Raw genomic sequence first — 72,089 nt, 5'->3', positions numbered from 1 at the left:
TATAGCAGCAATGTCCACAATAGCCTAACTATGGAAAGAGCCAAGATGTCTATCAACATGTCTATCCAATGAATGGATAAAGAAGATGTGGTGTGGGACGCCTGGATGGCTTAGTCGGTTAAGCGGCTGCTTTGGCCCAGGTCATGATCCCAGGGTCCTGGGATCGAGTCCCACATCGGGCTCCTTGCTCAGCAGGGAATCTGCTTCTCCCTCTTTCTCCCTCTGCTTGTGCTCTCTCTGTCAAATAAATAAAATCTTAAAAAAAAAAAAAAAGATGTGGTGTGTGTGTGTGTGCGTGTACACAATGGAATATTATGCAGTCACTAAGAAAAAAAATGAAATCTTGCCATTTGCAATGACGTGGATAGAACTAGAGGGTATTATGCTAAGCGAAATAAGTCGATCGGACAAAGACATGTATCATATGATCTCACTGATATGAGGAATTCTTAATTTCAGGAAACCGACGGTTGCTGGAGTGGTGGGGGATGGGAGGGATGGGGTGGCTGGGTGATAGACAGTGGGGAGGGTATGTGCTATGGTGAGCGCTGTGAATTGTGTAAGACTGTTGAATCACAGACCTGTACCTCTGAAACAAATAATACATTATATGTTAAAAAAAAAAAAAGAAGAAGAAGAAGATAGCAGGAGGGGAAGAATGAAGGGGGAGAAATTGGAGGGGGAGATGAACCATGAGAGACAATGGACTCTGAGAAACAAACTGAGGTTTCTAGAGGGGAGGTGGGTGGGGGGATGGATTAGCCTGGTGATGGGTATTAAAGAGGGCACGTATTGAATGGAACACTGGGTGTTATGCACAAACAATGAATCATGGAACACTACATAAAAAACTAATGATGTAATGTATGGTGATTAACATAACATAATAAAATTTTTAAAAATTAAATTAAATTTAAAAAAAAGACATCATCAGTAGCTTTGAGAGTCTATGCAGATGTGAGCAGCCAAGGGCGCTGCTGGCCAGGCTACCTGAGCAGTGATACTCTCCTGTTGAGAAGGAACCAGCTGATGAAGGAGATAGGCTGCCACCCCCCACCCCCCGCCCCACTCCTGAGGATCCTATGGTGCAGCTATACTGAACTTGTCACTGGACCCACTGTTGTCTCCCACGCCTCCATGCCTAAGAATGTGCCATGACTTCTACCTTCCCCTTCCCCTTCTTGTCTGCCCAGGGAACACCTACTTATCGATCACACCTCAGTTTTGGCACCAGACTTCTAGGAAGCTTTCTTACATCTCCCTGACATTTTACCTCGGTCTGTGTACCTGTCCATCTCTGCCACATGCTTGCAAGTTCCTGAGTGGGAACTGGGTCCCACTCATCTTAATATCCCTATCATCCAGCAGCTGAACTGGCTGTCCTTGTGCAGAATAGCCACTGGTTAGTAGCTGCCTACCTGGCTGAGTGCCTCCCTTTCCCCACCACACACACACACGCGCGTGCACACACACACCTCTTGCTGTGTGGGAGAAGGAGTGGAAGTTGGGGACATAGAAAGAGACCTGTTCTCTCTTCCCTGTGAGCTGACTATCTGGGTCTCTCCAGAAGGCAGAGACGTTCAGGGCAATAAGCCCTTTCCCCAGAATTGGAGGTTGGGGGTAGGTTAGATAAATGAAGTTCTACAGGAATCATGCTTATCTGATTGAAGCAAAGCTAAGTTTGCCACGGGATTTGGTTCTGTGTTGTGAGATAGCAGCCTTTCATGGCAAATAAAAGCTACATCAAATGGGTGTTTTATAACATCTGGATACCTGGGCTTAGTGTTTATACCGTATGGTTTGTAAACTGGCCAAAGCATCACCATGTGCTTTAGAAGAGTCTATTTCCTTAACATAAAATGCATAATATCTGATTTCCTAGAGAAAATGTCTATACCCAATGCACACATTGGTAAGAAAGAGCGATAGAGAATACACATCTACAGAGTTTAAGGAATTGTCATGTAGCTTCTGTCCTCATGTGTAAAGAAGAGAGCTGGGGAGGAGGGGGCATCAGGAAGTGAGGAAAGGCCTAATGAAATTCTGAGCTGCTTTAGAATCAGAGGTAAGTGTGGCTGTATCATGGCCAAAATGATATAAAACATTTAATATCATCTCTGAGCACATCGCAAGAGCTCTGAATAGGATCCCAGAATTTCACAGCTCCCTCTCCGGAAACTCAGGAGTCTGCAGACTTGGCATCCCTGAGATGCCTCCCCTTTGGGAAGAAGGAAGCTGTGGCTTCTGTCATTTGGGCTATGGAAGGAGGAAACTGCCATAGCAGCTTTGCTTCCTGAATTCCACCCCACCTGAATCTTGGAGGAATCATTTCAATGGTTGTGTCAATACAGAAACTCTGCTTCCAAGTCCTGAGGTCCCTGCCCATAAATGGCTTTCATATCAAAACGTAAGAGACATCAATATACCCACTGCCTCCCCAGTTCATGCAGGTCAACTGATGATTTTCCAAGAGATTCATAATTATCTAAGGCCCTCTGGGGAGTGGGGAGTAGCAGTGTCCATGTCTTTAGCATCCTGGACATGGAGCATTTCCTGATAATAAGAATAGCAATGGGGGAATGGCTAGCATTTGCCCTGTTCTAGGATTTCTGCTGACATTAACACATTTAGTCCTCTCAATGACTAATAGCAGTGGGCACTCCATCACCCCTATTCTTTTTTTAAATTTTTTTCTTAACATATAATGTATTATTTGTTTCAGGGGTACAGGTCTGTGATTCATCAGTCTTACACAATTCACAGCGCTCACCATAATACCTACCCTCCCCAATGTCCGTCACCCAGCCACCCTATCCCTCCCACTCCCCTCCACTCCAGCAACCCTCAGTTTGTTTCCTGAGATTAAGAGTCTCTTATGATTTGTCTCCCTCTCCAGTTTCATCTTGTTTCATTTTTCCCTCCCTTCCCCTGATCCTCTGTCTTGTTTCTCCAATTCCCCATATCAGCATCACCCCTATTCTAAAGACGATGAGGCTCGATGACTGTAGGAGTTAGCCATTGGGGGTGGAGTCATGGAGGTGAAGGAATTATGGTAAACCCAGAAAGGCAAGTGAAGATGTTGGCATTACACAGTATGCTAGTGGTTCTTATATTTGAGTGGACAACAGAATTAACTAAAGAGCTTATCATAATCATCATCTCCACAAGACTGAAGTAAACTAATACCCAACAAGAGGATTCTGGCTAACTAAGCTTTGGCATGGCCAACCAATGTAACATTCTGTAGCTGTTAAAATGGGGCAGTTCTGTTTTTACTGGTGGGGATGCATTAAAGGATGGATGGCTCAGTAAGGGAGGAAGAAAGGAAGGAAGGAGGGAGGGAGGGACAGAGGGATGGAGGGAAGGAAGGGAGGGCAGACTAAACTAGGCTATTTGCCCCCTAAAATGGTCTCAGAAAGCTTAAAGGAGGAAAAAATTCAAATTAAGATATTCTCCAAGTTCTGAAGTCATGATATTAAATCACAAGGCAAAGACACTCATATGTCCTCATGGCCATCTGTGTTTTCATGGTACAAAGTATTGAAAGGGTTCCCTTTTTTTTTTTTTTTTTTAATTCTTCATCACCATAGCCACTCTTAGGATTGTCCACCTACTGGAATTTAAAATGTCAAACAGAGAGGCACCTGGCTGGCTCAGTCGGTAGAGCCTGAAACTCTTGATCTAGAGGTTGTAAGTTCGAGCTTCACGTTGGGTGTAGAGATTCCTTAAAAATAAAATTTATTTTTATTATTTTTATGAAAAATAAAAAATAAAAAATAAAATTTTTTAAAGATTTTAAAAAATAAAATAAAATGTCAAACAGAAAGGTGAGCTGGTTGAAAGTGACTTAAGAAGAAGCAGGAAGTGGAGACAGGGGTTTTGCATGGATGGGTGACCTTGAACTTGCACTTGGCCTTTCTGAGTTGAGTTTCCCATCTGCAGAATGGGAAGAACAGTTCTTTTTATCTTCACAGGATTTTGTTGATGTGAGAGCATCTCGTAAATGCCAATGGACTCTTTAAATGTGACAGTTAGTATGTTTCACTCCCCAACTTAGCATTAAAGAGATCGCAAGCACATGGTGGAAAGAACCAGGACATCTTTCTTACTGAAGCACCAGAGCCTAGCCCAAAATTCTTCAGAGTGGGGCCTCGGCCAGTGCTTTTTGAACCAGGTCTGGGGTTCTGTGTATGTCTGGGTGTGTAGACGTCACCAGATGATACAGACATGGATAGAGATAAAGACAGATACAGACACAGAATTCAGACACAGGATGCTTACTGCTACTTCACATTCACAAGGGCGCAGCCCACTTCCCTGGCAAAGTAAGCAGCCTTAGCAGATTCCAAGCCCCATGACACTGTGATATGGGCCAAGAAATAATTTGGTCTACGCACTGCCTCAAGCAATGTTTTGTAAACCTAAATATGTTCAAAATTGTCCCTACTGGTCACTGCCATTGTCTGTACTCACACATCTTTGCGTAATATACATGGGGTTTCAGTCAAGCTCGTCTCTAAATTCTAACTTGTAGGAAGGAAGAGTTGTCAGAAAATCCAGGGTCTTTCAAAGCCCCACGTAGACCTTGCACTTGACTCCCTTCCCAAACTGGAGCATGCATATGAACAAAATTGAATTCTGCCCATTAATTTGAAGTCATTCTGTACTGATATAACATTTCAACTCTGCCAAAATGATTTCTATTTCTGAGTAATTCTTTATTCCAAATTCTTCAAATTGGCATTCTCTCATGATACTGGGCTCCAGCCTCTGTAGAGTACTGTAGGCTGCATATGTCCCTGAAACATCTTTGCTTTCTTCAGAACTTTGCAAAGAACTCTTCAGGCGCCATTCACGTTCCATTATGCTTAGGAGGTAACATCTTCTGGATCTCTTTACTTCCAACTTGATTCTGGTATTTATCATTCTTGTTTGAAGTTAGTTTCATCACTGAGGGGAATAGAAATGTCACCTTGACCCATGCCAAGAGAGAAGTCAGAAGAATTGGAAGGCACAGAGCAAAACCCACAATGGGAATAGCGTTCTTGCAAATGTTCCACCCATGTTGTTCCCTGTAAAATAGGTAATAAGTAGAAAATGTCTCACCAATGTCCATTTGCTGCACTCCTTTAGAATCACAGCAAGCACTGGCCATCTCTGACCATAAGGTGAGGACTGGGTGTGATAAGCCCTCTAGTTATTCCTAAGAGACAGCATCTTTGGGGCTCTCCAGGACCTGGAATCCCCAAGAAAGTACTGGACATAGACCCAACATCAGGGAGATTGGCAGAACAGGGCAGAACAGACCTTCCCTTCTGGGAAATCCCCTAAAAGCAGGAAGCCAAGAGGAGCACTTTCGATCAATTATCTTCAGAATCATTCCTCTGTCATGATCTCCTGGCATCCCACCCTCCCTCCATCTCCATCGGGCCATCCCATCCCTTACTTCCTTCCCATAGCTGGGCGAACAGAAGCACACCTCTCTACAATAAGCCCTTTTCTTCCTCTGGTTTTCTTTTACCCTAACTTTTCTCAGAATATATGGTTCTCCTACCCTTTATAAATTCTCGTATTGGCACATGTGCAGCAGGCTGAGTAACATGGAATTTATCATCCAACCAGGATACTTCTGAGAGTTAAGTTAGATGGTATTAATAACCACACCATGATAACAGCCATAAAAACAAGACTCTCCAGACGAATCAGAACATCTGGTTGCCTACCATTAGAACTTTCTTAGGTACAAGTAACAAAAACCCAATATAAGGTAGTTTGAGGGGAAAAAAAGTATATACTTAGTATGTTGTTGGTAATGGATGGATCCAGAATGAAGCTGGATTCAGTCACATCAACATTCCATGCTATCACACTCCTTCTCTATTGTGGTTCTTCTCTCTTCTGAGCTGCTGCTCAGCACCCTTCGCTCCCAATAAATGCAGACTTTCTCCATATGTCAGGGAAGATAGCTGCTGCTCCATGACCCAAAAGACAAGACCTCTTCTCTTCCAGGATGAAAAATCCTTGGAAGAACACTGATTTACCCATCTTGCATCACATGCTCACTCTTGTGACACATGCCTTAGTCAAAGGAAGGAGGCACCATAAGAGGATATCTGCAATATATGTACATGGAATGAAGAATTTCAAAAATTAGGCAAAAATAAATACGTGGTATGGGCTTAATCAATTGGCTTTAAGGCAAAGTTTCTGAATAATGATTATGAGAAGTGGGTAAAAAATGCCAATCTGCATCCTTCAGATTCAGAAGAGTTTTATTACCCTAATTGCCTTATCCTGGAAATGAGGACACTAAGGCCCAAAGAGGTCGATGATCTTGCCTGACATCCCAGATGATAAATGGAGCATCAGGGCATCAGGTGTGAACCCAGGTCTGCCCAAGGTGGGGCTCTTAAGAGCTCGCTTTCTTCTCCTGCCATATACTACCTGGATGGTGAGACCTAATTCTCCCTTAGTCAAGGCTAACTTTGTTTACAAGCAACAACAGCACAGCCAAGACTAGCCTAGCAAAATAGGGGATCTATGGCTCACATACCCAAAATGTGGGATTGTCAGGGGGTACAAGCAGAGTCGGGAAGGAGGATGCCATCAGAATCTTCTCTCTCTCCCTCTGATTTTCTCAGTAACTTGGCTTCATGCTGCCAAGCTCTCCGTTTCCTTGGCTACCAGCAACTCCTGGGCTCAGAAACTCCCAGATCGTAGACCAGAGATCCTTCCTTCCCTCCCCACTTCCCACTTACCCGCCCCACACCCATCCACACAGAGCCCCATCTTAAGGAATTTGTAAACGAGGTTCAGATTGGCCCAGCCTGAGTCACATGTCCACACACAACCAATCTGATGGCCAAGCATGTGAGGATCTATGATTGGCCCAACTTGAGACACGTGCCCACCACTTAGCCAATCACTGTGGCTCAAATTGGAGAGCCCCTGAAGAAGATGGAAGCTCTAGGAGACCGGTAGGGGAAAAGAGAAGGAACTTCTAGGGCAGTGACAGTTCCTTGTGGTGTTTATCAAACTGGCTCCCAAATTGGAATGTAAATGTTTTAAAACCATTTTGTGTATAACCTCAGCATGTGTTTTCTCTAGATGGCGTTTTTGTCCTAATTCTGAATCAACATATTCTATTAACTTAAACACAATGACTTCTCTTCAAGCATTCCAAAGCAGGTGGCCTAGAAGGCCAGAGTTCCGTGAAGACATCAGCTTTAGCCTTGGGTTTTGCCAGGAGTCTTAAATTTTGCAAGTGCAAGGCCCTTGAACTTTGTTACCCCATCTGAACTTTGATTATGGTGTGTAACAATTGAAAGAACTCTCGTGGAGACACTGGCATAGACTATTTGAAATGACAGCAGTGGTGGAACCCTGTACTGAGCTTTAAGCAATTTGTGGCAGGTCAATATTTCTGAAATGTGAACTACTATTTCCCTCCCACCTGGAAATTCTCCCTCCCCCATCCCCCCCCCCCCCCCTTGGAAAAGCCAAACTTTTCTTATTTTCACTGCTTCGGAGGTAGAGAACATCAAGGCAGAAATAAAATGCACCTCTGGGTTTGCCTGGCTTTTGTCCAACAGCAACAACAACAAAGATCCTCAAGGATACAATGAGATATACAGACAAAGGCGGGTGGAGAAGTCACAGCTTTCCCCTTCTTGGTCTTCTGACCCCAGCCTAAGAGAGAAGGGAGATGCAAGGAAGAGATGAAGGTGTGGACACCAGTAATCCAAAGAGCAGCAGGGACCATACCACCCACCTGCCCATAGGTTTATGGGAGCTGAGAATAGAGACAGTCCAGGCCTCTTTTCTACATGGAGCTCCAGGGAAACGTTAGGACTGCAGACAGTAAACGACCTTGTGGAATACCTAGGCCTTCATTGGAGACCCTGGTGAGCCTCACCAAGTCCCTCACCCAGCTTGACCACAGAAGGGTCCCCATGAAGCTGAGTGGAGCAGAAAAGGAACGCATGGAGCCAAGTAAAACCCAAGGAGCTTATCCAAGACCCAAAGGCTGACAGAGGAAGAACTCTGTGCATCAGCTGAGATTAACTCTGTTGCCCCAACAAATAGAAATTCACTCAAGCCTTAGGAGGCATTATGGACTGTGTCTCCACAAATTCCATATGTGGAAGTCCTAGCACCCAATATTTCAAAATGTGACTGTATTTGGAGGTAGAGTCTTTGAAGAGGTAATTAAGTTTCAATGAGGTCATATGAGTGGGCCTTAATTCAGTATGAATGGTGTCTTCATAAGACAAGGAAATTGGGATGCACACAGGCACAGAGAGGAGATGTGAGGGCACAGAGGAAAAAAGCCATCTTCAAAAGCAAGGAGAGAAGCATCAGAAGGAACTAACCCTGCTGACAACTTGATCTCAGACTTCCAGCCTCCCAAATTGTGAAAAAATAAATGGCTGTTGCTCAAGCCACCCCATCTGTGGAACTTTACTATGGTGGCCTTCCCAAATTACTATAGGAGGGAAGAATATAGCTGTGTTTCATGCCCACCTGGGTTTGAGGATAGAGCTTTGTACTTTCTTAAAAAAAAAAAAAAAAAGATGGAGGAGCAAGAAGAAGAGAGTAATAAGAACAGTTATCATCCACTGAGCGCTTAGTCTACACTTGTCCATGTGGAAGCCCTTTACTTTTGACTGATGTCCCATTGCTATGGAACAAATTATCACAAACATAGTGACTCACAACTCCCATTCATAGCTCATGGTTTCTATAGATCAGGAATCTATGCATCATGTAACTGTGTGCCCTGCTTAGGGTCTCACAAGCTGAAATGTAGGTGTCATCTGGGCTGAGGTCTCCTCTGAGCCTTGGCATTCTTTTCCAACTCATGTGATTGCTGGCAGAATTCAGTTCCTGGCATCTGTATGACTGAGGTCCTTCTTCCCTTGCTTGCTGTCAGCTAGGGACCACAGTCAGCTCAGAGTCTACTTTCAGATCCTTGCCATGGAATCCCTCTTAGGCACTCACAATGTGTGTTTGCTTTCTTCAAGGCCAACAGAAGAGTATCAGCTACCCTGTCTTCACGCTTATGTCTTCACCTGATCAGGTGTGGCCCACCTAGGATGATCACCCTTTTGATTAATCCAAAGCGAAGTGATGAGGGACCTCCATCACATCTACAGATTTCCTTTTGCCATAGAATGTAATGTAATCAAAGGGGTGGCATCCCGTCATATTCACCAGTCTTGTGCACTCAACAGGAGAAGCTATACTGCGAGTATACATGTGGGATGGGGGAGGAATTTGGGTGCTATCTTCAGTCTCTGCCTGCCACAATATGTCTCACTTCATTAATTCTCAGAGTGATTCTATGAAGTAAACCTTTGTATCCTAGTTTACTATTTATGGAAACAGAAGCATATGTTCAGACCTCAGAAAGACTCATAATTCAGTTCACTCTTATACATATTTTTGGACATCTCTTATAGGCCAACCACCATGCTAGCCCAGGATGGAACCCTTGACCTCCTGGGGTCCCATAATCTACTGCTGCAGGTAAGCTGCAAAAGTATGATAGTTAATGTCAACTAAACAATCTCCACATGTCATCTGTACTGGACAAAAACATATGAAGTTGGTATCCACTGTTATTACCTTCCATTTTACATAGGAGTAAACTGAGGCTTAGAGACTTTTAAGCATGTCCTCAGGATCACCCACGTGATCAGTGTTGAAGAGAGATTTACACTCAGAACAGCTCACTTCCACGGCTCATAACCTCAATGAATACAATATGCTGAATCTCAACACAGAAAATCTTGTCCCACGTTCAATAAGAAGTGATATGAGGGAGGCGGGGATCAATGCTAAAATGGAGCTTTAAAGACAAGTAGAGAGTAGAGAAGAGGTGGCATTTCACCAGGATCAGTAACTATCTGATGCAAGAGGTGGGATTAGGACTGGAGCTCAGTGAATCAGTAGGACTTGGACAGGCCAGGATGACAGAGGGCGGCAAGCAGGAAGCTCAGAGCAGGGAACATGCAGGGAGGGAGCACATCTGGATGGATGGGTGTGCAGAGGGAGTGTGATGTCCCTTAAATCTGTCTCATCTTAGCGACAGGTTCCGCTGATTCTTCTATCCCATCCCCAATGGCCAGGTTGAGACCTGTGAGGGCACTTCAAGAGATACAGTCTGCAAAATGGATACTTCCAGGCTGAGGAGCTCAGAAAACTCCTCCAAGGCAGTGTTTCTCATCATTTTGGTGCCAGGGACACAAAAATGTCTGGAGACATTTTTTAATTGTCACAGCTGGGAAGGTGAGGTTACTGGCCTCTAGCGGGTAGAGACCAGACACGTTGCTACCTCTTACGGTGTGACACAGGACACCTCCCCCCTCCCCCAAAGAAAAACCCAGCCTCGAATGTCCATGGAGCTGAGGACGACAATCCCTGCTCTCATGAACCCATTTGGATATTTCTCAGTTAGCTGATTCTTTGTGAAGGCAAGTCGTACTTGAAAACTTATGTAGTTAGAGTCCGTCCTTGGTCTGTTTGCCACAGGTCTGCAGGTGTGTGTGATCTTAAAATCAAACCCAAAACATGGTTGCCAAGTCATTCTGCAAATATTCACTGAGCGCCTGCTGCGTGCCCAGTACCGTCCTAGCTGGAAAGGCAGTAAACAGACCGAAAGAGCAGGGAGCACATGCACAGCTCAGTGTGAGGATAGAGAGATCTGGTTCTAGAGTGACAAAGCCCACCAGCTTACCACAGGCAGCACCGTTCACTCAACCTGAGTCACACTGCCCTTGTGTGGAGATGGCTGGAAATTGGTCCGCCCTCGTGGGGCTCAGCTCCCATCTGGGCCCCACCCCAAGCACAGGGACCCCCGATTGGCTGGGACCCTCAGGGGCGGGGCAGGCATGCCAGGGAAGAGGCTCAAAGTGAGGCGCCGTGGTAGGTGCAGATCCCTACCGAACACAAAGCAGACGCAGTTCCCCAGAGGGAGCCCTGAGGAGGTGGGGCCCCCGCTGAAGCTCTGGACGGTGCCAGCCTGTGTGGGCAAGTCTGACCTGAGAGCTGGCAGGACTCTCACCCTCGGGGAGCCAGCCTGAGACAGCAATCATTCTGGGCTCCTTTTCCACAGGTACTCAGCCACGTTCCCACAGTCTGAGGAGGCCCCAGGCGGATGGTGAGAGGTTCACAGGCTCAGCCCACCTCTCTCCCGGGGCCTCCTCAATGACCCTGGGCCTCGGGGTGCAGGACTGGACAGCAATAGGCCACACAGGCCCCTGGGTCACTGAGTCTCCTGCAATCCCATCGGTCCCCATGCAGGAGACCGATTGCAGGAGGCACAAACAAGCAGCTTACCAATTGCTTGATTCATGACAAGTTTTTATGGAGCCTATTTTATTTTATGGTGGGACCCTGCCAGGTCCTAGAATATGGGGATAAACAAAATAAACATCTCTCTTGCTCTCATGTAGCTTACAGTCTGAGGTCCGTGAACCACCAAGACAAGCCCATAATCCCATGAAGTATCAGGCACTTGCCAGGCAATCAGGCTTCAAGGAGGAGGTGGCCTGTGAACAGAGTGTTCAAGGGTGGTTAAGTCGTTCACACGTGGAAGGACGTAGAGGGACCCTAATGCTGGGCCTGCGGTAGCGTCATAGTCACGAGACCTGGATGGCGGGATGGTCAGGCCACTCCACGCGCTGTCCCCACCTCTCTGGCCCTCAGTGGCTGCATCTGTGAAATGGAAACAGAAGCCCCTATGACCACTAGGGCAGGCTAGCCACCTGCGTCCGCATCTGCAACCCCGGGTTCATCACACCAATCTCCTTTTTCCAGGGCAACAGCCATGTCCCCTTCACAACCTGAAATCCCAAAAGCACAGACACAGAGGTGGGGACACTGTCTACACTGAGGAAGGTGACAGTCAGCTAGGTGAACTGGGGGCCCTTCACTGAGATCTCTGCCCCACCAGTCAGGTCAGACCAGTGTCCAGGCTCCGGGACACAGGCCCTGCTTCTGGAAGCAAGTGTGCGTCAGAAGCAGACAAGGGCATGGTGCCTTCCTGGGTTTATTAGAGCCTCACGGCACTCACGCAGGGACTCTGATTGCCGTGCAGGATCCGGGCTTGCCGGCTGGCCTGGCTCGGCACTCCGCTCTCTGCCCACGCCTGCCTCGCCCTCCAGCCTTGCCAAATGGATGAGCCTCCCTGCAAGTTTTCCCAGGGCCGTGAAGGCCCAGCGAGAACAAAGAACTGAGGCCTGGGACCAGGCGAAACGCCTCTCCCTCGATCCACACCATCAGTCCCTGTGGAATAGTCATGGACCGATAGCCGATAGGTCTACATGCCCTTAGTAACGTAAAGATCTTAAGGAATCGATCCAACCAACCCCCATCTGACCCTATAAACAGCTCACACATGCAGACTCAGAAATAATACTCAACTCAACATATTCTGGCTTTGTCTTTAAAGTGGATGAGACCTGGTCTCGTGGTCTGTGGTCGGTGGGCTCAGCCCACTGCCTATTTCAATAAATAAAGTTTTTTTGAAACAATCACTCACATTTGCTTCCATATTATCCAGGGCTGCTTTTGAGCTACAATGGCAAAGTAGAGTTGTTGCCAAGGGGTCTTATACGGCCTGCAAAGCCCCAAATATTTACTATCTGGCCCTTTACAGAGAAAGTTGGCCAATGTCTCCCTTCAGATTTCATTCTTTTTCCATTTATTCATGAATTTATTCATCCAATGAACTGTTACTGGTCTTTTTCCCGCCAGACTCCGACGGGTTTGAGAACAGGGACTATCGTTGTATCCTCAGCACCACAGTGCTTGAAACCTGATGTGTCCTTTAGGAAATGCTGGTGGGATGAATGAATGCATGCAGTCCATACCTAAGTGAATAAAGTCTTGGTCTCCGCCATCAGGGAACCTACATTCTGGTGGCAGAGACCTGCCTGGAAGCAAATCGTTAAAACAAAATCTGGCGAGGGTCACGATAGACGGGAGCAAACTTTCTGGAGGTGCGGGCTCCTGACAGAAGGGGTTCCAGCTGAGGGAAGCCGATGACATCAAACGTGGTCTTGAAGGATATTAAGAGCCGGAGTTTCTAATTCCAAAGTCCATGGATTCCTGAACCAGAAATCGAAGCGATCAAAGCCAAGAGGTGACTCGGCGTTCCCGGAGCCCTGAGAGGGGGAGTGAGTTTACCCTTCCACCAACTTTTACTGTGCACCTTCTAGGGCGCCGGCCCTGGGCCAGGTACTAGGGATGCAATGTGGTAGGGGACAGGGGGGCACCCCAGCCCGGTCACTGTGAAGCCTTGTGGCTTGGGGCAGGTCCTCACTTCTCCACGCCTCTCTTTCTCCACCGGGAGAAGGATGATGACCCCACCTCCTGGGTTCTATACAAGGACTCGATTAGCTAATGCTTATAGTACCCTTGGCACAGGACGCAGAAGGAGTCAACTTAAAATAAGATGCGTATTTTAATGTTCCTGCCTGCAAAGTGGCTCGCGGTTGCTGTGCCTGCCCCACTTAGAACGTCCTGCATGGGCAAGCCTGTTCCCTCCCAGGGGCCTCCTCCTCTTGGCCACTGCGGTACACAAAGGGGCACCTAAGGCGCTGTGCTTGGTTGATAAGCTTTCAGACGTGCCTGCCAATTGCCTGCCACCCAAAGCCGGAAGAGAAACCAGCAAGTATGACAGCGTAAGACAATCTTATCTGATGGCACCTCCATGTTGCAAATCCCAATGTCACACACACCACACCCCCCCCAATCCACTGGCTTTTCTGCTTGCAAAAGGACCTTTCTGTGCTACCTTCCCTTGTCTCCCTTTTCCTAAGGGAAGCATAGAGGCACAGTTGCCTTCTGAGGGAATAAAATTGCACCTGCAGCAGAAGCTGAGGCTGGAGCTCTAATTTTAATGAACAGATACCCGCTATAACGATTTCCAAAGCTCTCATGTCGTCTCTCACCTCTCGTCCCTCCCTTCCCTGCTCTCTCCGTTTTCCCCTTACTCATTCTTACCCACCCCACCCCCCCTTCCTTCCTCCCCATCTCAGCACAAAAGTTGAGGAAGGGAAAAAGAAGTACAAAGTGGCATGTACCGCAATTGCCATGAATACCTAGTGCCATATATCTTGTCAAAAAATCAGCATGCACGTTAAAAAAGAAAGCAAAGCTCGAGATTTGGAAGAATGTGCAGCTCCCCCCATGTACTCGTTCATTTTTTTTTTCCATCTAACTCTCACTATATTTCTTTTTTTAACCTCTCCTGCAGGTCTTTATATATAGGACAAACACGCACGCACACACACCTCACTTCCTCACTTCTGTCATTTAAAGTATGAAGAAAGCAGCAAAGAAAAGTCTATTTTCAGCCAGTTCTCGTTAGAGTGGTTTTTGCCGCTGTGATGAAAGAAGATTTCGAAGAAAGTCAAGTCACTGATGAACATGGTGAACGAACAGTGATGACCAGCCATCTGTTCTGTCAATTAAGTCCTCCACACATCAAGTTATTTGTTCTTACATAGCTAATATTTAGAGACTAAACAGATGTATGCCCACGGTATCTACCGTAAGCACTTTTCTATGCTTAAAAAATAAAAACAGAGACCCACCCTGCCCAGTCCAAGGTCTGGAGATGATCAAACTAGCATTGTGGGGGGAAGGAGGGGGGGCTTTGAACACAAAACGGGATTTAGGCTTCAAAGAACAAAGGTTCCTATCAGACGGCTTTTTTTTCTAATGGTCCTCGTGCAGTAAAAATAAAGTCCAAACACTATAATTTTACTCACAGAAAAGTTACAAATACTGTAGGTATCTTTAGAAACAGCTGCAAAAGTGGTTTCACTTCTGACAAGATTGGTGTTAATTACCAGCAAGGACTTCAGTATAATACTATTTAAATCATTTTAAATTATCCCTCTCAAAAATTAATTTTTCATCGAAGATTACACACAAAAAAAATCATGATATCATCTCTGCAGCTGCGATTTAGTAATAATTTCATCTATTATTACCAATGTCAGTTGGATAAAAGAAAAAATGGCACCCCACCGTGCCGGTTCCAGCACAGGCCATATATAGAAATTTTTAACTATCACTTATAATCGCTTTGATGAGCTTAAACCTCCTCTCAATTAACACCTTAAATGACACCGAGACATCTTAATGGGGGATGTAAGTAAGAGAAAAGACTTTAATCAAAGAATAAAGAAAAAAGTGCCAGGAAAGAGGAGGACTCGCCGTGCACCTCTTCATGTCCCACCCAAGTGGCGTCCTTTATCGTATCTCAAACCTTTTGTCTTTCCAGGATCCAAAGCAAAACTACCAGGCAGCCATCAAAAGATGCACGGCAGGTTGCTGTACTCCCTCTGTAAAAATAAAGACAGTTCGAGGACCCCCAGCCTAACAGCTGGACGAGGGGATGGGAACTTTGTAATGTTATCACTTGAACAAATTCAATCATAACAGAGAGCCTAGAAAAGGAACACATTGTTCCCTGAAGATCGTCTTCTAAGGCATCCCAGGGTAGCAGTTTGGGGGATCCAAGTCACCCAGGTGTAGGTACCCCAACCCACTCCCAGCAGGATCAGAGAAAAAGATGGGTCCCTCCAGACACATTTGAGTTATGCAAACTCACGCAGCCATGGGGATGTTACAGAAGGACATTTCTCAGGTCATTATTTTTTATTGTGAAGTGCTGTGCCTGGCCTTTGGGAGAATTGAAAATAAAATGAAATAAAACAAAATCCAAATGAAAACTGACCAGCCTGCTTTACTCTTCTTAAATCATGCTTGCGGTATCCATGGTGATTTTTGTTTCCAATTAAGATGTCCTAATGAACATGTGTTAGTGCCCGTGCATTACTCCAAGGCAGTTAATGGCCCGGCAGGAGCTCTGATCTCTTGAGCCATAACTGCATATGGGGTCAAAAAAGCAACACTTGGCAAAGTCTGGGAGATTGACTTTTATAAAATTAGGTGGAAGACCCTTGATTTTCAGATCTGACTTGCCTCTTTCCACCCTCTAAGCCACCTCAGCCCCCCAGACAGAAAGAATGTCTTCTGTTGCCTGCCTTCTGCCATGGTTGGGAAGAAAAAAATACATAAGCATAAGTTACATGTTCACCAACAAAAAGGATAGTGTCCGACCTGTGCTCACTAAGGGGCAACATCTGTGCAGTGTTCGGGCCAACTGTGTCGTGGAAGCCACATTGTACATCAAAACTTCACGAATAACCTATCATGGCAGGGATTATCATCCTGGATTTGAAGATGAGAAATCAAGGAGCAGAGAGACAGAAATTTCCTGCGGGTTATGCAGCCATAATGTAGAGAAGCCCAAATTACAAACTGGGCTTCAGCATGGTGGGCAAATTAGAGAGAACCAAGATCATTATCTTTCCTCAGAACAAAAAGTACTGGGGTTGTTTTCACCTTTCTCTGGTTCACCAGACCCTTTTCTTAACCCTCTTCCTCATTCCAGCCCAGTAAACGTTGTTAGTATTGTGCTACATTATGTAGAATGTAAACTGTGTCTATTATGTGGTGGGTTATCTTTTTACCTGATTCTTTTTGGATAGTTCTTTAACTAGACACACTCACATGCACACATATACCTGCACACACATATATCCACATGCATGCACACAAGATCAGGTGTACTAAGTTACATCCTCACCCTTAGTATCCACTTTTCTCAAAGAATCCTCCTACCGAGGTCCTCCTTCCAAAAATGTTTTCAAAGAGGATGTGTTTGGGTAGGAAGCCTTTTTATTTGCCCAGATATGAAGAGACAGTTCAGCTGGGTATAAAATTATAGATTTAAAGTTATTTTCCTTCAACATTTCAAAATTATTCTCTACTGCCTTCTTGATTCAGCATTATTATTAAGAAATAAGACTTAAATCTGAATGTAATTTCTGTATAAGTGATCCCTTCTTTCTGGGAGCTTATTACCTTTTTTTTTTTTTTTACTTTTCTTTGATGTTCTTAAATATAATTATTATGTTTAAGTATGATTTGTCTCTTATGTAGTCAGTTTGACATTCCATTTGAGCTTGTAATGTGAATCTTTTTCTTTCTTTTATTCTGTCATTACTGTTTTTCAAATATTTCCTATCCTCTCTTTATTTTGTCTCTCTTTCTATGGTTACCTATAATGTTTACATTGATTTGTTTGCTCCTGGTCTCCATTTATTTTAGCTTTTCCTTTATACATTTTAGCTCTTTACACCTGCTTGCTTCTTTCTAAGAAAATTCTTCAATCTGATCTAGCTCACTATTTTGTTCTTAAACTATGTTCATTGTGCTTTTTATTCCACCTCCTAAATTCTTTATATCCAATATTATATATTCTATCCCTAGTATTTCCATTTGATTCTGCTTTGTAACTGCTTGTTTCTACTTCATGATCCCAGTATCCTTGAGTATTAGGGTAATAGTTTCTTTTATTGTGGTTGTACTCCTCATACATTCCTGGGATTAAGAGCTCTGATATCAAAGTCTGGGCTTGGTCATGCCATTTGCTTCAAAACCCAAAGCTATAGAGTAGCTTTCTGTCTACGTCTCCAGGTATGGCTCTTCTCAAAGACGTTTTCTCCCTCCTTCCATCCCTTGAGGATATGGAAGGAAGTAAAGATGGAAATCCTCACCAGCCAGGCTCTGGACCTGCACTGCTGATACCTGCATCCTAAACTTTTCCTCAGGGGTGATATTTCCTCACTGGCCACCTACACTACTGGGCTGATTTTGCTATTCTTATGCCTCAAAGAAGTCATTGGGTTAGCACAGAGGTTAGCCAAAGGTAATGTGAAGAAAAGGTAAAATATGTCTTCTTTCCCTTTTATATCCATCCTGCTAAAAATGACACTCAGTCACCTCTAATCATCATAATTGGCATTGGTCTCCCCAGAGATCTCTTGCAAAATTTATATTACTTGTTCAGATCCATTCACATTGTCTTTAATTTTATGGCTTCTCTAGTGTCAGGTTCATGGGAAGGGGCCAGCATCCCATGCTAACCATATTACCAGACCATCAGGAGCAAGACAAAAGCATGGAATTTTCAAAGGTAACTTGTGTAAAGAAGAACTAGCCACACAAATAGAAGAACATGAACAAAACCACCAGGCACAAACCATGTGAGGAATGGAATACAGCAGAGAAAGTGTCCTGGTTTTATGGTTTGTTTGTTTAAATAAATCTGGAGAGCAGTAGGATCCACTGACAAATTAAAGAATTAGGGACAAAAGAAGTATAGCAAAACACATGTTCTAAAACTAAGAATGAGGTAAATGAGCAATTTTTTAAAGTAGAGTCAGTTTTTGACAAACAATACCTTGGGTTCATGTCACATAATGATAAATAACTTCTACATACACCCATTGAAATATTACATTAGAAAATGGAACTGCCCTATCCAGCACTCACATAATGGAGATCAATGTTGAACTTGGCCTGTTTTGACTCATTTTTATTTAATCTTCATTTTGAGTCTCCTGTCCCTGGGGTTAGGTCTTAATCCGTGTCCACAGATGGCTGGTCTATGAGTGGCTGCCACCTTGAGGGAGGGAGGGTGGATTTGGTTGGAACATCACCTGAGTAAACCCAGTCATTGTGTTCATTTCACCAAAGACACTTGTGAACCAGGTGCTTCATCACCAACTACCACAACAAGCCTTTTCTTTGTCTTAACCCCTTTCCTTCCAATGGCTGAGACTCTAGGGGACAGTGACACTTGGAGAAGAGAGCCCTTGATGGTGTCAGCAAACATACCATCTAGTAGCTATGTGCTGAGTTCTTTGGGACCTTCTACAGTTTCTGTTTCATTCATCTTCACAGCACTCTGGGGAAAGAGTATTATTATCCACTTTCTATGCATGAGAAAACTGAGGCCCAAGAGTCAAAAGACCGGCTCAAGTTCACCCAGAAATGAAGGGCAAAGACATAATACTAATTCAAGTCCTAAGATTGTAGGTCCAAAAACAGGTTCCTCCTACACCACACCTGAGAAGTGGAAGAAAAATATTAGTTCCCATTCATGCCTTCCAATCACATGTGTTAAATTTCTACTATATTCCAGGTTCTTTCCTAAGCCCTAAGTTTACTCTTAAGTCACAGACACAGATCCTACCCTCTCAGGAAAAACAGGTGAGGGTAATAGCTATGAAACAAAGTGACTGAAATGGATGTGCACTTTCTATAGCACAATATTTGTAATTCAAAAAGAAGAAGAAAAAATAGGGCATTTTGAGAGAGAAGATCAGGAGTCTGATTTAGAATTTGGGGTCAGGGAAGCCGAGACAAGGAGAATGGATACTTGTTAGGCAGCTGTCTCACCTCAGCACCTTGGACAGCCACATGCTCTCGCCTTGCCTCAAGCCCTACACCTCTACCTGCGCCTCTGTCTGTTAGCAGAACTTTCTTCAATCGCTAATGGTCTATATTTATATGCTGCTTGTTCTTTGTGAACGAAAATGACATTGAAACTGATATTGGAGCAATCCAAGGAATATTCTTTTTTCAGCAAATAGCACCAATTTCTTATGAGTACAAGGAACACTATACTGAGAGTCAGAAGACTTGGTTCAAGGCCTGGCTCTGTCTTTCTTTTCCAAGACCCCATTTTCCCCACATTGCCTGCTAGCTATGAAGAGGGTGTGGATACTGGAATAAGGCAGACTGGGTTTCCAGACCCAGGGCTGGTCCTTAACATCTGTAGGAATGTTTCTTAATCTCTCTGAGTTTCAGTCTTCATGCTGTGTGACTATTACACCACATTGTGCATGAACAGACCACATGAATATACATACTAGCAACTGGCACAAGGTAGCATTTTAATGACTATTTGTCTCTGTCCTTCCAACAATGGACAAATCAACTCTGCAGGGATTTCATCGTGGTTGGCCTTATGGAAATAAACCCCACTGTCCCTTACCTAATCATGCAGTTCTCCTTGGGATCCAGACCTCTGTTCAAAACCAGAGCAAGAATGCTGTGCCAGGGGCCTCAAGGCCTGGAGTGGATCCAGCCCAGAGTTACCCACGTGGGCACAGATGTTCCAGAGGCCAGTCTGCCTCCAGCCTAGAAGCGGCTCATGAGAGCAGGCAGATGCATGCCAGGGCTGTGCTCCATGTAGCTGGAGCACTCTTAACAACATCGGCACAATCGTCAGAGTCTAAAGTGGCCCACAGTGCACATGCCCAGAACACCCCATTCAATTCTAAAATGAAGGGCTCTTAAAACTGTGAAGTACTGAATTTGGAAAAGATTGAGGATTTGGGCACACACAGTGCAGAACAATTTAATATTATGGGAGCTCTTCAACTATTTTTTTTTATATAAGCACTTCATTTTGGAAGTAACTCAAATAATGTTCTATTACTACATTGAACACATGACTGACTTGAAAATGCAACCACCCAACATTAAAAAATAAATCCCCAAAGCCCCCAAACTGGGAAGAAATATGAAGAAAAGGCAACAGTCAATTCCTCTGTACTCCTGGAATATCTTCACTGTTCCGCTCCATCTCTCCAAACACTGTGCGTTTTTCACCCCAAGTTTAAACCCTGCCTCCCTGATGCCATTCAATTCAGATTTGCTGACATGCATTGAATGTCTACTGTCAGGCAGCCAATGGCTCATTTGTTAGGTCCTTTAATCCTTATAACAACTGTGTAATGTAAGTGGTCTTTATCCCCACTGGACTCCAGAGGGAACAGGAACTCAGAGAAGCTAAGCTGGCCACAGAACTTCCTTCAGGAGAACACATGAGCTGCTTTCATATGCATTCAAGAGAGGGAGACTGGGCTTGTGCTAGATGAACCAGAGAAGAATAGGCTTTGCCCACCATGGAAGGCTTTAACCAACCGAGAATGTGACTGCATCTGGAGATTGAGCCTTTAAAGAGGTGATTAAGTTAAAATGAGGTCACATGGGTGGGCCTTAATCCAATATGACTGGTGTCCTTAGAAGAAGAGGAGATTTGGACACATGAATGGATGCCAGGGCAGTACACACACAGAGCAGAGACCATGAGGGGATGCGGCAACCAGGCCGCCATCTGCAAACCAAGGAGATGGGCCTCAGGAAACCAACCCTGCCAGCACCTCCATCTTAGATTTTCAGCCTCCAGAACTGTGAGGGTAAAAAATTATCAATTGTTCAAGCCACCCAGTCTGTGACATTTTGTGATGGCAGCCCTAAGAAACTAATGCAATGCCCCCCTTTCTCCCATGGAGCCACTTCACTCATGGACGCCTGGTTGCCCCTGAATTATGACTGTGCATTCACTGAGTTTGCCTGGCGAGGTGGCATCGTGGAGGAAGCCTCCTCTCCAGCCTTCTCCGGGTCGGTGCCCTGTTTGGGAAGGTTTTATTGCAATTTTCTCAGCATGACTTAATTGCTTATTGGCATTGCAGAATGGGATTTCAGTGTCAGCTAGATAATGCACATCTTGGGGACAAATCTGGCCTGATGTACAGAGATGGCCAGCAGAGGGGCTGATCTGATTTGCAAGAATATTCTTATTCCCAGCATCCAGGGTTCAAGCGGGGCATCCTCAGAAATATAAAAAATAGATCAAGAGATTTATTATTTTGGAGTCAGGGGAGAGAATGGAGACTTACAAAACATTGAAGATTCCGTTTATACATAGTTTAAATGTTTGTAAATATTTAACAGAAACATCGAGCAATAAACTCAAATTATTGCCAAGTGCAGGGAGGAAGTAGAGGTAATTTATCAACGAAGAGGGGGGAATGGATACTGTATTTTACCGGGACACACACATTCAGACATACTAATGGGGATTGTGTCAGTTAAGTGTTGACATGTACCGAATCATGGCCCAGTCTAAATGCCTTAGTCATGGCGGGGAGTTAAAAAAGAGAATATTTGAGAATAATGTGAATTAAAAAGGCAAGTTAGTTTAAATTTCTGTTTGGTAGGCCCCCAGGCCTACAAGTCCAATGGGAATACACTCTAGCTAGAGGCTTGATGAATGGCCTTAATGAAGTTGGACAGCCTGGAATACATGCATAAAATGATTTTAAATATTGATACGATGTCATTGTGTGTCTGAAGATATTGAAATGTTCATTCTCCGAGCAAGACAGGTTCCATCTAATTTATTAAAGGTGGAAATGATTATTTACATTTGAAAATGGAATGTGTGCCCAGATAGAAGCCGGGGCAATAAAATAATTATTGCATTCAGAGAAACACAGTTCATCTTCTGGAAGGAGAAAAATCAAAATATGTCCTCATGCAAATGTCTTGGAGTTTGGGGCGGCTGTGAAGAAGACAATGGTAATTTCCTTTAGGTTATCATTTTAGGTTTGCATGGTATGGGATGCAAACAGATCTTCTCAGAGCAATTAAGGATATTTCATCTGCTTATCTGGGAGAAAAGGGATGATGGAAAGGTTTCCAGTATGCAATGGGGGCTGCCCCACTTTCCCCCCGATGTGTCTATTAGGACATTTCTGTAACACTGCCTGGCATCTGCAACCTGCTCTGTTGCTCACTGATGGAAGGAAGAGGCATGGCGTGATAGTGGAAAGGTAACTTCTGTTGTGATATGAGAGTTTCTACGGAGAATGCCTCCAGGCAGCTGTCGGCCTCGTGTGTTCGACACTGGGGCTGTGTAGCAAGCTGGCGTAGAAGTGTATTAAAGCTAGCAGGCAGTGCAGAGTCAGCTGGAGGTTCCAAAGTGCTAACTAGGCCGATGAACCAAGGGCGGACCCAGGTATAAAAATAAAATCACTGCAAGCCTATTTCATTTCCTGCCTATGCATCATGGCTTGGAGAGCTAATTGCACCTTGCTACATGGGAGGCTTTTGCGTGTGGAGAGCTACATGAGTGCTCTATTCGCTATCCCAATTTTTCTTATTCATCTCCCATCATTTTCACTATGGCTGTGCAGGTATGACAGGCAGGTCATACGGAAGCACCCACACCCTCCTTCATCACTGTCCCCAGTGCCATTTCCAAATCCAGCCAGACAAACTGCACAGCACCCAAAAAATGGCAGGAATGTGTAAAGGGCCAGAGTCAGGGTCAACAGCTGGGGTCAGGGCAAGCCACTCATCCATCCATTCAATGCTTAGTGAGTACCCGCTATAATCTCAGCGTACCTGCATGAACGTGGGCAAGTTATGTGAGTTCTCCGTGTCCCAGTTTCCCCATCTGTGACATGGGAGGATGACACCACATCATAAGGGTGTTGTAAGAATTCAAGAAGTTAATGTATTTAAACGTCTTAGGACAGTATTTAGCAGAGGCTTGGTGCTTAAGAAATGTTGGTGTTATTGTTGCTCCTTTTCTTCTTTATTTTTATTTCTTTATTATTTATGAGACAGTGTCTTGAGCATCAAAGTAGATAGATAATGAGAAGATAGAGCCCTTGTACTCGAGGAGCTCATAGTCATGTAAAGAAAAATACATTCAGTGTGATGATCATTGTTACCATTACCTGAGCACCAAGTATTAGGTTTTGTTCCAGAGTTCTGCCTGTCCTATGGCACTTGACCTTATCAATGTCCTCCTCTGGGCTAGGAATGATTGTCTCCTATACAAGGAGATTTAGCCCCACAGAAGTCATGTGACAAAGCCCCAGCAAATGGCACTTCCTTTCTCACTGTGCCTCATTAGGTTCAGAAGCCAGGAGAGGGGTATGACTTGCCCAAGGTCCAGGCAAGCATGGGGCAGAGGTGGTGGAGGCTGCCACGCTGCACACAATGCTTACACGCTGTGCTGGCTCCTTTGGGTCCTGGGACTTGGGGGTCATTGGTGAGCACTTCTAGGGACCAGGAAAAGGGACAAGGTGATGGCTTTTCATCCTGAGAAGAGCTTTGGAGACTGTATTTTTTCCCCAGTGTGGCTGGGGTAGGCACTCTGGTAGACTGACTTTTAATCACTTTGGCAAAAAAAAAAAAAAAAAAATCACTTTGGCAAGACCAGTTGGACAGGGCTTCCTACTCATCGTCTTATGTGCTAATGACCAGCTCACTTGCACTACCTGCATGGCGGTCAGATGCCAAAGTCCTCCTTGACTCTAGAGGTCTCTTGACCTAGACATGGAGATCACAGATGCAAATTGCATTGCCTGCAGCCATTTCTTATTCCTTTGCTGGCCATGGCCACCCTCTCACCTCTTGACTCTAACCTCAAACAAAAATATCACAAAAGCAGCTCAATGCAATATCAGAAAATTATCACAGTAGAGTGCATGGATTCATAATAATCATTACCAAATAAATGATTACATCTCTGATGAGGCAAGCTTTCCATACATTAACCCAGTTATCCCTCACATAGGCATGGTTTACACATGCACACACACATATACACGTAGCATTATCTGTTTTACAGATGGGGAAACTGAGTCTCGTGTGCATCTGAGATCACTCAGTTCTGCCATGGCAGAGATGAGTTTTAATTCAGTCTGTCTGAATCCAGAGAGAGCCCAAGGAATTCCAGTTTCTAAGATCCAGGGCTTTTAGACATGAGCCCCAGTCCTGCTGCCAAGTGAAAGGATAACTCGGGTGCCACCCCCTCTCTGGACCTCAGTTCCCCCTTATGTATTAGAGAGTAGGTCTAACGGTTGTCTGGTAGCACTTTAGAATTGCAAAGTGAGTGACTCTATGGCTATATAATCCGTACTTTCTAACAATGGGTCACTGAGGTAAAATGGTTATCAGGCTGACCTCAAAAGCTAGACAGAACTGAGCTACCAGCCCTATGACTTTAGACAAGGTGTTTCCCATCCCGAAGCCTTGTTATTTCATCTGGACAATGGAGATACAAGATTGCCTGTTTCATACATTCCATGCAGTTGTGTGAGGATTATTGAGATCGTATTTAATGCTTTACAGCAATGCTTAGAGCAATGAGTTCTCAGTGAAGAGATACTATTATGAAGTAGCTTTTACAACTAGTTGCTCAAAAATATTTCCTGAATAATCAGTGGATGCAGGCAGAGCCTCTGCTTGAAGTGTCTGCTTCTTTGAATAACTAAGTTTGTGCATCCCTCTCAAAAAGGGGTTGCCCTGCTAACAAATAAGTGCATTTGCAGTTGCTTTTATTATTTCTGCAATCATTACCTCAAATGTTCATATGTTTATTTATTGTGGAACTTATAGTGTTATGCTACTTGGTAACATGCAAAATACTTCTATTCAAGAAGTGAAAAGAACTCAACATCTCAGATGTGCGATAGAAAATTCTTTAGTTGTACCGTTTTGATTTTTGCATTTCAGATCCACATACAAAGTGGGCTATATAGTCACTCTTCCAAAATTCCAAAGAACAAAAATAATGGAAAAAAAATAAATACTAAATAAAGAAGGAATAAAATGTTAAGGGACCTTGGACTGTACTGTTTTGGGTAGTTGGGGAGTGCACAAAAAGTAACACTTCCCCAAGCCATGTATGAGAACTTGTCCCTGAGGAGGAGAAAAGAGAGAGAGAAAGAACACCAGTCTGGAGAGCTTTGGCCACAGTTGGTGGTGGAACTCTTGTTCACCTGCTACCACTTATTGGCCATACTTAAATACATATGGTAGGTCCAACCTGGTTCTTGAATCAGGAAGCAATTCCTCAAATGGCTCCTTCCTTCAATCATCATCTACTGAGAATCTATTTCCTGACACACACTGTCTTTGGGGTCACTGGGATAAGATAAGGACCAACCCCTCTATTTGCTCATATCAGAAACATATAGGGGAAAGAGTGACTCGGCCTCAACTGGCCTGGCACAATTCTTAAGCTCTCTATTCTTTCCTATTAAGTGAAAAGTGAAGTTCATGATATCTGTCTTGTAAGACTGTTGAGAGGTCAGTAGAAACCCATATGCAAGGATCTTTGAACCTAACAGATGTGCAAAACTATATTCTTTTTCTCATTCTCCTCGCATCATTTTTGACATTTAAAGCACTCATCACTTTTTCTCTTGTATTCTCATTTAATAGATTCCTTTCTTGTCATTGAGACTAGATTGACTTTTGGGGATCATGTGGTACCCATTAGAGTTGTGTACCAGATATATCCAGCTGTCTACTCCCCCAGCACATTGCAGGATTTTACTTCCTACCCTCCTTGACTTCGAAGGGAGCTGAGTGACGAATCCCAGCCCATAACACAAATAGAAGTTACATGTTTTCCCTTTCGACTGCTGGTGCTGAGACCTCAGAACTCTTTCTCATGAAACCAGCAATTTGAGAAACTGGTTACTCCCTCAACCCAGATTCCACAGTGAAAAGATATGGCACCATCCCACATAGAGACAACATGAAATAAGCCTCTGATTTTATAAATCAGTCAGATTTAGGATGTGTTTGTTACAACAGCATTACCTAGCTCATCCTGACTAATACAGGCCACAAAACACCAGTCATGATGTCATGGAGATAAGGCCATGCGCAAAGTGAAGGGTACCTACCTGGCAGATGAGAACAGTAACATAACTAATCAGAACTTCAGAATTTAGATCATGAGTCTAATAAACTGCCAGATGTATAAATACTGACATGAAATAAGGAAAATTCAGGGGCACCTGGGTGGCTCAGTTGGTTGAGTATCTGACTCTTGATTTTAGCTCCGGTCATGATCTCAGGGTCCTGGGATTGAGCTTCTTGGCAGGCTCTATACTCAATGAGGAGTCTGCTTGAGATTCTCTGTTTCCCTCTCTCTCTGTCCCACCCCCTGCTCACACACACACTCTCCCTCTCTCTCTTTAAAATAAATAAATAAATCTTTAAAAAGAAAAGGAGGAGATTAAAACCTGAGGTAAAGATGATCCTACTGTGTTCTCGGCCCCATGCTATTAGGGCAGGGGTTGGTAGGAATCATATGCTCTGAGTCTGACACTCCAGTTATCAAAGGGATGAATGTACTAATTTCTATTGGTATCATTTACAGAGAAAGCCCTTACATCTACACTCACCCAGGCCTTGGGACTACAGCCCTGAAGAAACGAAAAAATGGGGTCCAAGAGGAAGATTGGCTTGCTGGTGACAAGAGCCACCAGCTCTCTGGGCTCTAGAGTCAGAAACCCTGGTTCAAATCTTGCATTGACTGTGTGACATTGGGCTAGTTAATTGACCTTTACATGCCACAGCTTCCTTATACAAAAAATTAGCAGGATGCAATGAGAATTTAATAAGTAAATGTATGAGAAACACTTAAACAATGCTACTCATGTGGTAAGTGCCCAATATATGTCAGCTGATGGTATTGTCGTTATTGTTATTGTATTGATCATCATCATCATTTCCTAAAGTCATTCAGCTGGTAAATGATAAGATGTTGACGTCCTGTTTCCTGGTGGGCCCTGGGAGACCAGGATAAGGACTGTCAGTTGTGGCCATGCTTACTCTGCAAGAGGATACTCACAGGCAGAATGAAACCTACATTCTCTGGCTTCCTGGCTACCACATGGAACTAAGGGGGCCAATTGCCCATGGGCTCCTGACTTCCAATGCCAGGGCATCGAGCTTTGTAACTCTGAGGCAGCTCAGAAGCGAGGGTTTCATTATATCCCAACCAACCTCTTCATTTTCCCCAAGCTCACCCAATCCTAATTAGTCCAAGGAGAGTCATCTGGATAAGTTGAATATCAAGCTCATCAAGAAGCTCTCACTCTGATTGTAGGCTCTAAGAGGCAGCCATTACAGCTCAATTTCCCTTCAGAAACTTCATTGATTATATGACGTAACTGATGGAATGGCAAGAGATGGGAGGTTGCTCTTTTCTCTTTCCTCTATTTACGTGATTGCAAGTAAATGAAAGAAAAACTATTTGCTATATGTCAAACATACCATAATGTTCTTTCCTTTCTGTGTGTTAAAGGCTAAGTTGCTGCCATTGGAAACCAAGAGCCTCAAGGATTGATGAGAGACCAGTGAGGATTTCTGAAGAGGAAGCTGTAAACCTGGGTATTCTGGGCACATTGCTCCAATTTGTAAATTGCCAAAGAATCAAAAGTTTACTGAGAAAAGTTGGAAACTTTCCCCATCGACTTACCTTACACACCATTTTCCTGTTGACATCAAAAAAGCAGTTCTATTGATCACTTCCTAGTGATTTGACTGGAGGATTTACACTCAGTGCAAACCATTGATTGTAATGGCAATTTCTACTGACTTAAAGAGGGTTTGGGCCCTGATTGGCATCCCACCAGATGAGCAGGTATCCATTTTCAATCATCTAAAAATCAATGCTCAGTTGCCACTCTAAGAAGTTCCATCTAATCACTTGATGACATGTTCCAAACTTCTCAGGGAGCCTTTCAAAAACATGGTGATAATAAAATGCAAGGTTGGTATTTCCTCCTCTCATGGTAATTCTTTGCCTGGGATGTTCTTCTACTTTGTCCCCTGAAAAACCTACTAATCCCTCAGGCCCAGTTTCCAGAAGCCATGGCAAAATTGGGTCTGTTTGAAAATAGGAGCCAGAAAAGACCAGGGTGTTGTCTAGGCAAGCTAGATGACGAGTTCTACTGAATGGTTTTAGTTCCATTATTCACCCAACGACAGTCCATCCTTTCCTTCCCCACCTGCTATATGCCAGGTGACGTTCTAAGAGCTGAGGATGCACCGTAAACACAACCACCAAGAAGTATGGGTTTATGTACATTCTAGAAGGGGAGATAGACAACAAAAAGGTAAATAAATAAATGGCAAAGATGATCCACATGGTAGTTAAGTACCATAAAATAGTAAAATAGCACGGTGGGCCAGAGAGGTGTGTGACAATATTTTAGGCTGGGTCATAGGGAAGCAGAAATTCTGCTGACCTTGGCAATTACATGCTTACCGAATGCCTCCTCCTAGAATCTCCACCCTGTGACCCAAATGCTTTGTGCTGAGGGACAACAAAGATATATTGATACCAGTTAAAAAACAGATAAATTAGATAGCAAACTGATGGCTGGGACAAACAGATCAGGCTAAGAAGAAAGGAATTATGGGTTATCCTATGAGCTATCCTTGGTCTGAGATTCCATGCTGCCTTCTTTTTCAATATGAACACATTTGAATTGACGACATCCCCTTTTTTCTCCTATTCTATATCCAAATTGTTTTATAATTACTATTTATTTCTCTATATCAAGATTTTTCTTTCTTATTACCAAAGATAACCTTCACCAATAAAAAGAAGTGATGAGGCTCCAAATGGCCCACAGTGATCAGTAGAGATGCCATATAAAGTGACTTAACAGACAGGGGTCTTCACGCTTGGAACTTCAGAGTACTTTCAAAGGCACTGAGCTCAGAGTTAAGAGGTGCTACTTTTAGTCCCAACTATACATCAAACATTTAGTATGGGGAAAAAGAAAAGAAAAATGAACATGAAGTTTTGCTTTGGACAAATCTGGATTCAAATGCTGACATCTTCCCTTATGAGTGGCATTGTGACATTGGACACTTTATCTCTTAGGCCTTTAATATTCTTAGCTCTCCAAGGAGGTCATTGTGAAGATTAGGGATAATGCATGAGGGTACCTGGCATAAAGCAGAGCCTTCGAGAATAGAAGTTAATATTTTGGGGGCCCAGTGAGTCAAGTTATTAATTCATGAACTAATGTTTAATGAGCACCTTTGGGATGGCGGATTCTATGGGGGCATCTAAGGGAATGGGATGGGATTAATTTGATCCCAAAGTTTCTCCCTGAGTAGGAGAGATGGCATCTATATAGTGATTATTATACAGGAGAAAGTGCCAGCAGTCACGAGAGGAAGGTGGTAAGATGTGGGGGTAGTCTCCTAGTGATTCTCTCCACTATGGTATCATGGAAGTGGTGAGGCATTGGATGTGGGCCTCTACCGCAGAGAAGGATTTGAAGAGGTACAGAGGGAAAGCAGCCTGGGAACAGGGACAGCTCCCATGAATGTCTAGAGCTAGGAAAACCTGCAACTTAAGAGAGGCCCAATGAAGTAAGAAGAGTGACCACAAGGCTAAATGGGACTGTAGGGGTCACTTCATAGAGAACTCCCAATGCCAGCTAAAGAGCTTGGGCTGCTCTGCCATGAAGAGCTGGCTTCATGCAAGTCACAGAAATTCAGGGCCACGTCTCAGCTAATGTCCTCAAGCTTCAGTGGTCCTTGCCTCTAAAAGAGGAGTAAGACTACATCTTATCCCCTAAGCTAAAGTTGAGGATTTAATGAGATCACGCAAGTAAAGATCTAGCATAGTGCCTGGCATATTATAACAAGTGCCAATTACTGGGACATGTGTTGGGAGCCCCAGGGAAACTAACCTAGCAGGATGTAAGTCCCAAACTGCTGGTTAGCATGTCTCCAACACAAGCCTGGCAGAGAATAGCACCAATGCAGGAGAAAGGAGTGCTCAGAGAGGAGAAGACAGATTCCAATGGTCATCACTGGAGCACCTGGGTCCAACCATACCTGAAGCTGAAGAACCTTAGACTTTTCAGTTTTAAGGGCCACTAAACTCTCTTTTGCTTAAGCCAATTTAAATTGATTTTCTGTTCCTTGCTGCTGAAAGTTGTAAATAATATAGAAATACAGTCACTTTTTTTCATGTTGGATCTTGAGTCCAGCTTGCTCACAAAAGAACTGAACTGATATGGAAGTGATCAATGAGAAATTTGAGCTAAGATTAAAGATTTGGGAGGCAAAGCTGCATCATGACTCCTGTGGGTCTGAAGCATTTTTGCCTTTGCGTGCTCCTCCCTCTATGAAAGTAGTTTAAAAACTGTATCTTATAACTGGGGTGGTAAAAAGAGGAATCTAATCCAGGCTGGATTCATTACTATACATTTGTTATTGTTATATTTGTCTTCTGATTATCAAGGAAATTAAAAGTAAAACACTTCTGTGGGCCCCTAAATGTACCACGTGCCCCCTGCACTGTGCCCACTCTGCTGAACAGGGACATCAGCCCTGTTAGGGGCTTCCCTGTGACCAGTCTCGAACTGGGTTGGTGGGAGCCAGCAACTGATATCATCACTTCCTGCTATAATCTCTCTGTATGGTCATGTCTCACTCGTCAGGGCAAGCATCTTCATTTCATATCCAGGGTAGTTGAAGTCCTCCAACCTCCATTCTACAACCCCCTGCCAGGCCTGGCTTCTATACCCAATTCTGCTGGTACTAAGGAGTATGATTCTTGGCCCTGGTGAGACCTCTTCCCTATCAGAACCTTGTTGCTTATAAAACAAAGAGAAGGCGCCAAATTATCCCCACCACCTCTTTTCCAATGCCAAAGCCCTAAACATCACCATTCCTCCTCATTCCATGTTCATCTTATACAGTTCCCCCAGCCCAGTGTGTACTGGACCCCCTCCCACACACCTGCACACAAACACGTTTGTCTATTCCTTCCTCGGAAATTGGCAAATGACGGTAGAATAAACTAAAAGCAAGGAAAGAAGGAAGGAAGAAAACTATCGGTGGCTTGATCTGGAAAGAGTAAAATTGAAACTTGGGGCCTTCTAATGTTTTCTGTCTAATCGTCCTTACACAGCTTCTACCTTGTTTATCGTATGTGGATTGTAATTCCCCTGGGCAAGCCAGCTATCTGCAATTTCCAAAGTGCCTTCTAAATAATCAGTAATCAAGAAGTGCGAAGTAATCATGATCTCCAATGTGCTTATTGAGGGTCACTCTGAAATTGGGCGTCAGAACCTTGTCTTAAAGAGCCACAGGTCCTTGGTTAAATGCTTAAATTGATGTGCTAAGGTTACCATGGAAGCCCGCCCCCTGTACATTACATTATTATTATTTTGTGTTTCCCTAATACTTTCATTGAAAGATAATCATGTTATGAATATTAACTTTTATAGGCTGCATTTGTAACTGCTTATGTGTAAAGAAGCAGCACTTTCTGAAATCAAAATGACACTAATAATTTAGTCAATTTACTTTTTCCCATCTCTGTGTTTACAGTCGTGTTATTTTGTTACTACACACCCTGAATTTTGATATAGTCATCCTGGTAATAAACCTTTTTTGTTCTTCGTATTTAAAGATACATGTGTCGCATAGAAGAGTTGGTTTAAATTCATTCATTCGATAAATATTTATTGAGTGCCTACTAGGTACTAGATCCTGTGTAGGGATAAGGGACAGAGGCCGCCTTAACAGAGCACAGACACTAGGGAGGGATATCAATTTAGAAGTCACGAATTAGAAATGAGGCAACATCTGTAGCAATAGGGGGTATTTTCAGTGCTTCCAGTGCGGACACCTGATCAATTCTGGAGCTTGGGGAGTATTTTCTGAATTTGAAAACTCAAGGAAAGTGGAGCCAGGGAAAAAAAAAAAAAGCAATGAGAGTATACATGATCTATCTGGGGTTTTGTCAAGATGCAGAGAAACTTCATGCCCATTAGGACGACCATTATCAAGGAAGGAATAAGGAGGGAGAGAGGGAGGGAGGGAAGGAGGGAAAGAAGGAGGAAGGGAGGGAGGGAAAGCAGATAACAAAGGTTGGTGAGGATGTGGAAAAATTGGAACTCTTATGCATTACTGGTTGAAATATAAACTAGTGCAATGGGGACTCGTAGCTGTACACCCATGCTCATAACAGCATTATTCATGACAGCCGAAGGGTGGAAGCACCCCAAGGGTCCATTGCTGAAAGAATGGATAAACAAATTTGCTCTCTCCAAACAATGGAATATTACTCAGCCTTAAAAAGGAAGGACATTCTGTCACATTCTACAACATGGATGAACCTTGAGGACATTGTACTAAGTGAAATGAGCCAGCCATGGGAAGACAAATATCACATTATTCTACTTACATTGGGTATCTAGAGTAGTCAAATTCATAGAGACAGAAAGTACAATGGAGGTTGTCAGGGACTGGGGGAAGGGGAAGGGGGAGTTAGTATTTAACATTAGTGTTTAATGGGTATGGAATTTCTGGTTTGGGAAGATGAAAAAGTTCTGGAGATGGATGATGGTGATGGATGAATGCACTTAATGCTCTGGAACTGTACACTTAAAAATGGTAAATTTGGGGCGCCTGGGTGGCTCAGTTGGTTAAGCAACTGCCTTCGGCTCAGGTCATGATCCTGGAGTCCCGGGATCGAGTCCCACATCGGGCTCCCTGCTCAGCGAGGAGCTTGCTTCTCCCTCTGACCCTCCCCCCTCTCATGTACTCTCTCTCATTCTCGCTCTCTCAAATAAATAAATAAAATCTTTTTAAAAAATGGTAAATTTTATGTTATGGGTATCTAACTACAATTTTTTAAAAAGATGCCAAGAACCCCACTACCCCTCTCTCCAAATCTGTCTGGCATTAGGCTGGGGATCCAAGGATAGTCCATCTCCCCCCACCCCGTTTTCTAAAATGCCACCTTCCCAGGAACTGCTACTCTTTGTATGCCAGCTTTATTTGTAAATACAATTAAAAAACCAGCACAAAACACCATCATCCAAGGGGTAAATGTTCTTGGGCTCTGAAACTGAGTGCTGTCATTCCCATTAACAGTAATGAGAGTCCCATGGCTAAACCTCTGTGCATCATGCTCAATATTTACCCCCTAGAGTTTGCAGATGGAAAAAAAAAAAAAGATTATCTTATGCACTAACAGAAAACAGAAAATAAAGCCGGAAATGGCATTCTGACCACGGAGATGCCAGGGGACGATTAGCAGGCAATCTGGTGAGGATTGTTTCAGAAAGAATCCTAAAGAGGGCATATGGCAGAAAGACTGTGTCTAATCCTGGTCTCCAGATCCACTGTACGTTTCAGAGCAATCAGGATTACTGGTGGCCCACGGTGAGGAGCCTAAATTGTGAGTCTGACATTAAAACCTATTCTTTAACATAAATGTCCTCTTGAGATGGATGAAAACAAAGATAGACTTATACTTTGTACCATCCAAAAGTTCTGAGGTTTATATTTCAAGTGAATTTCTATGGAGGTTTTTAAGATTCTTGGTGCATTCTCATAATTAAAGACTTCAAAGTTTTAATTCCCTCTTCACTTTGAATCTCCCCTAGAGCCTTTGTCATGTTCTATGTTGTTAGGAAACATAATCAAATTAACAAACAAAAGGGAACTACTGGAAGTCTTTTTTTCTCTCTCTCTCTCTCTCTCTCCCATTTTCCTAACCCCTCTCTGTGTATCATTCTCCCTCTCATTTCTATGTATCTCTCGATTCCTATCTCTATTTCTCTCTCCGTCTCTTTATCTCTGTCTTTTTTAAATCTCTCTCTTTTGATTACTACCTCTTTTTCTCTCTGTCTCCCTCTCTGTGTCTCTGTATCTCTCTGTCTCTGTATCTCTCTCCATTATCTATCTATCTCATCTCCATGACACTTCACGGTCTCTCGTTCCGACTCTTCACCGTTACATTGTCCTCAAGCTTCTACCTACGGATGACACAACAGCTTCCTTTACCTTCTTGTCAGCATTTAGGTGGATAAAAATGGCTTCCATTCAATATGATCCCCCATTTCCCATGCCAACTTCTGCCTGACTAGGTATGGCCCCCTCATTTCCCGTGCCACTGCTGCCTGATTAGATACATCTCTGTGACTTATTCGAACTCTCTAGAAAGAGAACCCAGTGGACCACTGACTACCTTACCAATGGATCAGATGCTTTACAGCCAATTTCTCACCCTTTCTTGAACACGTTTTGGAGGACTGGAGGGAAGAAAGAGATTATATGGCCTGCTACCCCCACTTCAGAAACCGAGAGCCGGAACACTTCTCTGAGAAGGGCAATGGAAGCAAACCAACCAACCAGTCAACCAAAATGTCTGGTTTTGTGTTAAAACATCAGTTCACAAAGAGTGATCTATGGTCAAGATGCTGTCACGGTGTCTACAGGGTCAAAATTATTTCTATAGTAATTTGAAGACACCGTTTGTCTCTTTTTACTCAAAAGCTACACAGGGTAAAACTGCTGGTGCATTAGCATGGCCAGGGCAGTGCCACCAAACCCATCCAATAGGCATTGGATAATTAACCACCACACACATGAAATAAAACAAAACAAAACAAAAATGTTTTTTAAAGGCAAGTTTCCCTGAAGAATATCCTTCACAGAGCAGTAAAGATGATTAACTTTATTATATCTTGACTCTCATGGGCGCTTCTTTTAGATATTCTGTGTAAGAAAAAAAATGCCTTGTACACACAGAGCACTTCAGTTGTACCCCAAAGTATGATGCTTGTCCTGAGGAAAACACATATGAGTGCTTGAGTTGCCAGCTGAACTAGCCACTTTTTCATGCAGCAACCTTTTTACTTAAAAGAATAACCTACAGAAAAATTATGGTTGTTCAGACTTGAGTGTTTCTCAGGCATTTTTCTCAAAAATGAATAAAATGAGCCTGTCATTTTAAAGGAAAGAACTGACAGTATCAGGATTCAAATTAAAATATTTGAATTTTAGAAAACTCCCATCTGTTACCATAAGCCTGACAGCTCTTCAATACTTACAACCTTTTCTGATGAGATCACTGGTAATATTATTAATGTGATTTTTAAAAGTATTTATAATTAAAGGTATCAAAAACTGGAAGATTTACATAACTCAGTGAACCAGTATTTTCCAAAAGAGCAATATATAATGTTACAAAATCACACATGGATTTGCCATCAATTCCATTCAAAGTCCAGGAAAGACAATGGATTTTAATAGAACCAAGTATGAAAAACTCATTGATATAGTTTCAGATTTCACATTACAACTAACCTCTGAGAAACTACCACTTACTGAGTTTTTGGCATAGTATCAAAGAAGGATATCCAAACTTGTCTGAAAGATCTACTAAATGACTTCTCCCTTTCCAACATGGACATGCGAGAGTTTAAGGGTTTTTTTCATACACTTCAAGCCAACCAACATATTTTAGCAGACTGAATGAGGATGGTACAGTCTGAAATTTACTTGTTTGACTGAATATTTTGATTCATTTCAAAACGTGTAACTCTAGCTTATTCATTTTCACTGCACTATAATATTCCACACAATATATATGAATATGATATTCATAATATAATATGTAATAAATATTTCAATGTTTATTTTTCTTATCCTGAGAATGAGCTTTTAGTTCATTTCCAATATTTTACTTTAACAAATAATTGCTGCCTTAAAAATCCTTTGTTTCAGTCTTAATAGGCATATTTTCTTTGATTTTACTTTTATAAGTAGGATTGCCAGTCAGTGCAGTAAGAGACCCTTTACTTTACTAATACTAATAGCTAACTCTTACTGAGAATTTATGATCCATCAGGACCTAACAGCTTTACATATATTAATTCATGTTATTTTTAGAACAACACAACTAGACCATAGTATTATCCCCATTTCACAGATGTGAAGAGTGAGGTGCAGTGAGATTCAATAGCTTGCTCAACTCTTCCAGCTAAAAGGAGGTAGATAGAATTAAGAGTGATTCCTCACAGGGTTGCTGCAGAGCCCATGTTCTGCTCTAGTCACCAGTTTTCTTCCCTAGATTTCCCTGCACTGCTTACCAATTTACACTCTCACCAGCCAGGTGTGAAACATTCTCCCCAGCACTTGGTATCATCAGACCCTTTAATTTTTTGCAATTTGGTGCATATAAAACAGCATCCTACCATTGCATTAACTTGCTTTTTTCCAGCTTTCAGTGAACATATTTTCAAATGTTTATTGAATGCTCAGGGTTCCTCTTTTGTGAATTGCCCTCATATCTTTTGCCAACTTTTATTGTTTGCTGTTGTCCTTATGAATTCATAGTTTGTGGGGTTTTTTATTTTTATGAATTCTCTGCACTAATTATTTGGTGTCTGTGTCTTCTCTGAGTCTATGACACATCTTATAACCTTTGAAATAAGAACACTTACTGAGGATACACTATGGAGAAATCTCAAATTTGGCTTGAAGAAGTTCTGAACATAGTCAAAGGACCTCTCCCTCAAACTTTTAACTCTGTTATCTGGGTGCTTATCCAAGCTATCCACTGGGATGTCGGATGCAACTGAGTGCCTGGCTTACACCAACCCCATCAGTCCAGAAAACCTGTTATACCTTTGGCTGCCCCTCTCTACCACTGGCCTCTCCATGATTCCAACAGCTTCACAATCATTCTGGTGGTGAAATGCCATTTCTCTCTTTCCCTCTTCTGTCCAGAGTTCAATCATTTCACCCAATGAGCACTGCTTCTGCCTTGTTCCACATCATCATCCCTTAACTGAATCACTGCAGTGCACCCCCCCAAGCTGGCTTCCTGTTTCCATCCATGACCCTTGAATCACTCTTCAAAGGGAAATCAAGGATGTCACTTCTGCTCAAAACCCGGCAATGAAGGAAGGGAGGAACTAGAAAATCCCCATTAGAACATGATTTTCATGAATGCTGCATGCCAGATTTACTAATGAATGCTAACGTTAGAGAAAAAAGCTTTAAGAAGAAATAAGGAATTTTCATAGTCTCAAAGTATCTCCCCCACATACACATACCAATTGCTTACTTACTAGTGGTTTTAACATATAACTACAAATTCTTTGCTATCAACCCCCCTCCAGGAAGCAGAGCTTAATAAGCCTCTCCTAAATGTGGACTGGACTTAACAACTTGACTCTAACAGATAGAATATGAAAAACTAAATATAGTAACTTTATAGCAAGGAAACCTGGCAAATACCACCTTAACCAAGGTTAACATCACCGGGATAAGTCATGTGTCTCCAACACGATGGGACAAGGACCCATAACCTCTGTGGGGCTCTCTGCCCAGATCCACACCCTCAGGCTCTCCATGAGAAAAGATGGGACAGACCCAACTTGAGGCACAGTCTACTAAATACCTGACTGCTTTTCAAAAGTGTCCAGATCAAGAAAAGACCAAGAAATAGTCACCAGTTAGCGAAGGTAGAAGAGACACTGGACAGACTAACCTGAATCCTGAAATAGAAAAAAAAAAAGTGGGAAAATTCAAATAAAGTCTGAAGTTTAGTTAATAGTATTGCACCAAAGTTGATTTCTTCGTTTTAATCAATGTTCCATGCTTATGTAAGATGAGAACATTAGAGGAATCTGAGCGAAGCGTATAGGGGACACTTGTGCTCTCCTTGCAACTCTTCTGTAAATCCAAAATTATTAAGTTTAAACAATACATAAACAACAACACCCTGCAATGGCTCCCAGCCCACTTGGAGGGAAAACCAAAGAGTTTATCCAAGGAGTCCACAAGATCCGCCTTCGTCCTGCTCATCCCACCCTCTCTGCTACAAAGCTCCTTCAGATGCCACCCTGTCCCCCACCCCACCCCCCCACCATCCTGCAAACTCACTCTTCTGGAGCCTTCTTAGGCTCTTTGCACTTGAAGTTGGCTCTGCCTTGTGCTCCTCCTCAGGTATTCTGGTGGCCAACAATCTCCCTTCTTATGAGTCTTTGCTCAGATGTAGCCTCCTCAGTGAGGCCTCACTCGGGATTCTATTTAGATTGCAACTGCCCCCACCCCCACCAACCATTCCACATCCTTCGTCTTTTGTTCTTTCTCTTTTTTGCCTTGTCATGCATCACCTCCCCATACCCCAATGTCATTTCCTTATTTAGTGCAATTATTGTTAATTACCTGTCTTCCCCTCCAGAATGTCAGTTCCATAATGGCAATGAGCTTGGTTTTATTCCCATTTGCATCCAGAGGTGCCTGGAAGATGGGGCTCAGCAAACTCTGCTGAGTAAATAAGCTTTCATTCCGGGCATTTATTGTCAATGCATCTGTGCCCAGGAGCTCACCAAGGGGTGGAGAGGGTAAAGATCTTTCCTGCAGAAGAAACAGGGGCAAAGGACCCCGAATAGTCCCCTAGAGCTGGAGCAACAGTGGTCGGGGGGCCCCTTCACATCAGCGCAGGAATGGCAGTGGAGTATGCCTAGAAAGGCAGAGATGGAAAAGTAAGAGTGCATCCAAGGCAATATGTAAGCCAAGTTAAAAGTTACAAAAGATTTAGGTAAGCTCTTTTCTAAGCACCTTCGAAATTCCCAAAGGGCTTTTCTTATGTGGTAGGTATTATAATGAAAAAAGACCCAGACATGACAAGAGACACATGGGTGAAGACAGCTATTAAAGCTAGAATGATTGATTCCCTAACATTCCAAGGTAGCACTCTTTAAATCCAGATAGAGCCACCTCTCAATGGTGGCTCCCTAATTTGCATAGGTAATTGACAGCTTGTTAACAGCTCATTAAGAACACTGAAAACCATGTGACAACTACAAACGTGTGCGTAAATGGGGATAGAATCTGTGAATTGCACGATATTGAGAACTCAATCAGATCTCGGATTACAGGTCAGAAGACAAGTTGATTGGCTCCTATAGAGAACAAACAGGGACGTCACCGACCTTTTTTTAGAACTTTATTCAACAGTCCTGTCGTCCACAGGGTAATAAACAAAAACCTGAGCATGATGATTTTCAGGGCTCAGCTCTAACAGAAGCGATGATATGAGTACCAGTTTCACACAAATATGTGATGGCAGCTCATTTCTGAAAACACCCATTAAACTGCTTATGCAGTTTTAAAATTTGTTCTTTAAAATTCACCTTTTTCCTAAACACAAGTCATTTAGACACCACAATCTAATATTCTGCAAATGAGAAAAATGTAAAGTGTAATTTGATTTTAGCCTATAAAAAGGAGATAAGTTTCCTGATTTGCACACAGGTACTATTGGTAAATTTGGATGCTGCATTTTTTAAAAGAACATTTGAATATAAATAGTGCAAATAATTGTTACATCAGCAAATCTCTTCTGAATATCAGATGCCCCTGCAGAAACCTTCTTTTGTGAACTCTCCCCCCAGATGGAATAAGAGTTTAAAAGCTGTGTGCTCCCCAGTTGCTGCGAGCTGTAAGCTGACTGCTCAATGGTGACCAAGAGTGCACTCTCTCATACCAGCAGAGCCTGGTGATTCTTTTCTCTTTTCTGCCTGGGTCTACCAAAATCACATGGATAGTGGGTATGGACTGAGGGGTCTAGGAAATGCTATGCACACTCAGTCCCTGGGATTCTGAAACCATCCTCGGGGTTTCCGGCCAGCCCGGTCTGCCATCCTTCCTTGCTCTGGGCAGTATGGCCAGCCTCACTCCACACCTGTTCCTTCTCCTCCACCTACAAGGACTTTCTCCCCTGATTTGTTCTCCCATCCTCTGTCCTCTTTGCACAACCGGCCAGGTCTTCCTCATCCAATTAGGTCCAGCCCAAGGGACTCTGCCAATTCAACGGGGACAAGCGGAAAGAACACAGAATCAGGATTTAGGGCCATCCAAGGAGAGCCATCCAGAGGCCTGGCTTTGCCAATCCCTAGTCAAGTGCTTCATACAGGGTTAGATATTTAACCTCCAAAGGTCTTGGTTTCTTCACCTATAAAATAAGAGTAATACTTTCTACTCCAAAATCTTGGTGCTGTCAGCTAATTGGGATAAAGCCATGTAGAGGATAGTATCTTGACAAGAGTAGGAATGAGAATGGATTCCCATCACCTAGTCTTGGTATTAAGGCCATACTAGAGACAACAGCCTGCTGGGTCAGAGTAGCCCCTTGACCTACAAAAAGCCCATCCAGAAGGTTGAACAGAGACATCTATTGTGATTGAACAAGAACAGATGAACTGGGCAAGGTAGGTCCTCATTTTTGAGTCTGAACTGGAAGATTAAGATGATTCTGGTGGTAGTGGGAGCGAGGCTGAAAGTCCACGTGGATGTGGTGCTTGGAGAGAGCACCCACAACATATCCTCTGTAAGCACTAGTTCCGAGGAAGCAGGGACCATGATTGAGCAGAAGCCAGTCAGTGGGGAGAAGACGGACTGGGGGAGCAGAGGCTGGTGGGCAGGGAGCAGTAAGTGGGAGAGCCAGGAAGCTGGCAATGGATGTGCCATTCCTTCTATTTGGAGGCCTGCAGTGAAGCTCCAAGAAATGTCTTGTGCAAAGGGCCAGAGAGTAAATAACTTGAGCTCCGCATCCCATAGGGTCTCTGGTGCAACTACTGGACTCTGCCTTTATGGCTTGAAAGCAGCCACAGACTCTTCAACTCATGGGCACGGCTGTCTTCCAACACAACCAATGCCAACAACAGGTAGGAGGCTGCTGACCCCAGGTTACTGCGCCCCATGACACAGTGGCTGTGCTCCTTCAGCGTTCTCACCATGCTGCCACAGGACTCTACTCAGTGTCCCCTCATCAGTCGGAGGGCCCGTTTCCAGCCCTTTCTTTGCCCCCCACCCCACCTGACGGGTACCTAGATCTCCAGGAGGTAAGTGCTTATTCACATACTGCCATGGAGTTTTGGTTTTGAGATTGTAGAGCGCATCTAAGTTTGTGGGCACACACACACATCCAGAGACACCTTTGGACCTCATTCTGTCAATGTTCCTCCTTGGCCATTGGTTATGGCTGTTTCCCTATTCTTCAACTAGCCCATCCACAAACTGGAAAACAGTATCACAATTTGTGGAGTAAGTAATAACCACAGCAAAAAGCCAAGGATATTTTTATCACCAGTCCACACCAAAGGTAAACCGGGAAATGTCTGTCCAACTTGGCCAGCAGATGCATGATGTTTGGCCTGGTGAGGTGCCATGTTAAAGGTATTTTTATTTTTTTTATTTTTTTTTTATTTTTAAAGATTTTATTTATTTATTTATTGGAGAGCGAGCGAGAGAGAAACAGCATGAGAGAGGAGAGGGTCAGAGGGAGAAGCAGGCTCCCCGCCGAGCAGGGAGCCCGATGCGGGACTCGATCCTGGGACTCCAGGATCATGACCTGAGCCGAAGGCAGTCGCTTAACCGACTGAGCCACCCAGGTGCCCAAAGGTATTTTTAAATTACTTATGGGTATTTAAAAATTGGAAGATGCCCCCCAAAAGCATTCCATTTTCTCTCAGAATACCAGAAGATGGAGTTCCCTGAGCTGTTTCCTCACATGGTGACAATTTGCTGCAGGTCGAGGGGGCCCATCACAGCACCTGCTCTCCCACATTACCTGGCCAGCTATGGGGGCAGCCGAGTTTGGGAACGTCCACAAGCTGGGCATTTCAGAATAATTCTCTAATTCTCCACCACCTTATGAAGTCAGTATCTCTGTAACTACTTTATAAAGGAGAAAACTGAGGCTCAAGGAGTTCAGGTAACTTTCCCAAGGATCATGCCATCAATAACTTGCTGAATGAAAGTGAAGTTGCTGGCAGCAAACATTACGATACGTTAGAAAGTGCTAGAATAATTGATCTCTTCCTTGGTCTTTCCACTCCTCTCCCCACTAATCCTGGCCTGCCGCGTTCTTTTCTTCTCTGGATTTCTTTATTTATTCAGAAAATAGCTCTCGATATGAAACAGGTATATAGACTGCCTTATTTTTCTTTCGCTTTAAATATAATTTTCTTATCTCAGATGCAACAAATTCCTTTAAAATGGGTGTTACCTTTGTGTTCCTTCATTTCTCCCAGAGAGCTGGCCATAGACGGGGCAAAAACGATCAATCGTGGGGGTGCAAGAGCATGGTCTTTAGCGTTAGCTTCTGACCAAAACGTACTACTGGTCAGATACAGTTAAACCCAGGGAACCAGCTCCTGGAGTGAAAGATCTGACAGCAGAACCAAGAGAACATGCTGCACAACAGCCAGAGGAAGTGTGTTAAATCCGTGCAAGCCCCACACAGCGGGAAGGATGATCCAGGAGGTGAGAGACTTCTGTTCAATGCTTAGTCTTCTGGAACAGAGCATTGCTCTGGGTAGGTGTTGCTGGTACCAATGTAAGTGTGGTCAGACGCCCAGCAGCCTGAGCATCCCCCAGGACCTTGTTAGAAATGCTCATTCTTGGGTTCCAACTCAGACGTAAGGATGAGAATCCCTGGAGGGATTGGTATTTTAATAATGTTTTCAGGTGGTTCTTAAATATACCAAAGTTTGAGAATCACCGGCTGCACCCTGAGACCCCCGGGGAGCTTTAAGAAAATAGGAATGCCTGAGTTGGGATGCCCAGATTTTGCAAATAAAAGTACAGGACACCAGGTTAAATTTGATTTAAATAATTTTTTAGTGTATGACCTGAACGTTGTATTTAATCCAGCGCCCCCATCTGGTTCTACTCTCAGGGATTCCCATTTCTCTGGTCTGAGTATGGCCCCAGGTGTTGGAAAGATTTAAAGCTGATGTGCAGCCAGGGTTGAGAAGCGGACCCCTTTCCCTCTTGAAAGTTCTTATGTTTCACCTGGATTCTAGCTCTGGGGTTGGTGGAAGGGATGGCAGTGGAGAACATTAATCTTCCCTAAGTCGAGCAAAGATGGTAGTTCTTGGAGAGGGGGTAGAATGGCCAAATATGAAATCGAGTGTGAAAAGTGAAGCTATGTCATGACTCCTCTATTCTGCAATTAGCTACAAACTGCCCCCTTTTGCTTCGGGATAGAAAAGAAATCTCTCCCAACACACTACCTGCAAAATTGAAGGCTGCCCAATAGGAGTCACGTGGCCCCTGGGGTGGGAGGACGAGTGCACTGGCAGGCAGGATGTGGGCTAGCATGGATGCGTTACACTTTGGCCTTTTGGCTTTGGTTTTAAGAGTTCCTTAAGGCACTTGGGCTCATAAATCGAGTCAGGGTTAGTCAGTGAGCAAGAGAGCTTGACACATCCCCAGAAGCAGAGCTGGTTGCCTCACACAGGCCTCTCCTCATGGCTTCTCTGATAGCCACCACTTAGTTCAAGTCGAAGGTCCCTTTCCCTGGGTCTTGAATTTGCCACACTTGTTACTTGGTTGAGGAGCACTGAAAGGCATTCTCTCATTAGGATGCAGAATTTTCTTCCTTTGCTCAGCAATCTGCATTGTATAGGAATATAGAATAAAATTTCAGCTTGAAACAATCAGATGAGGGTTTTAATAAGTATGTTCTAAAAGACTAATGATACTTATGGATCTTTCTATTTTTATCTTGAAATCAATCTGAAAGTTAATCTCTTTAAAAAAAAAATTTGTGTCCTATTCTTCATCCCTCCTCTGCTTCAGTCCCTTTAAATACATCCATATACTATCATCCCTCTCAGAATATTCTACTATTATTCTCTTCTATTACTTCTACTTCTTGAGGTGCCCGTTCTTTAGCTTGCTGTGTCTGCTTACTTTATTTTCCAATGTCTTCTTTCCTAGTAGACTTTTGTAATCTTCTCTTGAGTTTATCTTCAGCATAAGTTTGGCTTGGTTTTGTTGTTTCTAAATCTATAGGAGATGCATGTGGCTTAAGTGTTGGAATGTGTTTCTAGAGAACCGTTTTGCTTTTCCTTCTACAAGAACCCTCAACCTGTACCTACGTTTCTAGCCTTGGGATTTCCACATCACAAGTGCAACGTAAAGTTGAACCTACTGCCACACATCATACAAGTTTATAGCTTTGATTTGTCATGAAAGACATTTTTTCCCCTTACTCAGAGGCCAAGGTAGAAGGCAAGCTTTCTTGCTGTTTCTCCTGGTCTATCAGATCTTTTGAATGTGTATATTTTATGCTGGGAGTCCATTTCTGGCTTCACCACATATAGACCAAAGCTAACCCTGCTGTTCCAATGTGGGCAAAAAAATCACCAGCCCCATAGCCTATAATTAATACCTCTGTAGAATATACAGTATCATCAAATTGAACCCTCCTTTCAAGAACCTAGGTATTCCCCTTCTTTTGAGCTCTTGCATATATTTTTAAATATTATCCTGTGTCTCCAGTATTTCCATGTATTTTTACCTGGGAGGCAATGCTCATTGGCCCAGTCTGCCATGTTGTTAGGACCAGATGTCTGAAAGTCACTCTTGCAACCAAAGAGCCAGAGACAATGAATTCTTTCCAACCCACTCAGGACCAGCTGGCAGCAAAACAAAGGATATGAATGAGGAGTCTATGTTTAGATCAATAAGATGTAAAGAGCTGTGGCCATGATTTTGCAGAGATATTCAAAAGCGACTCAGACAAAGCAAAGCGTAGAGGAGACAATTCTCTGTTGGCCCTGCCATTTTGTAATTATAATGAATTATTCATGGCAATTGATCAATATCTATTTCTGCTTAACAAACTATCCCAAAACTTTGTGGCTTAAAACAGCAATCATAACTCATGATTTTGTGGTCAGGAATTTGGATAGGGCTAAGCTGGGTGATTCTTCTGCTCCAGTGGTGTTGACAGAGCCCACTCAATGGCATTCGGCTGGTGGATGGGACTGGTCTGAAGGGTCAAAGATAGCTTCCCTCACAAGTCTGACACACTACCTAGTTGGGGTTGCTGAACCATTGACCAGAATGCCAACAGGTGGCCCCTCTAGGGTGGTAGTCACAGAAGAGCTAGATTTATCACATGGCCTAGGCCTTCAGGAGAATGTTCCAAAAGCCAGGAAGCTGATAGTGCCAGACTTCAGTCCTGAGCATTATTTCTGCCATGTTCTTGTGATCAGAGTAGTCACAGAACCCAAGCAGAGTTCAAGGAAAGGGGACTTTGGGCAAGAGGAATGTCTAAGAAGTTGTGGCCATCTTTCATCCACCACAGTGAAGCTGAGCACCTGAGCCCTGAAGTCAGGCAGAAGACAGAGAAACTGAAGCTTTCCTAAGCTTCTTCTGATTTGCTGACTCAGATGTGCTCTCTGAGTTTTTGTTTTCCCCACTGGAAAAAGGGACATATTAACATAGAATCAGATTGAAGTATTTACAACTTTAAGTAACAGGAAAGACAGACTTAGGTCTACTTTAGTGAAAAGGGTTTTATTTTTCTCATATAAGAAGACTTGAAGTAGGGCACCTGGGTGGCTCAGTCGGCTAAGCATCTGCCTTTAGCTCAGGTCATGATCCCAGGGTCCTGCGATTGAGTCTGGCATCAAGCTCCCTCTTCTGCAGGGAGTCTGCTTCTCCCTCTGACCCTCCTCCCACTCATTCCCTCAATCTCTCTCTCTCTCTCAAATAAATAAATAAAATCTTAAAAGAAGAAGAAGAAGAAGAGGAAGAAGAATACGACTTGAAGTAGGAAGCCCCAGGCTGATGCAGGAGCTTAACCATGCCACACACCAGAGTCAGCTGCCTTCTCTCCTTCTATGGGACTACCCTGAGCGCATTGGTTTATCATTTAATGACTGCAAGGTGGGTAGGGATCTTCCAGAATCATGGCCACGTCCAAGGCAAAAGGTAAAGACAGAGCTGCCAGGTTGTTCCTTCTTTAACAGGAAAGCAAAAGCTTTTCTCAGAAACTCCTGGCAGACTTTTGTATCTCATTGGCTAGAACCTTGCTCCATGGCCATTCCAGAAGCAGAAGGAAGCCTGAGAAATGAGTCCTAAGCTGGGTACCTTGATGCCATTGCAAAATAGGCTTCTTTTTTTTTTTTTTTTTTTTAAAGATTTTATTTATTTATTCATGAGAGACAGAGAGAGAGAGAGAAGCAGGCTCCCAAGGAGCAAGGAGCCCGATGTGGGACTCGATCCCAGGACCCTGGGATCATGACCTGAGCTGAAGGCAGACACTTAACCATCTGAGCCACCCAGGCGCCCACAAAATAGGCTTCTATTGGCAAGAAGAGAGAGGGGATCACAAGATAATGGAGAGGCAATAAATGGTATCTACCTCAAAGACATACCAGGAGCCAAATATGTATACCAAGCCTAATATGATGACTGGCCTGTGGCATGAACTCAAGAGATAGAGAGATGATCACTAGTAGTAACAGTTTGGGTCTCTACTTGGTCAACAAAGAACATAAGGTAGTTTAATATAGGAATGCATTAAATAAAATAATGACAACTTAAAAATAAAGACATATCAGAACAGAGAGCACTGGAAGGAAGCCATCTCCTTCATAGATATTTGAGGAGGAAAGTATTTAAACTCTGAACTCAATGACTGTAGACTGGGAATATTCTGCTCCTAGTAGCAAGGACCTTGATGCAAGACCAAAAGGTCATCTGAGCATAGACTGATGCACAGTATACAAAAAACGAACCAAAAGTACAACAGTGAAGACCAGAAGAACGTGGATGAGAAAGGGAGGAACATCTGAGTTGGACTGGAACAGAGGTAACTCTCTTAGATAGCAACTCTTCATGAGATGATATTAGAAGCGAATGTCAAAAATCTCACTGCATATAATTTATGATTGGAGGTATATAATTATGCTTAAATTAAGTATGCAATAAATTCCAAATAGAACCCATATTGTAGATTCAATTACTAGCATCTAAGTGTTTTTGACGCTCCGTACAACCCTTACTCATGAAGAACTTACCACGAGGTCCACTACATGTGAGATTTCCGTTCATTTTCATCCCAGCCATACTGCTGTGGGGAGGGTAATCATGCCATTTTAAAGTGAGCAACATTAAGCCTTGGAGATGCTAAGGGTCACACATCCGCTGACTCAGGCTTTACTTGGACATAGGACAGATGGTCACCCAAGGGCATCTGTCCATGCCCCACCAGGCTGAGCCATTCCCAGATTCTCTCTGCCCTGAAGGACTCATCACAGAGTTATTACGCCTCTGAGAGTTTCAACAAATCCAGGATGGAGAGACAGTTCCTCAAGAAGTGTCTGCCGAAATGAGTCAATGGCAGAGACATCAAAACTGTTCCCATGGTATGAAACCAGCAGATCCCCTGCCTATAAATGGAGTTGGGAGTAAAGCTGGTCCCTACGTACTCAGATTCTGTTACACTGACTGTCTTACTCTCAAATGTTCTGGGGTTTGGGTTTTTGGTGTTATTTTTGGGGGGGAGCTCGGTTTTGTTATTTTTGGTTGCTTTTTTTTTGAGATTTTAAAAATAATGGATTTCTTATGGTCGAACCAGTATGTTGTATTTTACATTTACGGCGAACAGCCTACCTGTCATCACTTCCTAGACGAAAGCTAATTGTCCTACATTTTGACAAACAAAATTTATTTTTCACACACATTCTGGGATTGGGTTTCCAACGTGCAGACCCAACACCTGCTTAGGGCCAAGGCACACAGGCGCCACCTCTCCCCAAAGGCAGAAGCAATTTTTAGAAGAATTCGATATTTAAAGAACACATCAGGTCTTTTATGTCGGAGGCTCTTGCCTTTCTGATTACATATTAATTCTAGTTTGAAATACACGTGAGAAGGAGCTGGGAGGATTTTCGGTGCTTGTGGTCTGAACAGCCTGGGAACTTCTGGGTCCTGGTGCTGAAACTGACCAGGGGCCGTGGGTGTCACAGTAGTGGAGGCACCCAAGTAGATGTTGAGAGTCCCCTGGGCCCCCTCCTCTCTTCTGCTCTGCCCACACTGTAAGCCAGGGAGCACTCTGTACCCCCCGGCGGGGAACTGATCTTGGCAAGAAACCCACCAAAAGGCCTCCTGCACACCAAGGCCAGTGACCTCTCCAGCCTGGTGGCCACAGCTCCTGTCCTGGAAAGGCAGGCCATGGCCAGCACCCGTCCCCTCCCCACAGCGTGCCCTGGGATGCAGTAAGGACGACTCCGTCCTTGCGCTAAAGGTGCATGGGTGAGTGTGCATGCACACACACACACACACACACTCTCGGGCATGCTCATCTCAGGACGGCCTCTGGTCCAGCTCCTCCTTTCCCCAACACCCTGACCAGCCTTCTCATCCTTCCTCCTCTCTCTCTCTGCCACCTGTCCCCCAACCCCGGCCGCCAATGACACCCCACATTATTAGGAGCCGCGTTCCAGGTCTGTGGCACATGGAGTCCCCCTTCCTGCTCTGAACGCGATGGAGGCGCTCTCCCCGCCGTGACATCTGTCTCGGTGGCAGCCTCCTCAGGCGGTTCTCTTGGCAGCCTCCACACTGCCACCAGGCCTGTCGGGTGGTGCGGCGGCTGACGGGCTGTCACCGCCGCCTCATCTTGTGGGCTGCCATTTTCTTTTGATTTACCTTTTGATTCAGAGGCATTTGCATGCTTTCATCCGTCCGTGGACAGAGTCCTCGCACGTCCCCCATAGCTGCCTCGAGTGGAGGCAGCAGGCAAGAGGGAGATAGCTCTGTGACTCACTTTGAGGTGCAAATGCGGGCCCGGCTGGCCCCTGCCAGGCGGAGCCCAGCAGCAGCAGGTGTAGACTGTCATTTCCCGCTCCCCCAGAGAGGCTGCGCTGCCCGACCTCTCCCCTGCGCCCAGGTCGCGTGGCCCATGACAAGTGTCCCTCCATGTCAATTAGTTTCTTAATCACCCAGCCAGACAACTTGGTAAATGTGGCAATTTCGGGGTCAGGATGCGCTGGGGGTTTCCCTCCCAGGCTGGGCAACAAGGCTTATTAAAGTACCTCCTCTCCTCTCCAGAAAACTCTTTCTTTGCCTCCGCGCACATCCCAATGAAACAATTGGAAGCTGCACCTCGTGGTCCCCGGCGGGCGGGCAGAAGCGATGACAGGGTTAAATTGCTAATCAAGGTTTCGTGAGGTCTGCCAGAGCTCGGTCTCCAACACTTACATCTGTTCAACAATTATTACAGCATTTTTGTCATAAAAAATTCAACACCCTGAGTGTCGTGCTAGCAAAACCTGAAAATTTATGCAGTGAATAGAATAGCTAATTTCTCTGAGGAAATGCAGGGGGAAAATTACAGATTTTACTTAAATTCCAAACACCAGAGCGTACACATCTGATGCCCTCCCCAGGTTTTGTCACCCCGCCGGACCAGAGGAGGACTTTTCACCCATCAAGGGGCAGGATGGCTCAAGGAGGGCTCCCACCTTGGAAGGAACCACGCTGCGGAGCTGCACAAGGTTTGGGCGCCCACCACCGGGCGCCTGTAACAGACCTCCCCCCTCACCCCCCCTAGTGAAACTGACGCCCAGTGGGGAACCAGCGCCGGGTTCTGGAATGAGGTGGGCATGGCTGGTTGTACGACTCTTTTGCCCAATTTGTCCCATGCCATTAAAACGACTCCTTGGAGGAAACGGGGTGGAGAAGGACCCCAACAGCTCCGAGTCTTTAATCTCCTTAATTCGTTCTAATGCTGTTTGATGCTTTGCAGCCGAGGCACGGGAGTTTGCCTCTCTGCTCTATAAAGGTCTGGAATATGGATTTTATGGCTAAAACTAAAGCTGTCTAGTTAGGATGTCAGTGGAGTGGAACAATATGCTACAGGCGATCGCCGACTATTCTCCAGGGCCAGAGCCTCGCTTCCCCGACTGGGAGTTGCTACCTTAATAATCATTTGCAACTGGGGTGGACAGGAATTTCTTGCAGTGGCACCATTCGACATTATCCAGATTTTCAGAAATTTGGCTGCAGAGACTGGAGGTGTGCTCCTCTCTTTTAAAGACCGGCACAGGGTCTCTGATTTCTGTACCCCGGACTGCGAGGCTCAGGCACCACCTGCCCTTTGCCCAAACATCCCCGCCTCGTCAGCACTTTGGGTCAGGCACGGTCAATATTTTGGCTGCAAGAGCACGCGTCTCTTTACCCCACTCCGGGGTCGGAGACCACAGGCCAGGGGGGACACACAGTGTCCTGGAGAAGGAAGCCGAGAGAGGAACCCACCACTTAGGTCTTAAGGATGAGCATACGCAGTTCTCCAGTACAATAAACACTGCATCTTTCCCTTGTTGGGGTTTTTTCTCTTCTTCCTCTGCTTCATACCCTCCTTGGAGGTGTAATATGCCTTCAGTAGAGCCCGGGGAAGCTGCAGTTTGGAGATGCCTTGATTAGTTCGCAGGTGGATATGCAGACACAGCAGACCAGGCCCGCGCGACAGGCGGTGACAACGTACTAGGCCCCTCCGCTGCCGCGGGGCTGCGCCTGGGTCACAGAGCGCCCACCCGGAGGAGAACTGGCCCCACCTGGCTCCCGGCCGGAACGTCCCCAGGCACTGATGTCAGCCCGGGCACTGCCTCTGGCTCTGTCACACGGCGAGGCCTCCCGATGGGTCCTCCTGCCTGACATCCCCCGTGAGCCCGTTCCTGGGCTGGAGGGCTCCGAGGTGGGAGGCTGGGAGAGCGGCGCTTGTCAGGCAGAGGAGGACCCGAGTGACCCCGTGTGCACCTGCCCCTGGTCCTGCATGGAGACAATCACAAATCATAGGGGCGGAGCAACAGCCGCTTTACTATCGATAACCAAACAATTACAGCTCCCAGGATCTCGTGCTAAGCAGTTCCCCTCATTTAATTTTCAGAACGACCTACGAAGTATGTGTTGTCACCCCCTTTTGCCAGCTGAGGACTGGGGTCTCCAAAGATTGAGCAGATTCCCTGGGATTGCCCAGTATGTAACCATGAGAACCAGGACCAGATCCCAGACTGGTTGGAGCCCAAGTCTGTGCCATCTCCCTGCCACACTACCCCCAGGCGGCTTCCCAGCTGAGAAGCACGTTTAGCACGGGATATACAGTGAAAATGGTAAAGGGCAGAGCTCCAGATTCAGGCATGTGTCCATGTGGGGCAGACGGCACCTGGCCAGTCTGTCATTCAGAGGATAGGAGCAACTGACAAACCGGAACTCTTGGGAAAGAGACAGGGGATTAGCCTGACTTGAGAGAATTAACACCTCAGAGGCATATTTCCAACAAGAGGCTTTATTGTCCTCTTCCTTCCTCCAGAGCTATGATTTTCCAACCATGTGGCCCAGAGGGGAGTCGTTTCTGGGTCCATCCTGCTGGAAATGGGGTTACAGAGCTCTGAGGCCCCCACATGGGTCAACATTTACCTGCTCTTGTTGACTCTGCACACCAAATGCTGAAATCCAGGCCCCAGGATCATCTACTCAGAGAGATCCCTCTTTTTCCATCACCGCCAACTGCTTGCCAGCACAGTCTCTGCTGACAGGGAGGTCTCAAGGCCACTCTGTATCCTAGCTGCCTCCATACAAGGGGCTCCAGACCTCACATCAGCTCAGAGGATTGTTTCTGTTCCATCGGATACTGTGTTACTTGTAGCTACCTAACAAATTACCCCCACTATCAATTCCAGAAGCAAATCCTGGAACCTGCTGCTTGTAAGACAAGTCTAGGGTTCACAGTAACCGGGGGCTCTGGACTTTCAAGTGATTCGTGTCATTTTATTCATTTCCTAGAACAATGTTACAGACACACAAATAAACATGACTTACTTATGTTAGTCTGAGCCAAACAACATTACCCTTGTTAGTGGTCAAAATATCAAATAGTGGCAGTTCTGTATAGCTTAATCTAATATGATTTTATGGATGTTCTCATCTAAACAAATGATCCTTAAAAATGAGCAAATGAGCCTTTCATATTATAAATGATCCTTATAGACACCACAGCTTCTACAGACTTAAAGAAACAAAATATCCCTCTGTCTTAGATGTTAGCATATGACAAAAGAAGTAGGCACAGTGACAGGATTTCACGAGCATCTCTTCTTTGGCCCTTTCACACATAATATTTAATTCAGTCTTTACAATAACTCTTGGGTAGATAGTGTCATCCAAGCTTTTGTACTTGAGAAGATTCAGGCTCAGAGAGGTAAAATGATTTGCCCAAAGCCACACAGCAAGATGAAAGGGTCAGTGTCTTAACCTATATCTGTTTGATTCCATAGCTCATGTTCTTTCCTTTAGACTTTGTGTTTTATCCAGAATCACATTCTATAAATTTCCTGATGGTCAGGGCACTCTTCCCATTTAAGCCTGGCCCTGCCTGCTTTGACATATTTGCAAATAAAAACTCAAAACATTCAAAGCCACAGTAGACCTAAAAACAAACTTACTCAAAGGCAAATTGTCCACTCTCTGCTTTAAAGGTGAATAAGAAAAGACTGGTCAGTGACTCATGTCTTACTCTGAAAAAAAACAACATGGCCAACAAGAAGGTGGCAGGAAAAAATACCCAAATAAATAAACCATAGGTCCCTTATTTAGCATCTTGGAGGCTGCATTGTTGAACACAAGACCTGGTGATAATCCCTACACTTTTGAGCATGTCCTGAGATACTCAGAAACCACCCTGTTCACTTTATTTCTGTCCATTTGTACCTTCCTCTTCTGTAGCTTCTTAGAAGACTAAAATTCCTAAGCACAAATGACTACACAGGAATAAGAATCAAAGGTAAGAACATAGTGCTTGCTGAGGTATCAGGTAAGCAGAAGGTCCAGGAAATCCAAGACAGGCATTGGGAGTGAAGGACTTTCAATAGTATAATTCGGGGTACCTGGGTGGCTCAGTCCGTTGAGTGTCTGACTCTTGGTTTCGACTCAGGTCTTGATCTCAGGGTCATGAGATCAAGCCCTGCATGGGGCTCCTTGCTCAGTGGGGAGTCTGCTTAAGATTCTCTCCCTCTCCCTCTGCCCCTCCCCCTACTCACATGAGAGCTCTCTCTCTTTCAAATAAACAAATAAATCTTTTTAAAAATATATAATTTCATATACATAATAAGAAGAGTCATAGATTTCTCAATCCCAGAATAAAAATTTATCCATAAAGACTAGAACAAGGATCAGGGAAAAAATCCTAATGAGGCCCAGCACAGGCTGGATGGATCATTTGTCTGCTTTTCATCTGAAATTGGTAACAGGCTTTGCATGTCAGTGTGGCCTTCATATTGACATCCAAGAAGATTATTTTGGAAATAGCAGGAATAATAGTGAGGGGAAGCTCAATCCTTACTCAAATAACACTAAACAGAACAAACCAAACCATGCCCAAGTAAAGTATTAAAAAAATGGAGAAGAGCATTATAGAAATGCAGATGAAAACTGTACCTGAGAAAACAATTTATTACAGGAAACTGAGAGATTATAGAGTACATCTGCTTTATGTTCTCTTTAGTGTATGGGATCATATAGAAAATATAAAGAATAATAAGAAATAACATAGTAGGTTCAGATGAAGCTTGAGATCTAAAAAGATCTGAAAGAAATTCTGGAGGAATCAATAATAGCTTATATTTACCAAGGGTTTACAATGTCCCAGACATAGTTCTATGCTCTTTACACTTGTTAGCTCAGTCAGTTCTTGAACACCTCCTCAAGTAGCCTCTTTGTCTCATCCACCTGACAGACAAGAAGATGGAGGCACACACAGCAGTTAAACCTTTTGCCCAACTCAAGTAACTAGTAAGTGGAAGAACTGAGATTTAAACTCATCCTGCGTAAGCCTGCACACTCAGTCATCAGACCATCCTTCACTGGAGGAACCAAAGAATAGAATCTATGCAGCAGAGAATTAAATCCATAAATAGAAAACAAACCAAAGAATCCTCCCAGGAATTTAGAGCAGAGGTCAGCAAACTACAGCCCATGGGCCAAATCTGATAAAAATAAAGTTTTATTGGAACACAGTAATACTCAGTTGTTGATGCATTTCTACGGTGGTTCTTGGTGCTTTAAAAGCAGAGCTGAGTAGCTGCTCCCAAGAGTGTACAGCCCATGGAGCTGAAAATACTTGGCCTTTTAGCCTTATTTAGCCTTTCACAGAAAAAGTTTGTTGATCTCTTGTTTAGGGAAAGATGACAAAGAGACACAAATTATATGTGGTAAGGTGAAGTTGCGTAGACCCACTGTGCAAAAAGCCAGCATTTCAGAGCACAAGACCAGGGCCAGTGGAGCTAGAAGGGGAATCAAATATGTACAGAATTTAGAGCTGGAGATACCTTTGTTTTGTGTGTTTTGTTTGTTTTTTTTCTCAGAAAAGCCCACATTATCTTAGATAAGAACTCTCTGAAGAAACTGATGTCTTAGAGGAATTTTGACTCTCTGGAGAAAATTTTTCCTGCAGACTTGAGGAGTTGATCATAGAGTTAGCAGTTTACCTAAAAAAAAAAATTGAAATGCGGCTTATCTCAGACTTCAAAATTGCCCCTATCAAGAGGCAAGTGGAACGGAGTCTAATGAGTTTTGAGAAGAAAATGGCATGATTCAAGAATTTTATCCCCAGCCCAGGGATCATGCATAAAGGAAAAAGACAAACATTCAGCTATGCAAGAAAGTATACTACTACCACGCTCATCCCAGAAAATACTACCTGAAGAGATGCTGGAAATGACAGAGAAATTAATCAGAATATGTAATTCGAAGATAAAAACTATGGTTCAGAAGAAATAGTGTTCTGAGTGTAGATCACAGCCATGAAACACTAAATGCAGAGTTAATTACAAATCATTTCAGGAAGTATAGTAAGAAAAATTAGCATTCAAAAATGAAGAAGTCATGTTGAACAAAGTATGTTATTTAAAAGTAATAAACCATCTCAAAAAGAGCAAAACAAGTCTAAGGACAAAAGTAGCTAAGGAATAAATACAATCAAGTTAAATATTAATTAATTATACACTGATATAATAGTAGTAATAAATAATTGTAAGAGCTGGTTTTTAGAAAAAAAATTACATCACTATTAAATCCAAATTAAGAAACAAACAAATATATAGTACTGGGTATGAGAAGTTATATACAGTCTCAGGTGAGGCTTAAAAATTATAAGAATATAAGATATACAGTCCTGTATAAAGACATTTGAAAATATAATGAGATAGATGATTCTATGGGAGAGTGAAAATAACAAAAATTAATCCAAGAAGAATTAGAAAACTTTAGAAAACCCATAGCCATGGGGAAAACATGGGAAAAGAACTTTCAACATAATTAACTCCCCCAAAGACCTGTAAGCCAAGTAATTTTTCTAGTCCTTTATAACTTCAAGGAATAGATAATTATTATTACATACAATTTGATCCAGAGTGTATGTAATAATGGAAAAATCTTTCATTCCTGCTATAATGATACTTCACACCCAGGTCAAAAACTGACAATGAATGGCACAAAAAAGAAAACTAGATAGCTGGATTACTCATGAGAACAGTCAGTATTCCAAATCAAATACTAGCTAAATTAATTCAAATACACAGTAAAAGAATTCCAGATATTTACTAGGAATATAAGGAAGGCTTAAGATTAACAATCTATTAATTTGGGATGCCTGGGTGGCTCAGTCAGTTGGGCGTCTGCCTTCAGCTCAGGTCATGATCCCAGGGTCCTGGGATCAAGTCCCGCATCAGGCTCCCTGCTCTGTGGGGAGCCTGCTTCTCCCTCTGCCTCTGCCTCTCTCTCTCTCTCTCTCTCTGTCTTTCATGAATAAATAAATAAAATCTTTAAAAAACCAATCTATTAATCTAATTTTTCATATCACATTAAGATACCAAAACTGGAAGAAATTATATGCATAACATGATCTTTATAGAAGCCAAAATAAATTTCATAAATTCAATACCCATTCCCTTAAAAAAATTTTTTGAAACATTTAAAGACCAGAAGAACACTTTCTTAATATGTTAAAGGCTATGGTTCTTAAAAAGTAGTCAATAGAATATGTAACACTCTCATCCTACATGCAGCCCCATTAAAGTCAAGGTTGGTACAAAGACAGCAGCTCCAACCATTCATACTCGGCATTGTTCTTTATGTTTCAGATAATGCTATGAAATGGGAAAAATCAGCACAGTTATGCAAATCATAAAGAAGAAGAATACTCATTAGTCATTCATAATCATTAACTTCGTAAATCATTAGATAATATATGTGGAGTATCTTACATAATTAACTGAAAGAAACTACTCATAGCTTTAAGCCAGTTCAATAAACTAACCAGATACAAGATAAGCAACACAGACAAAGTTGGGTGCAAGCATGAACCCTCTCAGCAGAAGCTACATTCAGAGGAAACACAAATACAACATCCAAAAAGAATTTGAAAATAAATCTATCTTTACTATCGTGCCTCAAAATAAATGTCAAGGCGGTTTTATATTACATCACACAAAGAACTTCTTTAGAATCCTCTTTAGGCATCTCTACCCCAATTTCCCATTTATTTATCCCACATGGCTCCACCTCCAATCCCTTGTTGAAATTCCTCAACATCACCTTGAAGTTCACTTAAAATTTCTGCCCCCCCCCAAAAAAATTCTGGCCCATACTGCTTTTACATAGAAAAGATAAATCAACCCATTCTTTTCAAATTAATATTTATGTTGAACACAATTCCAGGCAAATCTCCATTTTGGGGGGTGGGAGGGGAAACGGGGGGAAACAGGTGGATGGATGATTCTAAATTTCATTTGGAAGATTTAGGTGAAGATGCATAAGAAAATTTTGAAAAAGTAATGTGAAGGGAAGATGGCCTACTTCAAATTGACTATTATAAAACCATAATAATAACAATTGAAATAATGTGATCTTGCCTGTAATAGATTAGAATAGCTAATTCTAAATCAGACTTGTCTATGTGAGTGCATGTGTGTATAAACTTAATATATAAGAGAAAAGTAATCAAAATCCAATTGTAAAGAGATTAATGATCCAACAGATGAAGTTAGAAAAGTGACACTATTTTTTAAAGACTTTATTTATTTATTTATTTAGAGAGCATGTACAAGCCAGCAGAGGAAGAGAGGGAAAGGGAGGGAGAGAATCTCAAGCAGACTTCCAGCTGAGCCCAGACCCAAACACCGGGCTTGATCTCACGACCCTGAAAACATGACCTGAGCCAAAATCAAGAGTTGGCCATTCAACTGAGCCATCCAGGTGCCCCAAAAAGGTGACACATTTTAAAAAGAAAAGTCCAGGAGCGCCTGGGTGGCTCAGTCCATTAAGTGTCTGCCTTCGGCTCAGGTCATGATCTCAGGGTCCTTGGTTTGAGCCCTGCATTGGGCTCCCTGCTCAGCAGGGAGTCTGCTTCTCCCTCTGCACCTACCCCTGCTCATGCTTGCTCTCTCTCTCTCTGTCAAATAAATAAATAAAATCTTAAAAAAAAAAAAGAAAGAAAGAAAGAAAAGTCCAATCTCATCTCAGATTGATTATATTTAAATTAAAGTTAAAAACCAAATAAATAAAAAGGTCTTCTGGAAAACATAAACAGGGACTAAAATCCTGGATGGATAAAAAAGATGCCCTAAGCATAAAATTCACGGCAAAACCCTCAACAAAAATTCTCAGTAACCTTACCATAGAAAACTTTAAAACTTTCTCTATCAAATATCAGCATAAACAAAATTAAAATGCAATGCAAAAGAATGTTTGCTACAAATATATCAGAAACAATAATAATAGGCTTTAGAAGCAAAGATATCCAACTAATTAAACACACACACACACACACCTCAAAAGGGAAAGATGGGCAAAATGCATCAGTAAACGACTCAAAGTAGAAAGTATATATAAGTGGCCAAATAAATAAAAAGCCATTCTTTGTGATTAGTAATTTAAAACAGAAAATAAAAGCAATAAAGAGTTGGTATTTTGTCCTTGATCACTTTGGAGAAGTGTGGAAGGAGGGGGACCTTCATTCACCACATTGGGAGGCTCACCAGAGTCTACACTCCGAGAGGGAGAGGCCACAGGCTGTCGGCCCACAGTCCCAGCATGCTACGGTGATCAGGAGCAACATTTGCTAAATGAAAAAGTGTAATTAAACTTCCAGAGGTAATATGTTCAAGAAGCTTAAAATATTGATCCGCAGTTTTCATTTCACTCCAACAAAGGCATCTCCAGGAATAATCAAATGTCCAGATGAAGATATATTTACAGGGATGTTTACCGCAGCATTAGCTCTAATTTAAACAAATGAAAATCTCTGATAATTAGAGTAAACTTACCTTCATTTCATTACATTTTAAGTGCTTTTTTAATAAGATGATATTGCCCCCCAAATATTTAATGTATAAGAGAAATGATGAGCTGGAAAGAAAGGATGATGTGTGTGTGCACATATAGGCCCAGTAAGAACCAACTTTCATAAAATACATACATGTACACACACACAGAGAAACGTGTTGGTTTGCTCCCCTTCTGGCTCAGGCCAGCCAAGTCCTCTAAGGGGCCCTGACTTTTACTGCTCAGTTTCTTTATTCCTGGACCTCTTTGTAGCGATATGAGCCAAAAGAAGTCAAAGTCAGCTTGTTTGATTTACATGTAGGGTAGCTACACTTTGCAAATAAAAATAGAGGATGGCCAGTTAACTTTGATACATAATGAATAATTTTTAGGATAAGTCTATCTTAAATGTTCAATGAGGTGTACTTTTACTAAAAACTTATTCATTGTGTAACTGAGATTCAAATTTAACTGGGCGTCCTGTATTTTATCTGGTAACCCTGACAGAGAATGACTGTTTAAAGGAGGGGGGAAAAGAGAATGAGTAAAAATGAGGAGAATCTGAAGGACCTGGGTCCCCGATCCAGTTTGGGGAAGTTGGAGGCGGGAAGCCAAGGGACAGAGGGTAGCAGAGGCCTGGTGTAGAGCGTGGAACAAACAGAGGCTGAGCATTTAAAAGTCTTCACTGTACATTTTTTGCATCTCAGACAGGTGTTCCTTCCGAAAGCGACATCATGCTGAGCCAGACCACAAAATGGCCTGGCTAAATATAAATGACCTAGAAACGCAAAGCAAAAAAGATTGGCAGGGTCGGTATGGACATGCTGAGGGCAAGGCCAGAGTGCGCTCTCCACAGTTGTCTACGTTTTGTGTCCTTTTCCACATATGTCTGCATTTTCCAGATTTTCTGCAATTGGCACGATTTGTTTTGCAAAGAGGACAAACATGGAACTTCTTAAAATCTGACCTCGCGTGTGCCAAAAGTCAGTCAGCTTTAACAGGGGCATCCCAAATGAGAAGGAGGGCATCCTGGATTGTCATGCCAATGCCGGACACCAGACTGCCCCATGCTGGCCCCAAAGGCATCATCCAAAAGACTTTCCTTTCTGTCCCATCGGTCTGAAACCCGTCTCTGAGGCTGGTAGGTGTGAAGAAAGGAGCTCCCCGCCATCCCAAACAGGTGTCTACAGACCACTCACTCCCCACCCTGTAGGGTCCCTGAAGCTGTTCTCTGCAGACTAGCCATACCCTGTTTCAGACCCTTGCCGAGGACGGGGAGACCCAGGAGCCTCTCCTCGTCAGGCCCAGAGTCACCCCTTCTCCACCCGCCTCTCACCTATCCGGCCTCACCTCTGCTCCACCTAACCCTCTTCTTTCTCCCCTATCTGGGAAGGGGATAAGTTTAAGTGCTCCAGACCCTGTATCAGAAGCTTTGCTGACATCACCTCATCGAATCTTTAAAACAACACATCAGCAAGTAGTAAAATCATCATTTTAGAGTTGAGGCTAAGTAACTGACCCCAAGTCAGCCAGCTAATTAGGTTCTGGAGCTGGAATTCAAATCCCCCCTTGATTGGCACCAACCAGGGTACCTTCTCCTGAATTAACTGCTATGATAGGTCCCTGGCAAGTCATTTTTGAATGAAAGCATGAAATCAGTGTGTCCAGACAAGAGACAGACCTTAGGGGCGACTGGGTGGCTCAGTCGTTAAGCGTCTGCCTTTGGCTCAGGTCATGATCCCAGGGTCCTGGGATCGAGCCCCGCATCGGGCCCCCTGCTTGGTGGGAAGCCTGCTTCTCCCTCTCCCACTCCCCCTGCTTATGTTCCCTCTCCCGCTGTGTCTCTCTATGTCGAATAAATAAATAAAATATTTTTTAAAAAGAGAGAGATGGACCTTAGCCCAGCCACAAGCCTCATATGGCTGACAAATACAGTTGGTTTACTTTGCACAGTGTCTTTACCATTTTTAAGATCGATTTCTCCCCTTAAGCATGTTGCACCATAGGCCACATTTCTGACTTCTTTTGGAAAACTCAGGTCTGACAACCATGGGTAAGAATCCTCTAATGCTCAAAATGTCACTACTTGCGCCAGTGGCCTGTCTGTGGTCTTCACCTTCTTCATGCTCACTCGAATGACTTTCATTTTATTTTTGATTTCATTTCATTATCTCCCCCACTCCCCATGGTCTCCTACAGCCCAATTGTCGCTTGCATCTGGTCAACCTCATTCCTCTCCAGCTCCCTCGTGTAAAGGAGTCACCTGTCCCCTTGGTATAGACCTCTGAGACACTCTCATAATAAGTGTGTTCCACTGAGAGCCTACTGTGCGACAGTCACTCATTCATAATTCCATCCTCATCAGGCTCCAAAAGGTCAAGAATGGAGACAGGAGTCCCAGCCAGGACGGCCTCACTCTTGGCCCCGCACGTGTCTTGCTGAGCTCGTTGACCACCAAGGGCATCATTATGTCCTGTGGTTGCCTAGGTATATGGGCCAGTTTGGGGCTCCCAGGACACCAGCACCTGCTTGAGCTCCATGAAGCCCGATCTACCTGGGTATCCCAGCACCAGCACTGAGCTTGGGACATGGCAGACACTCCACTCAACATGTAAGGACTGAAAAAGAGAACCAAAAAAGGGAGGATGGGAGGGAGGAAGGGCGATTGAGTGAATGGAGAGTTTGTTTTAACCAGCCCAGAGTGTCCCTTGCTCTTGCCCTTGCAGTCAGACAAGGGAACCCAGTAGCACCCGTGGGGTGCAGGGCGCTTTGTGTCTGGAGTCCTCTCAAACCAGAGTCTCCACACTTCATGGGGGTGCCAACATGGTCATTAAGTCCACTGGGACCTGCTCGTCCCAGAGCCAAATCCTCTGACAAAGAGATGAAATAAGTCATCATTGCCTAGAAGCTTTCCCATAACCGAGACAATGCTAGAGTCTTGACAAGTCATTGAAGGAAAATCTACTTCTTTCCTTTCTCCTGAAAACAGATCATTAGCCTTAATTTGACTTAATTTAAGTCAAAGAGGCGGTAGAAGGGGCAGTCATTTCAGGAAATATGAGTGACGATTGTTTAATCCCATTTAGGGACACTTTGAGCAATGACTTATAGATGATGAGAGATTTAAAATTCTTTGGTCAGTCTCTAGCTAAGGGCTTTTTACGGGGGAAAGAATGAGTAATGCAATGCAGACCATCTAGCCTTTCGTGAGCTTTTATTCGTGATTTGTTAGACGTGGATAACATAAATTTTGCGACCAATCTATTAACAACTTAAACTGGAACTTGGTTTCCCTGCTCTCCATGTAGCATTTCAGAAACAAGTGTAATAACCGGGGGGATCAATAATTCCCATTCGGTATAGTATCTGAGGTAAGCGAACACGACTGCAATATTTCTGTTTATTGAATATCATGTCAACAAATTCCCATTTCAAGCACAATAAAACGAGTTACACGGAGTGTCAAGGCTGTTTATCCATATGAAGGGTATGCGATATATTTCACTTTTTTAAACATAGTGCTAAAGTTCTTTATTTAAAATCATCCATGTTTTGATCCACTCTGCCAAGTAAAAATAATTTTGCACTGAATCTGTCAGCTGTCGAATCACATTACGTCCCATAAAATGGACAGCAGCTTCAGGAGGAAAAGCACCACGACGTTGCTGTTTGACTCCACCCCTGTTTATTGAGCAAAACAAGAGGTTAGTTTATTCAAGGTATTAATGTTACACATGGACATTTAAAAAAATAAAAGATACGGCAAGTAAATAAATTGCTAAATTTACCAGATGAGGAAGTAACTTAGCTGCAAAATTATTTCCAACCTATAGTTCTCATACACAGCGTGAAAAGCCTGAAAAATGAAATTTTAGTCATTAGAACCTGACAGCTTCCAGTCATAATATGCTGACATGTGTAACGGGAATTAAGAGGTTCTACCGGCGGAATGAACGTTAATTTTTTTTTTTTTTTAGGCAAATCATTTATTTCAGCTTCGTGAATCACAGCACGGCAGCGGATCACCGGACACTTATAAATGGCATAATACAACTTTCTGAGGCTTTGTGTTCCTTCTTAAATAGCTTCCACTTACGAACACTAATTACTGGCTGAATGGAGCCCTTTCTGAGAAGCAAAGCAAAGGATGTCTATTCAGAATGGAGAGAAGTTTCCAGGGGCTCCACGGAGGGGCCGTGATCCTTGGGATCCTGCCATTTGGTGCCTCTCTGAGGTGATTTTGAGATTTAATTGGTTTGTCTTTTCGGGGAGGGATCACAGCTTCCCTGCAATCACTCATCCCCAGCAAATATTTATGGAGTGTACCGTGTAACAGACATCGTCCCAGCGAAGGGAACACACAGAAGATGAAGACAAGCACTTTTCTCTCATCGAATTCCTTCCGAGGATGGGGTGGGGGGGGGGGAGCTACAAATGTAACCAAATAAACACTTGGTGCTGACACAGCAGGTCAGAGATGAGTGGGAGCCTCCCTGGGATGCTAAGGTCCAGGTGAGCAAGGGCTCTGAGGTCAAATTGTCTGGGTGCAAATCCCAGCAACTATACTGAAAAGTGATATGACCCTGGCCAGGAAAGGTGACCCTCCTGTGACTTACAAGCTTCCTTCTCAGGGCTGTGGGGGGGATTTAATGAGCTGCCATATACCTGTGACATGTCGGTGGCACATAGGGAGTTCTCGGGCAACCAGTTAGGTTAGTAGGGTTAGGATAAAGTTGGGACATCCCTAGACACCGTCACAGAAGCTCCTAGCTGGGAACCAGGAGATAAGTGGTGGGCCCAGAGCGCAGACCATGGAGCCAAAGGGGATTTTTCTCCAGCCTTAAAATCAAAGGGAATTCTTCTCTGCTAGGCTTTTGACACGTGTGGGACCCATAACCCCTTTCTTCTTTCTGATTTCCCCCTTTTGGAATGAGAGGTCTATCCTTTGCCTGTCTCACTCTTGTGTTTTGGAAACAAATAACTTGTCTGGTTTCACAGGCTTACAGCTAGAGAGGAATTTTACCTAACTTGAATGCCAACTCTATCTTTACATGGTATTTAGACAAGATTTTGGACTTCCAGTTGATGCTGGAATGGATTAAGACTCTGGGGGCTTTGAGGATAGGGTGAATTTATTATTTTGCATGTGGATGGGACATGAATTAAAGGGTGGGGCAGAGGGAAAAGTGTTATGGGCTGAACTGTGTCCCCCCCCAAAATTCACATGTTCAAGTCCCAATCCCCAGGGACCTCAGAATGTGGCTGTATTTGGAAATGGGGTCTTTAACAACACAATAAAGGTAAAAGGAGGTCACTAGAGTGGGCTCTGATCCAACATGACAAGTGTCTTTATAGGAAAAGGAGGTCAGGACACAGGCACAGAGGGAGGACCATGGGAAGACAAAAGGAGAAGATGATTATCTACCACCCCAAAACAGAGACCTCCCGAGAAAACAACCCTGCCAATACCTTGATCGCGGACTTCCAGCCTCCAGGGCTGTGAGGAAATAAATTTCTGTTGTTTAAACAGGCCAGTCTGTGGTGCTTTGTTGTGGAAGCCCAATCAAGCTAATATAGACTTTTCTAAAGATTCTGCAGATGCTTCTGCTGGGCCCCACAGGTCGAGAATCTCTGTTTCATATCACATAATGCAGCAATCCTGGGAGGGCAGAGGAGAGGAGAGACATGGGTTCCCAGCTCGCTTCCTGCTGAACTTTAAGCTCCACTGCTAATTCCTGTTGCAAAGTCTGGTTCAGCCCTCTGGATCTCAACTTCTCACTTGAAAATAAAGATGTTGGTCAAGATCACCCACCGCTTCCCACAGTGACTCTGAAGTCGAAGGAAGTGCTGCATCTCGTCCCTTCCCCCAGCAGTGCAGGTGCACGAAGAAGGAGACACAGATTAAGAAGAAAAGTGTGTTTTCTGTGGGCCAAGGACCCCCAGTCTAGGTTCTGGAGTTGGGGGGTTAGGGGGTAGAGATAAAAATTAAACCGGCAATTGTAAACTGACGTCCGGAATTTGCCAAGGGGATGGCCAAGACAGTTATCTTACACATCTGCAAAGTTTCATAAACCCCCTCGATTCTCCCTTTGAAAAACAACAACCAGAAATCAAAGACCCAGCCACATGGACCCCCATTCCATAGGCCACTGCTCTCTGGGTTCCTCTGGTGGGGAGAACACATTCCTAGCATACCTTCTGTACCCAGTTGACTAGAAAGTGGAGGCAGAACCAGGGGCCCGCTGCCCTGTGTTCTGGGGTGAATTAAATTTTGGGGATCCCTGAAGTGGCATTTGACAAAAAGCCCCAGGGAGTTTGGAAACCTGCCATTAGCAGACATGGACAACCAGAGTAAAGAGACTTGTTTGGGAAGGTTAGTCACTCGGGACAGGAGGGCCAGGGCCGGGGCCCCAGGTACCATGCAGGCCGTTTTGAATCATTTGCATTCTTCCTTTTAGTCTCCACCACGAAGCCCTGAGAGGCGGGTTAAGTCATTTACAGGGTGATTAATTTTCTTGCAAGGGATGTAGGCCTATTCCCGAAGGCCTCGCATAATTCAAAACCAGCACAATTCAAGATTAATTCTCTGGAGGAGGAAATGTAAAGTAGGGTTTGCATTATTTCTAAATCTGTGCATAAACTAAGACTATTAATACATTATATATCACAATTTCAGGTTTGCGTGATTCGGATTCGCAAAAAAAAAGAAAAAAGAACAAGAACAAGAAAAAAGAAAAACACCAACAGTCACGCCCTGCACATATTCTGGGGCCAAGGGAGGTGATTAGCCAGTGTGGAGACAAACCATCAGTTGTGAAGGGTACCTGAAGCCAATATGCTTAAAGCCAAAGGCCCTGAGCCTGGACCTTCCCATGACCCAGACTCCAGCTCAGCCTTTACAAAGGCAATCGTCCCCTCAGGTAAGCAAGGGTTTTCTTTTCTTTTCTTTTTTTTTAATTTATTTATTTTTGAGAGAGAGCACACAAGCGGGAGGGGCAGAGGGAGAAGGCGAGAGAATCTCAAGCAGACTCCAGGCTGAGGATGGGGCTCTATCCCACGACCATGAGATCAAACCAAGAGTTGGAAACTTAACCAATTGTGCCAGGTGCCCCAAGTGAGGGTTTTTAAAGACTGGTTCCCTGTGATGAGCCAGGACAACTTGGTGGCCAAAAATGCCAATTGTGAACTTCAGAAAGACATGCATTCAAGCCCTGGCTCAGCTACAAGGGTCTTGGGCAAAGCACCCCAGCCACTTAGCTCTCATTCTCCTGGCTTGTAAAATAGCACTGATCATAATCATCATTAACAATAACAGTAATAGCTGGTTCAGAAGGGTGTCTTCGGGGTTAAACCAGAGGATGCACAGCAAGCACCCCTTTTGTGTCTGGCACATGTAAGTAAGTGCTCGAGGAGTATTAGCTTGTACCACTGGTTTAAACGTCTCAGGACCCCTTCCCATTCTTCCCGTTGACCACATTACCATGCCCCCCTTCTAAGCCAAGAGCCGGGATGTCAGACAGGGAAGGGTCCAGCTCGGGTTCTGGAACTAGTAAGACGGCAGGAAGGAGGCAGGAGGCCGCGTCCTCTGGATGCACGGTCTACACGCACACTTGCCACTCCCACGAGCTGGCCCTGGAGAAGGACAGGAGCGGCCGGTACCGTCCCCGGGATTCCTAACCCCGGCGCAGATTGGGCCTCTCGGGCCGGCCACCATACTCCGGCGCGGAGGGGCCACCTGCACCGCGGGTTGGCTCGGACGCGCTTCGGGAGGCTGCAGGCGATTCCGCATCGCCTGGACGTGATGCGCTGTAAAAACACATCACTGCTTACCGGGGGCTTATAGAAATAATTGCGATCCAGCCTGGCCTCTGTCACTAGTAATTTATCGCATAGCTCCTCTTTTTGTTAATGCAGTTTACACGAGTCAAACGAATTATATGTAAATTAGGAAGCATGTTACACTTCGAGTCGGGAAGTGACATGCCTAGGTGTGAATAAGATATTTTCCAATTTTGCAATTCCCCAGTGGAGGCGGGTGATAGGTTCGTGATGGGGAAGGAAGGTGCTCGGACGCGAGGGCCAGAGGCGCCGCAATGTGAGATGGCAAGGATTAGGGTCTCCGCCTCTCCTGCTCCCTGCCCCAGGGTCACATCCCCTCCCCTCAGGGTCCTCTGATGTCATCACCACCCCCAGCAGGTGGGTGTCCTCCACCTGCCACTGGCCTAATACCTAATGCATTTTATAATTGGGGGATTATTTTTAATCTCCTGGACAATATTGTAAGTTTCCTTTGGCTGGGGACTATCACAGACTCTTACTCATTTATTCATTCAGGTACTCAGCAAGCATGTAATATGTCCAATATGTGCTGGATGTTTGGAGGAATACAAAATGGAGTGTATTTTGCCCTCCAGGAGTTGGGGAATTAGTATCTGGACTTAGGTAGGGGTCCCGTTCCTCCAGGTATGGCTTTTGACAAACTTACGTGGGACCACGCTATTCTGCGACACTTAAATCCCAAATGTGTCTGGGGCTGCCTGCAACTTTTGGGAGCTGCAGAAGTCAGATGCCAGAAGACCTTTATTTTCAGACTCACGGAAGGGGTCCATCAAACGGGGGCCTTCAGTTAAATGTGCCAAATCCTAACAAGAGGACCTGGTACACGGTCTTTTGGGCAAGACTGCCTAGTGGTTGTTCACCCGACACCGTTTGTACGTTGCACGTCCTGCCACTGCCTGTGTGGGTAGCTGAGTGTCCCTTCGGGAAGGCCTCAGTGGGTATATGCCCTTCATCTATTCACCCATTCACTCTTTGCAAAACCATTATGGGACTTCAATTAGCTAACATTTTTGAATGCTTACTAATCGACAGGCACTGCTCAATCAGTACTCACCTGCTCGATCCTCCTAACAACCCAGTGCAGGGCACCATAATTCTCTCTTTTTTGCAGATGGGAAAGGTGAAGACAGACAGGTTTAATAATCTGCTATATGATACTTAACCACAAAGGACAGTAAGATGGTTCACTCATTCATTAAAGAAGTATTTAGTGAGCACCTGCTACCTACCAGACAGATCCTGTGCACGGGAGTATAGGAGACGGTGGACACACAGAAACATTCAGGCCTGCAGAGATGACTGCCTCACATGCCTTGCCCTCAAGGACACCCCACTGTAAGTCAGAAATGGACCTGAGGCAATGCTGTGTTGGGTGACATGTCCTGGAGGAAAAAAAGAACAAAGTGGCATTGGTCAGGGAAGAGAATAAACACACCTGTTGGGAGGTTTCATAGAAGAGAAGCTCTTGAGGCACCATGAAAAACATGGTTACAGAAATTGGGGAGGCAGACATGGGGTGGCTCACACCCTGTGCAAAGATGCAGATTTCTGAACAAGAAATCTGACCCCTCTCCAGCGTGTTTTCCACAGTCTGACCATGTCATTCCCCTGCCGAAAACTTCCCTAGCTTTCTAGCACATTTAGAGGAAAAAACAAAAATCCTCACTCTGACCTTCAAAGCCCAGCGCGATCTGGTCCTTGCTCCTCTCCAGCTGAATCCTGCACCACTGCCCAAATTTCTATTTCAGCCCCAGCCTCCCTGCCCCTCCTTCTGTCCCCGAAACTACTACTTACCCTTTCCCAAGCTCAGTGGCACACAGCAAAAGCATTTAACACTCTCCTGGGCCTCTCGGCCACAGGACAGCTCCGCAAAGTACAGGTCTGGGGTTGCTCCGCACCACGTGTCTCTCATCCTTCTGGGGCCAGCAAGCTTCCCAGGACATGTTCCTCTCATGGTGATATCAGAGGTGTAAGAAAGAAAGTTCCTCTGAGCAAACACATTTCAAGCCTTTGCTCATGTCACATCCACTAACATCACACAGGGCGAAGCAAGTCACGTGGCCAAGCCCAAAGTCAAGGAGATGGAAAGTAAACAGTCCTCCATGGGAGAAGCATGGAGTATGTATTTACTGAGCAGCAATCCAGGCTGTAACAGTGTCACTCATGCCCCCTCTCAGGACCTTGAACATGCTGTCCTCTGTCCGTTCTGCCCTGAAGTTTCTTTCCTCTGTCCCCCCCTCTCCTGCTCACCTACAGAGTCAAGTTTTTCCTGATCCCCAGAGCAGGTCAGATCCTGCTCTGCTCGTAGCCTCCAAACACCATTCACTCTTCCTTCACTGCATTCCCTGAGATGGGCAGCTGCATATGGGCGACTATTCAATTACAGTCTGTCTCCCCGCGAGGGCAGAGACCACATCTGTTTTCGCTCATCGCGGTAGCTCTCCAGTCAGTGCTTGTTGGACGAATGATCTCAAGTACACTCACGGAGGCCATCCCAAGTCAGATTCGGCTTGTGCCAAAAGGCCTCTGGCGGGGCGTGGAGCATGAAGCAGAGTGTACAGAGAAGTGGAGGGCCAAGGAGAGGCCACGACAGTGGTCCTTCATCAGATGAGACAGTGGTCCTTTGACAAATATGTATATTTGTCAGATACTGGGGACACTCTCTCTTCGCTCTTACCCCTAGAAGAAGAAGACTCTCTGCACCAGCAGCAGTTAGCAAATGCTGTGAATTCTAACAGGGAACGGAGGGAGAGTGTAGACAGTGAGTGGCAAGGGGGAAATGCAGGAAACATTACCAGGAATAAACAAATCCTCTCAGTGTGGGGCTGACTCCATTACCTCAAAAATAATGGCATAAATGACAGAGTCAGTGCTATAAATTACCTCCCTGAGAGGAGAGGAGGACATAGAAGAACTTACTCATACCCAGAAAGCAACTCAAAATCAGCTAAGTTTGAAACTGTGATATTGTTCTCAGTCAAAGGCATCGGGTCCACGGGGAGCTTGTGTTCCTTAGGACACAGAATTGAAAATCAAAAGCCCTCAGCACCCGCCGAGATTAATTACAGTAATAATAGTTCCAGCTACCCATTATCAAACACCTATTATGTGTGTTTCACAAAAATTATTTCTCCCTATTAATGATCTTCAAAAATGGATGTAATTTGATTGATGAGAAATCTGATCCTCAAAAGAGTTAAGCAACCTCTTTAAAGATAAACAGAGACTGAAATAAAGAACCAGGATGTGGACCCAGTCATGTCATGGTAGATAGTCCCTAAGATGGCCCAAGTGACTCCCACCTCCCAGTATTCACACTCTGCATAATGCCCAACCCTTGAGTGTGGACTGCACTTACTGACTCACTGCTCGTGAAAAGAATACAGCAGCAGCAATGGGATAGCTCTTCTGGTACTGGGTTATGAAGACTGTGGCTTCCATCTTGGGCTCGTGCCCTCTCTCTTTCTCTGGCTCTCTCTCTCTCCCTCAACCCTCATACCGAAGGAAGCAGGCTGCCATCTTGTGAGTAGCCCCATGGAGAGACCCAAATGGCAAGGAGATTTTACATATCTGGCCAACTGCCAGTGACAATCTGACACTCTCGATCCACCAGCCTGTGAGGAACTGAATCTTGCCAACAACCACAGGAGTGAGCGTGGAAGGAGATTCTCCCCCATCTGACCTTGAAGTGACTGCAGCATTAGCCAGCACCTTGATTTCAGCCTTGTGAGAGACCCTATATCTGAGGCCCCCAGTTAAGCCACACCCAGATTCTCAATCCATTAAATGTGTGTTGTTGTAAGCTGCAAATTTGGGGATAATTTGTTATGCAGCAATAGATAGCTAATACATACCTCTAAATCCAAAGTGCGTGCTTCCAGCCCCCATAATCCGTTATTTCACAGAGCCTTCCATGTTATCACTGCCACTAAAGCCCCATCCCTGACCTAAAGGATAAAGTGACTCACCAAATGTGCCTCTGAGTTTTTGGTGAGGACAAAACATTAGCATGTACATCTCAAGCCAACTCCTGTGAATGAAAAAGTAGTAGAGTTTACTACCTGCCAGGGTTGTACATTCAATGTTTCGATGAAATTATTGTCATTTAAAATGAGCGTTATAGGAAATTAAGTGCTGCTTCAGTCTGAAAGTTTCCTGAGGGGCCTAGGTCATTAGAAAAATCATAGCGAAGGTTTTTTCAAGAAGACATTCATTCACTTATTCATCTTATACCTGAGCTCCATTATGCACCAGCTACTGGGAGACAACACTGACCATTTTTTAAGCCACACTTTGGTTTAAGCACCCCGAGAGATAAAGACAGGGTGGAACTGGGTAAGTTGGGGAATAGAGAATTATGGAATGGACAGTCTCCTGCAGAAACAGCCTTAAGCAGAGCCCTCAAGAAAAGCATTAGAACCAGCCAAAGCGAGGGAGGATGAAGAGAATTTTCTTTCCAATGAATTCATTTGCCCATCAATTCAACAAACATGTACTGAGCACCCTCCATCACTATTATGGAGGTCATGAGGCATACAGAACAAGAGGTACTATCAAAATCAAGAAATGTAAGCACAGCATTTAGAGGATACTTAATTGACCAAGTGCAAGGAGCGGATGAGAAAAGTAACAGGAGATTAGAGAAATCTCCCCAAATATTAGTGGGGTGGATTCTCAGTGAAAGTCTTGCTGAGTAGCCAAGGCTAGACTTGACCCTCCATAGGGTGACCATATATACTATCACCCAGATTTTTGAGCATGAAGGATGGAAGCATTAATAATTCAGCTTGGACAACAGGATGTGCTGTGTAAACTGTGACGATTCCAAGCAAACCAGGACACTAATCTCTTAGCTTTAAAGAACCGACAGGGGTGAGACACGGTCTCATAAGCAGAAAGAATGACGTGTGTGACAGCTCTGAAGCTGAAATGATTAATTGCAAATTGTTGCAGAAATTAATACGATTATTTAAGTGTGATGATAACAGGGCTTATTATAGTACGTGCACAAAAAATATTTGTCACAGAGAGAAGGAGAGGGAGGTTGGCTTGCTAAGAGTAAGACCAACCTTGGAAAATAATATTCCATCAAAACCACTGGGGTTAGTGAAGTCTCTTAAAATGTTTGGCCTTGAGAGGTGCATGGGTGGCTCATTCGGTTAAGCAGCCAGCTCTTGATTTTGGCTGAGGTCATGATCTCAAGGTCCTGGGATCGAGCCCTGTATCCGGCTCTGTGCTCAGTGGGGAGTCTGAGATTCTCTCTCTCCCCCTCTGCCCCTCCCCCTTCTTTCTCTCTCTCAAATAAATAAATAAACTTTAAAAAAATGTTTGACCTTGATTTGTGTCTTGGTTGACCTTTGAAATAAACATGAGTATCTATGGTAGAGTGCAAAGGTCATGGCTTGGACGTGGGTCCTCAAGAGCAAATCTGCCCTTTAGGTTCCGAAAGCAGTTTCCTCAATTAGAAGAGGAGAGAGAGTTGTCTCCTCAAAAGTCTGCTGTGCAGTTTAAATGAGATAGTATTTCAATGGACACAATGCTCCTGGCACATGGTCAACCTCAACGCACCTTCACTCTTTTTCTCTCCCTACAAAGATCCAAAAGCACCACGTATGCTGACAGTATCCTAATACGACCTTAATTCCTACCTAAACATCCTTACAAACATGAGGGAAGTTCACAAAGAAAACTCAAAATGACCAAAGACCCTCAACCCAGGAGGGGAAGTGTCTTGGGAACAAAAC

This window comes from Mirounga angustirostris, unplaced genomic scaffold (genome assembly GCF_029215605.1).
Source record: "Mirounga angustirostris isolate CCGP_5_RB_7025 unplaced genomic scaffold, mMirAng1.0.hap1 SCAF_9, whole genome shotgun sequence".
Taxonomy (NCBI): domain Eukaryota; kingdom Metazoa; phylum Chordata; class Mammalia; order Carnivora; family Phocidae; genus Mirounga; species Mirounga angustirostris.
Note: the sequence above shows the minus strand (reverse complement) of the source record.